At 35.7% G+C, this 72,089-nt stretch overlaps 1 protein-coding gene across 5 annotated transcripts; it reads right to left on the bottom strand.

The window, feature by feature from the left end:
- Positions 1 to 25,578: 25,578 nt before the first annotated feature.
- On the bottom strand, positions 25,579 to 40,591 carry ETAA1 (ETAA1 activator of ATR kinase). Of its 5 annotated transcripts, none has more exons than XM_030827693.1 (6): positions 40,237 to 40,580; positions 38,620 to 38,748; positions 38,295 to 38,371; positions 34,975 to 35,087; positions 32,701 to 34,724; positions 25,579 to 27,087 (listed from the first exon to the last, which is right to left on the bottom strand). In XM_030827693.1, the coding sequence occupies exons 1-6, from the start codon at positions 40,457 to 40,459 to the stop codon at positions 27,068 to 27,070; spliced, it is 2,586 nt and encodes an 861-aa protein (XP_030683553.1). In that variant the 5' UTR covers positions 40,460 to 40,580; the 3' UTR covers positions 25,579 to 27,067. The 5 variants fall into 5 exon arrangements, with proteins under 5 accessions (XP_030683553.1, XP_030683554.1, XP_003262519.2 ...); XM_030827694.1 differs by having other exon boundaries at positions 25,864 to 27,786; positions 40,538 to 40,591; XM_003262471.3 differs by having other exon boundaries at positions 25,864 to 27,786.
- Positions 40,592 to 72,089: the final 31,498 nt, after the last annotated feature.

Genomic DNA, 72,089 nt, shown 5'->3' with positions numbered 1-72,089 from the left:
CCCCCAGAGGTGGAGCCTACAGAGGCAGGCAGGCCTCCTTGAGCTGTGGTGGGCGCCACCCAGTTCGAGCTTCCTGGCTGCTTTGTTTACCTAATCAAGCCTGGGCAATGGCGGGCGCCCCTCCCCCAGCCTCGCTGCCGCCTTGCAGTTTGATCTCAGACTGTTGTGCTAGCAATCAGCGAGACTCCGTGGGTGTAGGACCCTCCGAGCCAGATGCGGGACATAATCTCCTGGTGTGCCATTATATGTAGTAAGTTTTAATAAATATATTTGAAATCACATTGAACCAACAATGGAAATCAAGTCTTAATTTTAAAAAACAGATTTTGCTCTCTATCTAATACATATTTAGATATTTTTAGATGGAGGGTCAGGCTATCATTGATCTATGGTATATAAATTTGTTGTTGGTTTCAGTGTTTACTAGTGATCGATAAATTTCATCTCATATATCAAATCTCTCCTTTTCTTTTCCAGCCCTTTGCTCCAAGGAGGTCAGTCCACCTAAACATTTTTTCACAAGAGTAGTGCTCATCTATTTCTATACAAATCAATGGTCTGGTTGTCCTCTTGCTAATTTATAAACAATATTTTTCTGCATTTGAATTATGGTGTTTTCAGAAATTAAGTTTCCAAACTTTTGAGAGGGAAAATAAAACAAATGCCCAATGGCTCCTTATCCCCTCTCACATTAAGTGCTTAGAACATTTTTCAATAGCCTCGTTATTCTATGTTCCCCACACTCCCCCACACCACACTTCTTACCAACATACCTGTGTTTCCAGCCAGAATACGACAACATAGCATTTCAGCCCCTCTTCATTCCTTTGCTCATGATGTCCTTCCCAGTGCCTTGTTTTCCATTCTTGGCCCGAATTTTTATGGCTCAAGGTCTCTCATGAGGTGGTAGTCAAGCTGTGAGCTGATGCTATAGTCATCTCTAGCCTTGACTGGTGTTAAGGAATCCACTTAAAAGCTCACTTACATGGTTACTGGCTGTTGGCCGAGGCCTCCATTCCTCACCACATGGCCTCTCCATAAGCTGCCTGAGTGTCCTCACATCTGGCTTTCTCCAGACTTATTAATGAGAGAGAGAGGGAGAGAGAAAGGGGAGGAAAAAGTAAGGGAGAGAAAAGAATTTTTAATGAGAGAAAAAAAAAGAGAGAGAGAGAGAGGATTAAAAGAGAGTGAGAGACAGAATAAGAGAAAAGCCACACAAGAAAGTGAATACCAGGAGGTGGGGCTTCCTAGGAGTCATCTTAGGGGCTGGCTACCATAGCTACCACAATTAGAAGCCCAGACTGGGGCCTGGCTTCTTGTAGTTCTTTAATCATTACTCTTTCATGATTTCTTTATTCCCAGAATATCTTTACAACAAATTGTCCGTCACAGTTAGGTTTTAATTATGTCACTTTCTGAAATTTTTAAATTTGTTTCACTTTAATCTTTTCTAGTGCAATATAAGCTCCTTAAGTATGGTAACTAAGGCTTACTTCAATTATGGAATACACTTATTTCATAATTCCTATCTCATTTTTAGCCATATTAGGCTTAATAAATATTTAGATGAGTCTACTTTAGGGTAGCCTTGTTCAGTGGTTGTGAACACTGGATGGCCATTAAAATCACCTGGGGAGCTTTTAAAAATACTGTTGCACAGGTGAAATTCCCAAATGGATATTGGTATTTGCTTAAATGACTCCAACATGATTCCAATGGGCAGTCAATGGCTTAGAATAAATACTTTCTGCTTCAATCATAAGATTAAAAGGAACCTATTTTCAATTATGTCTTTTTGTTCATTATCCTGAAATCTCACTAAACAAAATATTTGAAACTTTTTATACAGTTCTCTTAATTAAAATAATTGAGATATTAAGTTTGCCTAAGCCCATTTGTGAAACCAGTTTCATTCACATATACAGTTTTTTTCTTCATATTATGTCAGAAATAGAAATTTGCATAATTACTTTGCTAAAATGTGCAATTACCATGTCATCTAATAGAAAAATCAAATCACCAAATATAATTAAGAAACAATTGCCCAAAAAACAAAATCAACCAAAATGGCTATAACTGCAGTTCAAAAATTATTTCCCATAGACAATTAAAATGGATAGTTTGAAGATTGCTTTCAACCCAGCCATTTAGGATCTGTCAGGAGAGAAAGTGTAAATTTCAGTTGAAGTTCTTAAATCTCTTCCTTTCTTTTACATTTTCCATGAGGCTTTTAAATTTCCCATCAGTTCTGCATCCAAAAGCTCAAGGTCCACCCTCCCCAACCACAATCCACAATCCTGAAAAGGATGGAGTAAAAGGAGCGGAGCCCTTCCGATACAAAAGAGTTTTTCAAAGACATGGCTTCTGTGGCTTGAGATGTCACAAGAAAAAGAGATTCTTTACTGCCTGGTTAGAAAAATCAACTGTTTTCAATTGCTTATTTAACGGTGTTAGACTTAGTTCTTTCACCACTCTAATTCTCATCCCCTAATTTGAAGAAATAAGTCATGGCCTCATTTACCTCTTAAGAATAAGATGTTTCTGGGCTAGAATGAGCTCCTTTGAAACTGTTAACTAATTCAAGTCAGAGGCTAAGGTTTAGGTCAATGATTCTCAAATGCGGTACACATCTTTTACATTTTTTGTAAAGTATTTATCCAGGTTCTATACCAGACCTAATCAGCATCTTATAAAATTTGCACCTATGGGCACTGAGAAATTTTAAGACAGAACTAAGCTTTTCTCAGCATCTTGGCACCCGGGGTATTTCTGGAATCCTCTCCCTGTCCAGCATAAATAGATCAGACCAACAAAAAGTACATGACTGTTGAAAGCAAATCGGGAGAAAGTAAAATTGCAACTCTTAAACAGAAAATAGAAATTCTATTTGTCATTGGTGTTTCTGATTAATAGATGAAATAATGCAGAATTATAGAGTTTATAATAGTGCTTAAGAGTAGACCAAAGGCCGGGCGCGGTGGCTCACGCTTGTAATCCCAGCACTTTGGGAGGCCGAGGCGGGCGGATCACGAGGTCAGGAGATCGAGACCACGGTGAAACCCCGTCTCTACTAAAAATACAAAAAAATTAGCCGGGCGTGGTGGTGGGCGCCTGTAGTCCCAGCTACTCGGAGAGGCTGAGGCAGGAGAATTGCTTGAACCCGGGAGGTGGAGCTTGCAGTGAGCCGAGATTGTGCCACTGCACTCCAGCCTGGGCCACAGAGCGAGACTCCGTCTCAAAAAAAAAAAAAAAAAAAAAAAAGAGTAGACCAAAACAGAACTCACCCAGAAAATTTTCTCCTATATTTCTAAAGGAATCCAAAAAATCTCCCTCATGCTAAAATGCTTAAAAGCCAAATTTTTGCACCACAGAAAAAAATGAACAGGATTTGACATCATACATTTTGCCTTCTTACCTTATTTTTAGCCTCATGTCAAACTGTATCTCAATTTCCTCTCATTTAGGTCAGATTCTTTTGGTCTCAAGTTATTGAAAGCTTAATTTTTAAATAGGGACTTTATATATTACCTCTAAAGTCACTAGTTTAACACTTTAATTCTCCTGTTTCTTGTTGGATTTTATAAAATAGAACAAAATGTGGTAAGTTGTTTACACAATTGTCAAAACATTCCTGCATAAGATGGCAATGCTGTCAAAATAAACTATTAGCCTGCAAACAGGTCCAGAAAATGAGTAACTTAGTTGTCCATTCAACCGATGAATGAAAATCTGTTGGGCAATAGAATTCTAGGAGTATTAATGTGTAAAAATGAAAGTACAGGTTTTAAATATGCACCCTGCAGAAAAATTTCCCCCCAATAGTTGAGATATAATTTGTTACAATTACATGTAGTTACCATGTTACCTAAATTCATTTATTATATATTTTATTCTAAATATTTGACTGGGTAAGAAAACCAAAAAAAATTGTGACTTAAGAAAACTAAAAAACAGTAGTGAGAGATCAGAGATATAACTAACTGAGAGTTTCTTAAACAGGGAAAAACAAATAGAAATTCAAATGGAATTGTGTTTGGAAAGTATATTTCCTGAAATATGCTTAAATAGTCTCAATTGGAACAAGCTAATGGAGGTAACTTCTACAGTGTTAATATAATGTCTCAAATGAGTTGACATAAAAAATACAAGTAATATTGTAAAGTCAGTATTTTCTCATTTTCTTCCTGGAAATGACCAGAGAGAGATGTAATAAACTCCCTTTTTGGGGCAAAAGTAGTACTGAAACCATAAACTAAAAAGTAAGTGTAGGGTTCCTGTAAGAGTGGCGATCAAGCAGAGATGTATGCAGAAGGGAGAGGAGAAAAAACATTATAGCTTCAGATCTAAGAAAGAGTCAACAAAATACACCTCTTAAAAGACAGGGACACTCTCTGGGATGCAAAATCCAAATGCTTTGTTGAAAACAATGGGAATAGGATTCATGTACTGGAGGCAGGAACTCCGCTGGACCTGGTTTACTTCTAAGAATAAAAAAGATGGCAATAAACCGGGAATTATGTACATTAACTATATTTGGAGAAGGAAGTAGTGAGAGCCGAAATTTGGCACTGTGAAAAACTTCCATAGTGTCTATTCTCATTGTCTTGAGAAAATTAAAGATTAGACAGATTCATATACAAAATTCTGGGTCAGTCCCAGGATAATTCTGCTAACATGGAATATAGCCCTGAAATCTCATACACAAAACTCCTGAAGATAAACCTATCTTGGATAAATTCATCCACTTTAATCATAAATAATGAAACAAGAAAACATCATCAGAGCCATACAAATATATTACAAGGAAAAGGAGGAAACAAACAAGAAATATCTTACAAATGAAGAATATTAAAAAAAAGAAGTTCTATTGTAGCAGAAAGATTGGGACCAAATTATTTACCAGAAATTTTAAAAGTTCAATCATGCAATATCTTCTATGAAGAAAGAGGATGAAAAAGATATTTAAAAACTCAAGGAAGAGACCATAAGACAATAGGAAGAGATAAAATGTAAATTCAACTATAAAGTGAAAGAGAAAAATAACAAAACCTTCAAGAAAATAAAGGTAAAATAGGAAGAAGCACAATGGAGAAAAAATGCAGAAAAAACAATAAAAGACATAAAAGAAATAAGAAAAAGTAAGGCAATGAAATGGAAATTAAAAAGTAAAATGAACTAGAGGCAAACTGACCCAAGATTTGAATAGAGTGCTCCCTAAAAAATTTTTTTAAATCGTGTAATTTACAGTAGTTTAAGAATATTTTACTGAAATAAAAGATTTGGATTCATACAGTGAAAGAGTAAGCTTTGTCAAAGAAATATGTATTCAAAATAATAGGCCAGGCTTGGTGGCTCACGCCTGTAATCCTAGCCCTTTGGGAGGCCGAGGCAGGTAGATTGTCTAAGCTTAGGGGTTCGAGACCAGCCTGGGCAACACAGTGAAAACCCATCTCTACTAAAATACAAAAAAAAATTAGCCAGGTGTGGTGGCACACTCCTGTAGTCCCAGCCACTCAGGAGGTTGAGGCAGGAGACTTGCTTGAAGCTGGGAGGCGGAGGTTGCAGTGAGCCAAGATTGCACCACTGCACTCCAGCCTGGGCAACAGAGCAAGACTCCATTTCTAAAAATAATAATAATAATAATAAACAAGACACATCCTAGAAAACTTACAGAATTCTAATGAAAATGAAATGAAGATTTGGGTAACAAAACATCAAGGGATGGGGTGGGGTATCACAGTGTGCTCAGGCTTTTCCATAGAGAAATTCAAAGCTAGACATTGTATAGGAATCCTACAACATCCTTAAGAAAAGAAAGTGGGTGGAAGGTGGGGAACCTAAGAATTTTATACCCAGTCAAACTACGATTTTAAAAATAAAGCAATATACTAAAACCATAAGAACTCAGAAAATATTGTCCCCATGGGTCCTTCTTGAGTAATCACAAGAATAAGAACATTTATAGAAAAGATGATTGATGACAGCATTTGCTCTCTTAACATTGAGGACTAAGAGTTAAAAAAATATGTAGGAATAGAGTTATAGGGAAGTACAAGCATCATAAGCTCTTGCAGTGTAGAAATATATAACTAACAAAAATGGAAAAGGCAGGGGGAAAGAAGATGAGAAGTTGTATAAGCTTTTCTATTTCCTCATCTTTAATAGCTGCAGATCAAAGCACATCACTGAAAGCTAACAAATCATTAGTAAAGATATAATTATAGAGACAGTGGTTAATAGCATGAAAGATAAGATAATCAACCCAAGTCAACTGACACAGGAGAGGGAATGGAGAAGGAAGAAAGAAACATCTTTATCATTGCTTATGATAACAACTTAGGTATGTTTAAAGAAATGGGGAAATAGAAGATTAGTGAATTATTTGATGTTCTTGTCATAAAGATACTCATTAGAACAAAATTAAAACTTTCTAATTATTAGGAGAAATAAATAAACATATGTATAAAGGGAGCCTACATGAAAGATTTTTAACAGGCATAAAAGCAAAGAGTAAAACTTAAAATAACATGACAACTAAGATGAACTACATCTATCATTCATCATAAGTATAAATAAGTTAACTCAGCCATTAAGAGAAAGTGATACCTAACTCTGTAGTGTAAAAAAGGACACACCTGAAATAAAGAAGTTCAGAGGGAAAAATAGAAGGATGAGCAAAAGTTTTCCAGGCGAATACATGTAAAGAGAAAGCAAAGGTCACAATTTTCATATCAGACAGGATTGAATTTAGGTTCCAAATCACTGAATAAGACAGAGAAGTTTATTTTCTAAAACCAGAGGGTGAAATTCAAAATGGAAATATAATAGCAATATCTGTACACCAAATAATATAGTAAGTATACTGTTCAAAAGACAGAAACTATTGCAACCATTCCACTTTTCTTTAGGATATAGGAAGTCACAAGAGAAGGTTTCTCTCATACTAAAAATGAAATACAGCTGGATAATCTAAAAAAAATACCTTTCTTGAACCTATCAGAGAGTGAGGTTACAAGGCAACCTACTGAGTTGAATTAAAAAACACGAGAAGTTCCTTACACACAAACTGCCTAACGTTTGGCAGAGAAGGATAGGAGGAGGTGGCCTCTGTTTTGCTAATTATACTCTTTTTGGCATCTGTTCTTTTAATTTTTTTCTTTATCTGCCTTCTTTTAGATTAAGTATTTTTATGATGTTAACCTACCTCCAGTATTAGCTTTTTGGTTTTGCCTTTTTTATTAAAAAAAAAAAAAAAAAAAGTATTAGAGTCAGGCATGGTGGCTCACACCTGTAATCCCAACAGTTTGGGAGGCCAAGGCAGAGGGATCCCTTGAGGCCAGGGGTTTGAAATTGGCCTGAGCATCAAAGCCAGACCTCATCTCTACAAAAAATGTTTAAAACATTAGCCAGCCATGGTGGCGCTGCTTGTAATCCCAGTTTCTTGTGAGGCTGACGCAGGAGGGTCACTTAAATACAGGAGGTCAAGACTGCAGTGAGCTATGATGGCACCACTGCACTCCAGCCTGGGCGACGGAGCAAGATCTTGTCTCTAAAAAAAAAAAAAAATATTTTTATTTTTAGTTTTTATTCTAGGTTTTTCAAGAGATATCTTTAACATCGTATTTTGCTTAAATAATTTTGTATTACTTATGTATAAGAAACTTCAAAAAAGCATACTTTGATTTCTTCTTTTATACTTTATAAATTGGATTTGAATTCTACATATTTTATAATCTCACAATACATTGTTAATATTTTGCTTAAGATAGTCAATTATCTTTTCATGAGTTTACCTAAAATGATTTGAGAAGACATAGAAATTCTGAACAAACCAATTACCATACGATAAATAAAATTATTAAATAGCTATTTCTGCAAAAGTACCAGACCATACAGTTTCAAAAATGAATTCTATGAGGAACAAATTGTCTCATGCTATTTAAATTATTTTAGCACATAGTAAAGAAAGAAAATCTTCTAATTCCTTTATAAGGTGGTCATATAATTGATGCCAATGTATAAAATAGATTTACACACACAAAAACTAGTGACCGACGTCACCCAAAGAATCCTGAATAACATATTAGAAAACAGAATCCATCAAGGCATTACAAGAATATATCAGAGTATGACTGAGGGGGGTTGGATTATCTAGTACAGTAAGTTCTCATTTAACATCATCAGTAGGGTCTTGTAAACCATGACTTTAAGCAAAAGGACTTAGAACAACCAATTTAACCACAGGCTAATTGAAATAAACAAGAGTTAAGTTCCTACTACATATTTCTGGTAAAAAACAAACAAACAAAAAAAGCACCAAACTTCTAAAACAAGACCCAAAACACTTCTAATATTAAACATTGATATAAAAATGAACTACACATATATTTAAGAAAGATTAATAAAAACAAGTAAGATCATTTTTTACCCACTTATTCCAGTTCAAGATGGCGGGTGGCCAGAGCCTATCTCAGCAGCTCAGGGTGCAAGGCCGGAACCAGCCCTGACCAGGACCCCCTCCTTCGGCAGGGCACACTCACACCCACACACACACTCACTGCCTCTGGGCTCATGTAGACACACAGATTCACCTAAGCTGCACATCTTTGGGATGTGGGAGGAAGCTGAGTAGAAAACCTATGCAGCCATAGGGAGAATGTGCAGACTCCACACAGACAGTGGCCACTGCTGGGAACTGACTTTTTTTTTCCCATCAGCGTTATAATGAAACAACATTGAACAAAATGACGTTATTCCAGGACCTTCTGTACTGTAAGGATGTTTTAATGTTCAAAAATCTAATAATCTAAATATAACATTGAAAACAGAAGAGATAACTTACAAAAACTTCACTTGTTGGTAATAAAAACTAAACAGTGGCTTATATAAAATAAGTTTACTTCTCTCTCCTCAAATAGATTAAGCATAAGCAGTTGCTTAATAAACAGTGGTACCTTAGTTTTGAAGAATTATGGCTCCAACTAAAATTAGTGGACTCTAGTAATAAAGGTAAAAAGAGATGATAGATATCGGGAGCATCAAATAGTATCTGCTGTAGTTACCTCCATTAACAATGATAATAAGACATTTGAAAAAAAGCAATGTTTGCTTTTTAAGAAAAACTCAATAAGATAAATAGTGTAACAGAAACTATTAGCAGTATAAAAGCCTGAAGTGTAATTAAAAAGAAAACTGAAAGCATCTTCATTAAAGTCAGGAATAAGTGGCCGGGTGCGGTGGTTCACGCCTGTAATCCCAGCACTTTGGGAGGCTGAGGCGGGTGGATCACGAGGTCAGGTGTTCAAGACCAGCCTGGCCAACATGGTGAAACCCTGTCTCTACTAAAAATATAAAAATTAGCCGGGCATGGTGGTGCACACCTGTAATCCCAGCTACTCAGGAGGCTGAGGCAGGAACATCGCTTGAACCCGGGAGGCAGAGGTTGCAGTGAGCCAAAATTATGCCACTGCACTCCACCCTGGGTGACAGAGTGAGACTCCATCAAAAAAAAAAAAAAAAAGAACAATAAAAAATAAAATAAAAAGGTTTTGTTTTCAAACTTTAAAATGATCTAAACCTATTGATATTAGCACATTCTTTATCAAGTTTTCCATTCAATTTTGTAAAATATGGGCAAAATATATTAAAATATTCAAATAGTTGCACAAATACTACATTACAAAGATAGTATTGCTGACAAAACAGAACTTACGCTTTCATGAGGTACATATGTATAATTTTAATGAATGTGGCATACTAAAAGGCATAGGCCTATTGATGTGTGGCATTTACACATTAAAAATTTTAGGTTTAAAGCTGTATTTTGTTTCTAAAATGGTTGAGAATAGTTTAATGAAATTAAACATTTTGTCATATTATTTAAATTCTTTTATTATAATCCATGCTTTAGGTATACCTTGATCTAAATGCTCAAATAATGTCCTGGGGTCAGTCTCTCCATCTGTCTCTCTGTACTTCCCTCTCTCACCTCTGTGTTTCTCTGTTGACTTCATCTTAGCCAAATTCTCTCCATATAATGAGAAAGATGGATCCTAACATTCCCACATTTACCTGGTTTTCAAGCTCAACCTCTTACAAAAAGACAAGGATGAGTTCATGTCCTTTGTAGCGACATGGATGAAGACCCCACTCTGTTCCCATCTCCTTCACTAAGCAAGAAGCTTGATTATTCCTGCTCCATCACATGCAACCCTTGGGGCAGGGAAGTGACCTCTTAATTGGCAGCACTACCAGAATCATGTGACTTACAAGAGAGGCAGTTTCTAAAAAGGAGAAATACGAACAGACAAAAAAGTAACATTTTCATTTTCTTGAATTAGCTCTTATCCAGAAAAAAAAGCTGTTTATCATTATTCTAGACTTACTGTTTGTTTTCTGAGATAGCAAGAAACAACACAGTTCCTTTCAACACCAGGCAACTAACTATGTCATATCACAAACACATTTGCCTCTTTTGAAATGTTGGTTGTGGTCTTTATACTTGAGAGAAGACAATACTGCTGATCAAAGGGGTGGATTACCTTAGGAAAGGATTATTGAAATCTCACATAATTCTCATATTTTTCCTTTGAAGTTGTATATATTCCAAATTAGGGAGAACTAAATACTTTAAGCAACCTATGCGATAAAACATAGGAATAGTTCTATGTGTCTGGGAAATGTTCTAAAATTGGTTAATTAAGCTTAAAATAACAAATAATCAATTCAAATGGTGTCGCATGACAGCCAGAAAATATTAAAATGTATCCAGAACATCCCCATGAAAGCTCACATATTTAGAACACACATTTCTCCTGCCATGTCAACCTTGGTTATGCACTTATAGCATTTTCATTTCTCTGATGCTGGGTTCTTGATCAAGTTTCTGCTTCTGTTCTGTGTCTAGAACAATCAATGTACGTGTCACAATACTGTGAACCCAGTTGACAAAGTCACTTTATAAACTTAACCATGGAAATCTTGGGTTTGAAACGTCTCTATCACTTAGTTAAAAGAGGATAAGCTAAATATTGTGTTACTTTTCTTCTTCAGGTGCCTATTTTAAAAAGGCAACCTGTGAGCATAAACCTTCAAAGACCTACAGGTAAAATGTACCCTACGTTGAAAATGTTTCTCTAAATAAACATTTTGTAATATTAAAATTTTATATTAGAGTTTTTGTCAATTTGGATGACAAATTTTGTCTATTTGCCTCAGCCTCCTGAGTAGCTGGGACTACAGACGCACGCCACCACACCCAGCTAATTTTTGTATTTTTAGTAGAGACAGGGTTTCACCGTGTTGGCCAGGCTGGTCTCAAACTCCTGACCTCAAGGGATCTGCCCACCTCAGCCTCCCAAAGTGCTGGGATTACAGGTGTGAGTCACCATGCCCAGCCACAAAACCTTTTTTTAAAGTTGACTATTCAATTTATAGGTCCTCAACTTTCACACATATATCCTATATGTTTTATGAGGAAAAAGAAGGGATAATTGTAGGCAGTATTAATACGATTAATATAACACAAACAAAATAACCCAAACAAGATTGTATGTAACAAATCAGTTAAAAAACCAGACACACCGAAAAGCACTTTTAACAGCTACCATACCCTGCAACAACTATATTGACATCAAAATGGTTTTGGGCTTATTCGTTTTAAAATAAGTCAAATTTGATTACATATTAGAGTAGCTGCTACAAGACTGAAAAGAAAAGCCTCCACGACAAGATAAATCAGAGGCTATATATTGAAATAGAATGTGCATAAAGAGGGAATTACATTACATTGAAGTATAGCAGTGACTGCCCTGCTCATATAAAGAATTGAGGGGGCAGGGGGAGAGAGAGCAGCAGGATAAACAGCTAATGCATGCAGGGCTTAATACCTAGATGATGGGTTGATCGGGGCAGCAAACCACCATGACATACGTTTACCTATGTAACAAACCTGTACATCCTGCACATGTATCCCAGAACTTAAAATACAATTAAAAGAATTGCACCATCAGCATAGAATTGAAAATGAAGGCTTAAGCAAATATTAACAAATAAAGTTGTAATGAAACAAGACAAGTCATAATTTAATTTAAAATAAATCTGAAATGATAGTAATATTTGCATAAATTCTTTTTAGTTGGGTGAAAGATTGAAAATGTTAAGTTTTAAATTTTTTAGGTTCTTTTTTATATATGTATTAATTAAAATTGTATATGTACTTAACAAAAGTCTTCTCTTGGTAAAAGCTAAGAATTCTATCAATAAAAGTTATAGATTATTGCTACCTCAAATTATGGCAATAAATGATATTATTTTTAATATTTCTAACATGAAGCATGCATACTATAATTATTCTTTTTGTGGGATACAGATTTATACAAAAGTTAAATTAGTCTGAGTGTAGTGGGTCAGGTCTATAATCTCAGCACTTTGGGAGGCCAAAGTGGGTGGATCACTTGAGTCTAGGAATTTGAGATCAGCCTGGTCAACATGGTGAAACCCTGCCTCTACTAAAAATACAAAAATTAGCTAGGTGTGGGGGCCGGCAGCCGTAATCCCAGCTACTTGGGAGGCTGAGGCGGGAGAATCACTTGAACCCGGGAGGCAGAGGTTGCAGTGAGCCAAAATCACGCCACTGCACTCCAGCCTGGGCAACAGGGTGAGACTCTGTCTCAAAAAACAAACAAACAATAAAAAAGTGAAAAGTTAAATTAGAAAGTGACTATTATAACAAACACAATCTTTACAGAAAACAATTCACACAATTCCTATAAATGTCAATCATCCATTATGAACTCTAAATATTATTTGGTATTATTACATTTAATACTTCCAGGAAGCCATCTATTACATCAAGTTAACTAGTGCAAGCCTTATATAGTTAAAATGTTGGTATTGAATTGAAACATTATGGTTTTCAAAATATATTAACAATAGTAGCACATATACACAAAACCGAGTGTACACGTGCATGTGTGTGTATTGTGTATAAATGACATGACATATATACAAAACTCAAATGAATCTACTACCTTTAGAGTAACAGAACCTTGAGGGGATCTTGAATATTAATATTTTTTATTTTTTATAGAGACAGGGTCTGGCTATGTTGCCCAGGCTGGCCTCAAACTCCTGGGATCAAGTGATCCTCCTGTCTCAGCCTCCCAAGTGGCCAGTACTATAGGTGTGCATCACTGTACCCAGCTTGGATCTCCTTCATTTTCACAGTGAGTAAACACATGTCCAGAGAATTTATTTAGGCAACAAATTAACGGTAAAACCAAAAGTAGCAGTATTTTAAAAGTTAATATATGGATTTATGAATGTTTTGTGTTATTTGGGGCCATGGAAAATATAACATATTTATCCTAGACTGGGGAGCTTCTCATGAGTAATCAGTATACAGAATATAATATATACATACAGAAATATATGTATTTTTCTATTGAAAATGTCTAAAATTGGCAGTTTTGTCTCTAGTATCCAGATAAAGTACCTAATAGACAAGACAGTCTGTTAGATAACAACTAAAAACTGACTAAAATTAAAAGTTCAACTACTTTAGGGCTCTACAGAGTCAACAAAAGCAGGCAGATTTTGGAGGGGTGTTAAAACTTGGAGGCAGTAATCTGTAGAAAGAAAGATTCCCCTATTTGAGGTTTTGTGCTAAAGTCAAGCACAACTGTGGCAGAGTGCAAAGTGGCTAAATTACCAAGAAAAAGTCTACCATCTTTCTGTTTAGAGGAACTAAGAGAAGGAGCCAAGGTAAACAGGGCTGCCAGAGAGAAAATATCAGAACGGACAGTGCCAGATAAGGCAAATTCAAAACTCCATGTATAAACTCTGTTCAAATCTCTGGCTGACCCTTGAATGATACATATACTAAGCTGACTAAAAGGAGTATGAAATCAGATCTGAACTTCCACCATAGTCAAGGCAGAATTTTTTTGTTTGAGTCCAGCCAAATTAACTGCCTACTAAAACAAAAACACCAGCACTCTTTAGAAGAATATAACCAAATCCAGTCTCCAGAACATAACCAACACAATATCCAAGATACAATCCAAAATGATTTGACATACAAAGAGCCAGAAAATGTGATCTAATCTCCAAGGAAAAGATAATCAGCAAAGACAAACTCTATAGTAATCAAGATGTTAGAATTATCAGGCAGGGCACGGTGGCTCATGCCTGTAGTCCTAGCACTTTGGGAGGCTGAGATGGGCAGATCACTTGAGGCCAGGAGTTTGAGACCAGCCTGGCCAACATAGTGAAAACCCATCTCTACTAAAAATACAAAAATTAGCTGGGCTTAGTGGTGCGTGTCTATAATCCCAGCTACTTGGGAGGCTGAGGCAGGAGAATCACTTGAACCTGGGAGGTGGAGTTTGCAGTGAGCCGAGATCATACCACTGCACACCAGCCTGGGCAACAGAGTGAGACTCTGCCTCAAAAAAACCAAACAATCAAACAAAAAAAAAAAAGAAGAAGAAGAAGAATCAGGCAAAGACTTTAAAGCAGCTAAACCATGCTTAATGATGTACAAATATGTTTGCATACATACAAATATGTTTGCAATGAATAAAATGATATGAAATGTCAGCTGAGAAACTATAAGAAAGAAGTGAAAATTTTAAAACTAAAACTACATGTCTAAAATTTAAAGAATTCAATAGGCTCAATAGCTGTATGATAATGATAGCATAAAAATTCAGTTAATCTGAGGATCATTTAAAATATTCAATCTAAAGAAGACAGAGAAAATGATAGAAATAAAGTATAAAAAATCTTGGGTACTTGTACTACAAATCAAACGGATAACTGGAGTTCCAGAAGGAAAAGAGTAAAAGAATGGGACAGAAAATATGTGAAACTAAAGGACCAAAAACTTTCCAAATTTAGTGAAAAACATAATTACACATCCAAGAAGTTTAGTGAGTCTGAAACAGTCTAAATATGAAGAAAATCAGGCCTACAAGTATTATAGTTGAAGTGCTAAAGACCAAGCCAAATTGTCTTGGCCAAATAAAGTATTTAATGTTTGTTGATTTTAAAATAAATAATTCTGAAAATATAATTGAGGTGGAAATGCTTTTGCCTTAAATTTTTATTACATACTTATGCACGGCTTTAGGTAAGTATAAAAATGTCATTAAATAGTATGTGCAGATAGAATTGTATAAAAAACCGAAGGAACAAATTAGGTTATGGGCATCCTAAAAGTAACATAATTTACTAAAATATATAATAATAAAAAGAAATCCATAAAAGACTACAGGTATACCTCAGAGATATTGTGGATTTGGGTCCAGACCATTGCAATAAAATGAATATTGCAATAAAGTGAGTCACATGAATTTTTTAGTTTCCTAGTATATATAATAGCTGTGTCTATGCTATACTGTATTCTATTAAGTATACAATAGCTGATAGCAGTGATATTTTGAGAATGGAAAAATAATTTAAAAAGAGAAAAAAGAAGAACTTTAAAAAAGTGTACAACAGCATTACGTCCAAAACGCATTGTACATACCTTAATTTAAAAATACTTTATTGCAGCTGGGTGGGGTGGCTCATGCCTGTAATCCTGGCACTTTGGGAGACCAAGGTGGGTGGATCACTTGAGGCCAGGAGTTCAAGGCCAGCATGGTTAACATGGTGAAACCCTGCCTCTACTAAAATACAAAAATTAGCTGGGCCTTATGCCTGTAATCCCAGCTACTCAGGAGGCTGAGGCGTGAGAATTGCTTGAACCCGGGAGGCAGAGGTTGCAATAAGCCGAGATTGCACCACTGCACTCCAGCCAGAGTGACAGAGTGAGACTGTCTCAAAAAATAAAATAAAATAAAATAAAATACCTTATTGCTAAAAAGATGCTATCAATTATCTGAGCCTTCAGCAAGTCATAATTTTTTTGCAGGTGGAGAGTCTTACCTCCATGTTGATGGCAGCTGATTGCTCACGGTAGTGGTTGCTGAAGTTTAGGGTAGCTGTGGCAGTTTCTTAAAATAATAAAACAATGAAGTTTGCCACATCTACAGACTCTTCCTGTCATTAAACATTTCCCTGTAGCATGCAATGTTGTTTGATAGCATTTTACTCACATAGAACTTCTTTTGAAATTGAAGCCAGTATTCTCAAACGCTGCTGCTGCTTTACCAACTAAGTTTATGAAAACATCCTAAAACTTTATTGCCATTTCAATAATGTTCACAGTATCTTCACCCAGAAATAGACTCCATCTCAAGAAACTACTTTCTTTGTTCATCCATAAAAACAATTCCTAAACTGTAAAAAGTTTTTTCAAGATTGCAGCATTCAGGGACACCTTCAGGCTCTACTGCTAATTCTAGTTATTTTGCCATTCCCACCACTTCCGTAGTTACTTCCTCCACAGAAGTCTTGAAGCCCTCAAGTCATCCATGAGGATTGGAATCAACTTATTCCAAACCCCTGTTAATGTAGATATTTTGACCTCCTCCCCTGAATCATTAATGTTCTTAATGGCATCTAGAATGATGTATCCTTTCCAGAAGGTTTTCAATTTTATTTTGCCCAGATCCGTCAGAGGAATCACTATTTATGGCAGCTATAGCTGTGCAAATATATTTCTTAAATAATAAGAATTGAAAGTCATGGTATTCTTCACTGCTGTTCACCTGCTGTCAAGAAAAAAAAGACACTTCACTTGATGACCATAATTAAGCAGTAATAATTATTAATTTTATCAAATTTCAATCTTGAGTATACATTTTTTAATAGTCTGTAAGAGCAAATGGAAAGTACACAGAAACACTTCTACATATTACTGTGTCATGGTTATCTCAAGGAAAAGTACTTGGTGCATGCTGAATTAGCAGCTTTTTTAAAACATGAAATATCAATTTCACTTGAAAGAATGACAGTATCTGGTTATTTGGCCTTAAATGTTTGGTAGACATCCTCTCAAACATGATCAAAGTTAATCTGTCACATCAAGGAGAAAAATGGAAATTATTTCTTGGCAAGGATAAAATTCAAGCTTTCAAATAAAAATTAAAATTTTGGAAAACTGTATCAGCTATCAGGAAGCTTGACAATTTCCCAAAGCAGTAAGACATTTCTTGAGATCAGTAGTGATAATAAAGAAGGTGATCATATCATGAAATGTGCCAACATTTGGAAGATCTGCATTACTCAGTGAACCAGTATTTTCCAAATAATTGCATGAAGATATTTTACACATATGCAAAAAACTTATTCAAATAAAATATAGACCAATCAGTTTTAACATACCAGAGTATGAAAAGTTTATTGGTTTGGTTCAAATTCTACATTGCAACTGACTTTATTTTTCATTGATAGCTTTAACTGAGATATAGTTGACATATAATAAATTTTACATATTTAAATTATATAATTTGGCTGGGCATGGTGGCTCACACCTATAGTCCCAGCACTTTGGAGGCTGAGGCAGGAGGATCACTTGAGGCCAGGAGTTTGAGACCAGCCTGGGCATATAGTGAGACTCTGTCTCTACCAAGAAAAAAATGTAATAAATAGTACAATTTTATAAGTTTGGAGTATGTATGCAGCCATAAAAACACCAAAAGCAAATAGTGAACACATCCATCAACCCCCAAGTTTCTCTCCTTTGTAATCCTTCCCACTCTCCCCTCCTTTCTTCCCACATCGTCAAGCAATGACTGATCTGCCTTCTGCCACAATCCATGGCTTTCCATTTTCTGGAATTTTATATAAGCCATAAAACTATTTTCACCATTTTACCTTCCTATAGGGAGCATACGAGAGTTCTAGTTCCTCCAGATGCTGCCAACATTGATATGACCAGTGCTATAATTCGAATATTTGGGCTTCCTTAAAACTCATGTTGAAATTTGATTCCCAATGTTGGAGGTGGGGCCCAGTGGGAGGTGTTTGGGTCATGGGAGTGGATCCCCCCTGGTGGGGGTGATGGAGTTCTCACTCTATTAGTTCCTGCTAGCCAAAGCTGGTTGTTAAAAAGAGCTTGGCACCTCCCTGCTCTCTTGCACTGCGATTTCTATTTTTTTAGAGACAGAGTCTCAATCTGTCACACAGGCTAGAGTGCAATGGTGTGATCACAACTCACTGTAGCCTCAAACTCCTAGGCTCAAGCCATCCTCTCACTTCAGCCTCCAAGTAGCTGTGACTACAGGTGCACACCACTGTGCATGACTAATTATTATTTTTTGTGTGTTTGGTGATATGGTCTCACAATGTTGCCTAGGCTGGTCTTGAATTCCTGGCCTCAAGTGATATTCCCACCTGAGCCTCCCAAAGTGTTGGGATTACAGGCATGAACCACCACATCCAGCCTGCCCTGTGATTTCTACATACTGGCTTTCTTTCCTATTCTGCCATGAATAGAGGCAGCTTGAGGCTGTCACTAGATGCAGATGCTGGCATTATGCTTCTTGTACAGCCTGCAGACCCCGGAGCCAAAAAAACCCACGTTTTTTTCTTTATAAATTACCCAGCCTGTGGTATTTCTTTACAGCAATACAAATAGACATGTCTTTTTAATGTTAATCATTCTAATATGTGTGTAATGATATCTCAGTAGCCCTTATGGAGAAACTCTACTAGGGCAGTGTGGAGGGGAAATGTGGTGTTGGAGCCCCCACACAGAGTTCCCACTGGGGCACTGCCTAGTGGAGCTGTGAGAAGAGGGCCGCCATCCTCCACACCCCAGAAGGTAGATCCACTAACAGCTTGCACTGTGCACCTGGAAAAGCCGGAGGCGCTCAATGCCAGCTCTTGAGAGCAGTCAAGGGAGCTGAGCCCTGCACAGGGCAGAGCTGCCCAAGGCCTTGGGAGCCCACTCCTTGCAATCAGTGAGGCCTGGATATGAGACATGGAGTCAAAGGAGATTATTTTGGAGTATTGAGATTTAATGACTGCTTTGCTGGGATTTGGAATTGCATGGGGCCTGTAGCCCCTTTGTTTTGGCAGATTTGTCCCTTTTGGGAAGGGAGTATTTACCCAATACCTGTACCCCCACTGGGTCTTGGAAGTAACCAATGTGTTTTTTATTTTAAAGGCTCATAGGCAGAAGGGACTTGCCTTGCCTCAGAGAGACTTTGGACTTGGACTTTTGAGTTAACGCTGGAATGAGTTAAGACTTTGGAGGACTGTTAGGAAAGCATGATTGTATTTTGAAACATAAGAAGGACATGAGATTTGGGAGGGATGGGGACAGAATGATACGGTTTGGCTCTGTGTCCCCACTCAAACCTCATGTTGACTCGTAATCCTCAATGTTGAAGGAGGGACCTGGTGGGAGGTGATTGAATGATGGGGGTGGTTTCTAATGGTTTAGCACCATCCCGCTAGTGCTGTCTTATGATCAGAGTTTACGTGAGAACTGGTTGTTTGGAAGTGTGTAGCACCTCTCCCTTTGCTCTCTTTTCTTCTTGCTCTGGCCATGTGAAGACCAAGCCTGCTTCCCTTTCACCTTCTGCCATGATTGTAAGTTTCCTGAGGCATCCCAAGAAGCAGAAGCCTATACAGCTTGCAGAACTGTGATCCAATTAAAACTCATTTCTTATGAATTAGTCTCCACTAGTTCTTTACAGTAATGCGAGAAGAGGCTAATACAGTGTCTTTTGCCCATTAAAAAAATGAGTTGTTTTCTGTCTTATGGTTGAGATTTGGAAGTAATTTATGTATTCTGGATACAGGTCCTTAATCATGATGTAATTTGCCGAGATTTTTCTCTTATTTTATAGGTAGTTGTTTCACTTTCTTGATGGTATCTTTTGAAACATAAAAGTTTTTGATTTAGATGAAGCTCAATTGTTTGTTTTGTTTTGTTTTGTCACTTGTACTTTTGGTGTTATAGCTAAGAAACTACTGCTAATTCAAAGTCATAAAAATTTACTCCTATGTTTTCTACTATGGGTTTTACAGTTTTAGCCCTTATATTAAGTTCTATGATCTATTTTGAATTAATTTTTGTATATGGTATGATATAGGGTGTCTAACTTAATGCTTTGGCATATGGATATTCAGTTGTCTTAGCACCATTTGTCGATAAGACTTTTCTTTCCCCATTGAATGAGTTTTGGTACATGCTATGGTTTGAATGTTTGTGCCCTTCAAAACTCATGCTGAAATTTGTCATTTTAACAGCATTAAGAAGTGAGACCTTTAAATACGCCATGAGGGCTCCACCCTCATGGATGAGATTATTGCTGTTATAAAAGGGTGACTGGGCCCCTCTTGCCCTGTCTTGCCCTTCTTCCTTCCTTCATGGGACGACACAGAAAGAAGGCCATTGCAAGATGCCAGCCCCTTGATTTTGGACTTCCCAGCCTCTAGAATAGTGAGCCAACAAATCTGTTCATTATAAATTACCCAGTCTCAGATATTCTGATATAGCAGCAAAAACAGATTAAGATAGCAGCCTTGTTGAAAATAAACTAATGAAAAACATTAGTTTAAGGAATATTGAGCTATTTAGCTTATCTATTTCTTGAGTGAGCTTTGGTTATTTGTAACTTCCAAGGAATTTTTCAATTTATGTTGTCAAATATGTTGGCATTAAGATTGTTCATAATTTTCTCTCATCATTCTTTCTATACAATCTGCAGTGATGTCACCTCTCTTGTTCTTAATATTAGTAATTTGTGTCTTTTCCTTTTTAAATAAATTTTGGTGTCATTCTTTTTTATATTTTGTTAAATCAGCTTTGATCTTTATTGTTTCCTTTCTTCTGTATACTTATTATTAGTATTATTTTGAAATTGAGTCATGCTATATTGCACAGGCTGGCCTCAAACTCCTGGGATCAAGCAGTCCTCCTGCCTCAGCCTCATGAATAGCTGGGATTACAAGTATGTACCACCACACCTGGCTTTGATTAATTTTAATTCACTTTTCTTTTTCTAGTTTCTTAGACTGAAGGCAGTTTGGGGCCTTTTATGGGATCTTATTTTTTCAGATAGGCATTTAGTGCTATAAATTTTCCCCTAAGTACTTCTTTAGCAGTACATCACATTCCTGTTATGTTTTGCTCTTATTTTCATTCATACCAAAATGTCTAATTTCTAAAAAAATTTTTAGTCATGGATGATTTAGAGATGTGTACTTTCCACATATTTAAGGATTTTCTAGGGATCATTTTGTTGTCAATTTCTAATAAAATTCCACTGAGAGCAGAGAACATTCTTTGTATGACTCGAGTACTTTAAAACTGAGAATTATTTGGTGGTCTGGAATATGGTCTAACTTGATAAATGCTTCATGTGCCCATGAGAAGAATGTGTATTCTGTTGTTGGGTGTGCAGTGTTCTGTTATTCACATGAAGTTGGTTGATAGTATTGCTCAAGTCTATTTTACCCTTGCTTACTTTCTGCTTATTTGTTCTATCAGTTAATGAGAGGGCATATTCAAATCTCAGACTGTAATTGTGGATTTGTCCTTTTCTTTTTGCAGTTCTATCCGTGTCTATTTCATGTGTTTTGAAGCTGTTGAGTACATACATATTTGAGATAGTTATGTTCTCTTGATTGACCACTTTATTGTTATGACATGGCTTTCCTCTCTGAAAATATTGGCTATAAAATTTATTTTATGTGATATTAATACAGCCAGTCAAGATTTCTTTTGACTAGCATTAGTATGACAAATCCTTGCCACATTTTTACTTTAACCTACCTGTGTCCTTATATTTAAAGTGTACTTCTTGTAGGCACCACATAATTGGGTACTCTTTTATTAAAATCCAATCTGCCAATCTCTGCCTTCTAATTGGAATGTTTAGATCACTTCCATTCCACATGATTGATATGGTTAGGTTTAACTCTTTCATATTTATATTGGTTTCCTACTTCTTCCACATGTTCTTGTTCCCTATTTTTTCCTGCCATTTTAAGGATTTTTATTATTTCATTTAATCTTCTGTGTTGGACTACTAGTTATAACTCTATTTTGTTATTTTAGTAGTTGCTTTACGATTTATAGTATATACTTTAAATTTATCAGTCTTATCTTCAAGTGATACCACTTTATGCATAGTATAAGACGTTGACCACATTACACAGGCTGTTGATGCCTTGCACATGAATGCAGGACCACAAAAATGACTGTGCAAGCTGAAACCATTCAAAACAATCTTAATAATCAATGGGAAAATATACAGTTGTTCCATGACCTTTAAAAATGTTTGTCAAAAAATGAAAAACCATTTCAGTTGTAAATGTATTGAGAAATTAAAACTAGAAAAGCTAATATTTACAATATAAAACATTAGAAATATTGAGTAGTTTTTTGTTTTTCGTAAAAAATTTATCAGGTAGTTTGAACAATGCTTGCCTTTTTCTTCCTCTCATTAACTTACAATATAAGGTGAGCCTCTTTTCCATGGTATGATGAGTTATACTCCAAGTTTGGTTCAGCTTACAATATTTTAAAATTTATACTCTTAATGTCTTGAAATAGTCCAAAGTCCAATCAATGTGGTTTTTTTGCCAATGTCATTTCCTCTGGGACATCTTAAAATGTTTTATTCACAACCACTTTCCCCACTCATATTGTTTACCTTCACTAAGCAACTCTGACTGCATAGACTCTTGAAAGGTGCCAACATTCCCATCAGCAGCTATTTTTCCCATACCTCCATTTATGCTGGATTTGAAATTTCACTTTCGGCTATTGCTTTTTGCTTTTTTGCTACACTTTCATCTTTATTGGTTAGTTCTACCTTTCAAAGATCCATCTTCATAAAACAGCACATGGGTTTATCAGAAGGCATACAGTTACAACCTTTGCTGTGTATGTAATGAATTACAAGTGTGCAGGGACCAATCACAGGCAGACCTTGAATAGAAGTGACATGATTGGTCACTTATAATTCACATCGTTATTTAGGTAGTGATTTGTGAACTGAGGAAGCTGTGAAGTCTGTACTTCATGCAGTTATTCACAGATAATATACTTGTGTTAACAGAAAGTTGAACAGTGTTGTTGGAGGAATAGTGTTAGGTAACCAAACCTCATGCATGTCAAAAGTGCAAAATAAGGAATGTCTATTCTTTCATTATTTTCCTTCTGGCCTTTATGCTATTGTCATGTACTTAAACTCTGACATGTTATAAACTCCACATTATTGTTGTTTAACCACACAAATATCTTTTAAAGAGACGTAATAACTTTCTGAAACTTGTATATTTACCCATGTGTTTATCATTTCCAATTGTTCATCATTCCTTTGCGTAGATCCATATTTCCACTTTCCTAGTTGCACAGATGTATCTTGAAATCTACTTTTTCATGTATCTTGAAATCTACTTTTTCATGTAGTTTATCTTTTTAAAATTTGGTTATTTCAGCAAGAAGAGTACATATGGTCCTTGTTATTCCATCTTGGAATACCACTAATGTTTAAGAAATTACTTTTTGAGTGTTGGTGTAATATCAAAGAAAGAAGAATATCCACAATTATCTGAAAAGACTATCACAATACTTCATCCTTTCCCAACTACATATCTGCATGAGACTGAACTTTTTTGTATACTTCTACTATAACAATTTTAACAAATTAAATGGTGAAATATATGGGAGAATGCAGATATCTTCTATAAAGTCGGATATCAAAGAGTTGCCAAAAAGTAATGCTATTTTCTTCCACAGATTTTTGTTTTAAAAAATGTTTTTCATAACAGGCACATTTGTTAACATCTAATGGCTTTTAAAATATACTAACAAATATATCACTTTTAATATGGTAAATATCAACAGATAAAACCCACTTAAGCAAAAGCTTTTTGGAGTCCTCAACTAAAGAGTATAAAAAGGCCCTAGGACTTTAAACGCTTGAATACCAGTACTTAAAACGCTTGAATACCAGTACTCTATATAGTGTGCATCTAACCAGAAACCTTAATTTTACTATTTGCATTGAAGTTTTATTAGCAGCTTGAGGTATGCCATTATATTTTGGACTAGGAAATTAATTTTTCCTCAATAGATTCAAAACCAGAACATCCAGAAGTTACTAAATGAAGTGAAATGAAGGCATTTTAAAGTAGCTATGCATTTTATGTATTCTCTATTCTTTTGTTTAATAGTTGAATGAAAGAAAAAAGGCAACCTCTATGTGGGCTAATACAATCAAAACCTACCCACCTACATACAAAAAGTAGAGCAATCATCTATAACAGAAATTGAGATTGGAAAAAGTATTCTCCTGGGCTATAAGAGACCTACAGAATAGTCATGGTATTTTTGGCACAAATGCCCAAAATGCTTTAATTCTTTCCTGATAATTTCCATAGATAACTAGTTCTTATGAATTGTTTCCAGATGATCGTATACTCAATGGTTAAGATCACAATATTTGGAATTAAGATTATTTGGGTTTAAACTCTAGCTCCAACTTCTAAATGTGAGATTTTGAGAAAGTCAATCTGATTACTTTCCCTATTTGTAAAATGGGTGTAAAAGTATTACTTTATATGGTTGTTTTGAGAAGTAAATTAAATATAGTTGAAGCCATTTAGCAATGTTATATAAGTCTAGCAATTACATTTATCTTCAATAGTGCCTGCTACAGCCAATGGGCTTTCAAAAGACACATCTGAAATAAAATCCTACATCTACTCATTTGTGAGGTCTAAGAGAAGGCAGGAGGACAAGTTTAGTTTTTGTTTTAGGGTCCCACAAGTGATTATGATGACACCTGGCAAGAACTGAAATCCATGGTCAGATTCTAAATAATCATCACTTTACGCTAGTGCTAGGCTTAAATTGTTCCTAGAAACAAACATTTCCCAACCCTAAAACTGAGAGAATCAGAGTCAAATTTTCTCAAGTGGGGGAGGGCAGGATTTCTGCCGCCAGATTCTCTCTAAATTCATTCAACATTTAATGAGTAACCACTGGCTATCAGTATCAGGTGGACAGAAATGAGTAAGGTGTCTCTGTTCTTGGTAACTTAAAAGCTGGTGATAATAGGGTAGTATATAAGGCAGTGTTTCCCATGGTAGGATACATGTCTCCATACCACTAACTGTCTGCAGTAAGCAACCCAAATGTTCCTGGGGTCAGAGTCATCTGTCTATAACAGAAAAAGATTAATGAGAGATAAGCTCCACTTTCAACAGGCTCTTTTTGGAAATAATGGCATTATTAGCATCAGTCTGAGATGCAGAAACAGCAGCGGAACTTTAGGGGGAAATTGCCAGGCTACCAGTTGTCCCTTCCCCAGATTCCCTACAGACTAGGAAAGAGAAAAGCCAGGCAAACTACATAGACAGCCCTCTGCATGCTCATTTATGGGCCATTCACCCCCTAATGTTTCCAACAAGGGCTAAAAGAAGAATCAGGATAGGAAAGGAAAGTGGTATCAACAGGAGCAGTGACCCTAAAAACCAGTCATGTCGGGTTCAGATGTACAGGGCCACTACACCTCCCACGACCCAGAAGTGCTATAAAAGTTTCTTTTTTTCTTTTTTTTTTTTTTTTTTTTTAAAAAAGGGAGTCACTTAAAGAAAACTATTGTGTAAATAATACTATGGGCTGTATAAGAATTTGGCAGAATTACCAGAGACACAAAATGACAAATTATAAAATAAGATTTATATAACCAAACAACACATAAAGGCATTATAATATTGCTCAATGAAAGACACAATAATCAGTACCATTATGATCAGAGAGAAGCAATCAATTCCAGTGAAGATGGTTAGGTACGAGGTTCAAAGAAACAGACTTATTAGGCTGAGTCTAAATGAATTAACAGAATAGGCTAAAAGTACTCTTAAAAAAGCAAGCAGTAAGCAGGGAGGAGCTTAAGCAAGGACAGAGATAACCAAAGCATAGTCAGAACACAGTGAAGCCACTTTTAGTAAAAGATTCTCAGCTCTTTATTTTCTTACATAGAAACTACTTGCATTTATCTAGGTTATTATATATTCCTAGAAAAATTAAGATAGATTAGCTAAACTCCAGTACTCCACTGTATATATGAAAATATCATTTTCAACGTACAGTCTCCAACTTAAAATAGTTGACTTAACAATTTTTCAACTCTAAGGTGGTGCAAAAGTGATATGCGTTCAATAGAAACCATACTTTAAAGTCTGATTCTTTCCCAGGCTAGAGATATGCGGTACAACATTCTCACGATGCTGCGCATCAGCTCAACTGATACTCTATAGTGTACCGTGTTGCCAGATGATTTGCCCAACTCTAGGCTAATATAAGTGATTTGAGCATGTTTAAGGTAGGCTAAGCTAAGCTATGTTGTTGGGTAGATTAAGTGTAGTAAATGCATTTTTAACTTAAGGTATTTTCAACTCATGATGGGTTTATTGGGATGTAACTACACGGTAAGTTGAGGAGTATCTGTATAGTTATAGGGCAGTAACTACCGTATTATCACAGCTTTGAGACACTTGATAGTGATAAATGCCACACCATGACAGGTGTTTCATATCTCTAACTTTCCCTAGATCTCCTAAAACCATTTAAGAGGAATAAAGCATCCTCCCTGCCTTATGCCCTCTAGTTGGACTTCTATTACTGGTTTAGCAAATTCCAAATAGGCAAAACGGCAAAAAAAGAAAAAACAAAACAGTAACAGAGAAGAAAAGATGAGTAAAGTAAGTAAATTAATTGAGGGGAAAATTACACAGTTACAGAAAAACTGAAAAGAAAAAAGATTCTCATTTTTATATCCTGGAAAGACTAATTCTTTAAAGCAAAATAACAAACAATGAGCATTATTATCAAACAGTCCTTATTGTGCTTTTAATTACATCTTTTGTTTTATACTAGAAAATAATATTCCCTCAAGTTATTTTATATACTGATACTTTGAAGCAAACGGTGTAATTGTTTAGGTGTCCAAAGAAATCATTCTAATTGTAGCACAGCATTAACTTGTCTATGACTTTGAAAACAGTATTACTTTTTCTCACCAATACAATAAGGAAGCTGGACCAGATGACATGTGAAGTTTCTGCCAGTTCTAAATGTTAATGATGCCACATTACTTTTGTAGACAATCCACTACTTCTTTTCTTCTATGTTAGACTTCTAAAATCAGAGTTTTCCTAAATATGCTGGAAAGTTTGCAAAATGTGTCACATTTTAGAATTATTAAAATCCAAATCCACTTCTAAGAACTGAACATAATTTCCTTACAAATGAAGTCCTTTATTTCATATCAACCATGTTCCTAGAAATATGAAAGTATTAATTAAAATCTGGAAGTGTATGAAAACCTTAAGCAACAGTTAATGAAAGTAAAACTACAAAAATAGTCTACTAACTTAGAAAGTTGAAGTTTTGTATTAGGAAAAGACATTAGAATAGGAAATAACGTAGATTACCTCTTTTTTGATGATCCTCTGCAACAATAGCATTTAAAAATATAACTACTTTCCTCTGTATAATATCTGTACATAATTGCTAACTTTCCTGAATTTCCAAAACTTGTATATAATGACTTTCAAATACATGTCCAAGGAAATGTTTCATTTACCACTGCAAACATTGATTTATTAAATAAAGTAGAAGTCCAGGCTTTATAAAAGTCAGCATTACATTTCTCACAGAGAAATCAAGAAAAAAAAATTTCCTATCACAGATAGTTATCAGCAGTCTTTGTGAAGTCTTCCAACTAATATTTCATTAAAGAAATGAAGTGGGAGCTGCATTTACAGATGAGGCTCGTGCTTTAGCCATTCTCCGAACCAGCGCTTCTTGTCTTTTTCTCTGAATTTCTTCCGGAGAACACTTTCTATTTTTCTCTTCTTCCTCTAAAAATTCAGCGAAAGAGGAGTTTTATAGCCTATAAAGTCATTCAATATGTGCTTTAAGTTTTGCTTTTTTTATCACCCAGATTTGCCATATTAGTTGGCTATTAAATCAAACTAAACTACTAAATATAAAATTCTAAGTACATAATACAGATATAACGCTCCAGTTCAAAAGACAGATCCACTGACGGATCTGTCTCTATTTGATACATTCTTTTCACAGTGTGATAAAATTCAATTTGATAGAAAACTGACTACGCACCAAATAATTCTTGTGGACAATGACATCTAATTTATATGACCTATGAATAAATATATCTTTAAAAAGTATACATTGGGATTTAAAATGTTATGTAAATTTTAATAGGAAAAGTCAAAATATAAGGAATTAAATTAGCTATCAATCTCAGTGTATATTTACATAAGATGTTATATTAATATTCGCATCTACTTTTCCCTATAGAGCTATAAAGTTTTCATCCACTGAGGAAATATATTTTAGAGTGATAAAATGAAATCTCTCATGTCAAACTGGTTACCTGTGATTCACTGTCAGAAATTATATTTTTATTTGGAGGATGCATTTTGGAGAAACTGTAAAATAATCTCAATTAACTTAGTAAGTTGAAGCTTTGTATTAGAAATCACTATCTCATTTAAATGATATTTTAAGTTTAAGATTATCACCCTAATACATATATACATATTTAAGTAAACTTTTACCAGTAAAACTGATTTATGTTGTAAAATACGCTTTTTAAGAAGAATCTGTAATATTGACAGAAGAGAAATATCATTTATTCTGACATCTAGAAAGATTCACAATTTATGAGACATTTCTCTTGTTAACTAACAGAGGCATTTTCCAAAATATATAATCTGCCTCCCTTTCCTTTCTTGGTACAATCAGAAATGGGAGGGGGTATTCAGGCTAAGAAATACATATTTTAAATAAGTTTCCCAGATGATTTTGATGGCTTTTATTTCCTAAGCTATTTGCCTAACAGACTGTAGCTATTTTTTCCTAAAGAGAGACACCAGAAGATATTTTCTAATTAGCCTGACTAATTATCTAATACTTTAGTCTCAAAGCTGAGAAACACAACAAACTCAGACTACACATACAAAGACTTTACACTGAATTTGACTGTGTGGAAAGAAAACAGGTTAATAATCTACAACAGCAGAAAATTTAACTTCCTAAAGTTGGTCTTACAATTTGCTTGGCAATATTATAGAAAATAATTTCAAATGATAATCAGGTCACACCATGAAAATTTGATTTAGGGACTCATCCATTTTTCCCATCAGTCTAACTCAATCTATAATAAAAATACACAATGAAGTCTTAAAATATTGTAAAGTACTACGCAAAAGCTGCTCTTCTTAATCTTGATCTTACAGTGCAAGGGTCAGTAATTTTTTTTTTTTTCCTGTGAAGAGTCAGAAAGCAAGAATGTTAACCTTTGAGTATCTTGTTGCAACTGCTCACCCGTACCACTGTAGCAAAAATAGTTATGGATAATGTATAAATAACTGATGAGCTGTATTCAAATAAAACCTGTTCATGGACAATGAAATCTGGATTTCATATAATTTTCAAATGTCATAAAATATTATTCTCCTTTTAATTTTTTTCCAACCATTTAAAACGTAAAAATCATTTTTAGTGTACTGGCTATACATAAACAAGCTGCAAGCTGGATTTGGACAGATCATAGTTTGCCAACAACTGCCTGAAATAAATGAGGGAGTTAAGTGAGTTTTGTTTCAGAGATACTTCCCTGGAGAGCAGCTTGCTACATACCAAAGTAAAAGGAAGTAGAAACAATAGAAAACATCAACAAAGTAAGTTAATAGTAATTAAGAAATTCAGTACTATCAATAAGCTTAAAGAAAATATTGATAAGGTAAGCTAAAAGGCAGATTATCCATAAAAAATGCAGACAGATTGGTAGATAGGGGTTTTCAGAAAACTCAAATACTCCAGGTTTAGTCTATTATAGAATTATAACTATAGTTGACCCTTGAACAACATGGGCCTGAGCTGGCAAGTCCACTCATTTGTAGGTTGTTTTCTGCATCTGACACCCGAGACAGCAAGACCAACTCCTACCCTTCTTCCTTCTCAGCCTACTAGACATGAAGATTATGAGGATGAAGACCTTTTTGATGATCCACTTTCACTTAATGAATAGTAAATATTATTTTCTCTTCCTTACGATTTTCTTAATAACACTTTTCCAGCTTATTGTAAGAATACAGTATATAATACATATAAGAGCATATAAAATATGTATTAATTAATTATGTTATCGGAAAGGTTTCTGGTCAACAGCAGGCTATTAGCAGCTACGTTTTTAGGGGATCAAAAGTTATACACAGACTTTCGACTGCAAATAAGATCAGTGCCTCTAACCCCCACATTGTTCAAGGGTCAACTTTATCTGTAAATAAATTCATGCTAGGAACATGCTTGATTTAGTTACAATACGCTCACTTTTTTTTTTTTTGAGACGGAGTCTTGCTCTGTCGCCCAGGCTGGATTGCAGTGGCGCAATTTCGGCTCACTGCAAGCTCCGCTTCCCGGGTTCACGCCATTCTCCTGCCTCAGCCTCTCCGAGTAGCTGGGACTACAGGCGCCCGCCACCACGCCTGGCTAATTTTTTTTTTTTTGTATTTTTTAGTAGAGACAGGGTTTCACCATGGTCTCGAGCTCCTGACCTCGTGATCCGCCCGCCTCGGCCTCCCAAAGTGCTGGGATTACAAGCGTGAGCCACTGCGCCTGGCCACAATATGCTCACTTTAATACAAATTTAAATACTTAAAATTATTATAGATTGAGAACAATTTTTAATATTTCAAAATATCTAGTTTGGGCTACCATGTAAAGCAAGCTTGTCCAACCCGCAGCCCGCAGGCTACACCTGCAGCCCAGGATGGCTTTGAATGCAGCCCAACACAAATTCATAAACTTTTTAAAAACATTATGAGATTTTTTTGTGATTTTTTTTTTTTTTTTTTAGTTCATCAGCTATTGTTAATGTCAGTGTATCTTATGTGTGATCCAAGATAATTCTTCCAATGTGGCCCGGGAAAGCCAAAAGATTGGACACCCTGGGTGTAGAGAATTACTTATTGTCAGTGTTGATAAGACAAATTGGTATAACTGCTTCGGACAGAAATTTGGTGGTATCTACCAAATTTTAAAACTTTCTCTTGTAGCAATTTTTTAGGAATTAACAGATACAATTATACAAGCATACAGAAATTTATGCAGAAGGATATTTACTGGAGTATTGTTTGTAATTGCAAAAGACTGCAACCAACCCAAACTTCCATCACAGAGAAACAGTTAAATTATGATACATCCACCATATATATCACATAGTCATTAATAGGACTAAAATAAATTTATATGTACTAATAGGAAAAGACAGCTATAATATATTAAGGCAAAAGCAAGCTGCCAAATAGTGGGTATACAGATTTATTAATATTTAAATAGATCTATAGGTATATATATATATATGCATACACATATATATGTACATACACACACATATCTTTTTATATTCATAGAAAATGCTACATCATACCAACTATTAATAGTGGTTTTCCCTAAGGGATGGTTATCAGAAAGGAGAAACAGAAGACTTAACTTTTTCCTTTAAATTATTCTATACTGTTTTACTTTTCTTTTTAAATAACTAGCATATTACTGTTGTAAATTTTTAAAAAAGTCACTTAAATAGGAAAGTTGTAACAGTAATGCCAACAAGACAGAGAAGAGTCACTAAATATTTAATTGCAACTTGTGATGAAAGCAATTAGGAAATAAAAAATAAACAAGGATATCTATACAGACTCCTCAAGGAAGGCCTCTGTGAGAAAGTAGTACTTATATTGAGATGTAAGAAAGCATCAACAAAAGAGTAGGGGAAGGGTCACATGTTGAAAAGAAGTAGTTTTAGTCAAAGGGAAGAGCACGGTCTAAGTTCCTAAGTTCTGGGTAAAACAAGGAAGAAAAACATACACTGTTTGAGAAACTAAAAGATAGCTGGTATAGCTGAAGCTTAGCAGGTAAGGAAAAAAGAGGAGATGCAGGTTAAAGAGAGATAATCCACAGCTTTGTTGGTCACAGTATACAGTTTGGATTTTATTTGAAATATGATGGGCAGCCATTGAAGGTTGTTTTAAGCATAGAAACGCCATTTTTGCCCATCCAATTTTAAAAGGCTATTCCACTATTTGGAGATAAGAATTGAAAGGAAATAGATAAAAGAACTGCAGTAGTCTCATCAAGAAATGTTAACTTGTTGTAGAAAGAAAAATGGACAGTTTGGGGATACGGTTTTTGAGATAGAAAGAATGAAACTTATTGATAGAATGGAGACTTGGGGAAAAGAGAAATTGGAAGAATCAGAAATGATAGCTGTTATCAAATAAGTAAATCATAATTTTAACCATCACCACTAGCACGTTTATATCAAATATCACACTAGTAAAGATGTTTAATTAGAATGCTCTAAATTTTCTAAATATTATTTACCTCACTGCTCCATCATCTGCTTCCCAGATTACTCAAGTTTTAAAACAATTTAGTAAATACAATCTTAATGAACACTGTAATACATATATCTAAATGTATGATTTTCCAAGAAAGAATTAATAAATCATTCAAAAAATATTTACTGGGTACCTATTATATGCCAGTCATTGTATTAAGTGCTGGGAAAGAATTCAATGTAATATTTTGAAAAATAAACCAACTACTCTGTGTAATGCAGTATAATTATTTCCAAGTATCATCTTAAGAATTCTAGTTAAACGTCATTACTCACACTCAAAAACAACATTTTACTACTTTTTAAGATGCTTTTCAAAGAAAACTATTTCATATTTCATACATACCTTTCGAAGATTGTTTCAAAGATTCAGAAAGTTTCACCAAAGATTGCTTTGCAACAGCTTCCTCCAGTAATGGGTTGACACTTTTCTTTTTCTCCACACCCTGTGTAATTTTGGTATCAGACATACTTCCAGTTATACAATTTTGATTAATCTGAGAATTTTTCATCCTTGTAAATGTAAACTTTGAAAATCCAACCGTTTTGTTAAGGTTGCTCTGAGCTTCATCTGTTATAGTCTTATGGCATAGCTGCTTAGCACTCAATTTCTTCTTAGAAGTGGCAATTTCTGTATTCATATGATCTGAAGTTACATTCAAACTTGAACTTCCTGAAAGAACCAATTTGGAACTATTCACTTGTATTGGAACATCAGTGTTAGTATAAGACACATGCAGATTATTTATCTGACAATTTGAGGTCTTAGAATACATAATCAAATTTGTGGCACCTAAAAATCTTGGAGAATTTCCATGCATTTCCCCTTTCTCCATCTTCATTGGCTTATCTATTTGTGAGCTATTTGTCAAAGATGTCTGCACTGAAATGCTGCCTGGATTCAAATGCTTTGATTGTACCAAATTACTTCCTTGTTTAGATATAGTAAACATGTTTTTGGCTCCATGTTCGGAATTATTATTGATCTCACATATACTTTCTGATGTCTTACTGTCCTTTCTAATGTCTTGTTGCTGAGTTAGTCTTTCAATATCATCACATGCTTGGTACAACAAATCATCATCTACATCATCTGCTTCCCAGGTATTATCTAATTGATGACATGCTTTAATAATTTCATTGGCAAATGAGGGATCATTCCAATCATCAAAGAAAGAACCTACTTTTGATGCACTAGTCTGATTTGGGTTACTAACGCTGGTTTCACTGCCTAGATTTGCAGAGCCAAAAAGATCAGTATTAACAGGGGCTTTAATAGACTGATTTAAAATGCACTTATTTTTCTGTTCATTAGAATATCTTGTGTTCAAAGCTGACTTCCTTTCAGAAGCATATACAGTAGATTTAGTAAGAGTATCTTCCTTTATTTTTGTCAGATTAGATGTAACTATGCAATCTTGAATTTTGTCTTGAATAACAATTTTATTGGAAGAGTTCTCAAATTTCATTTTATTTCCAGTGGATGATAATTTGTTTGATTTATTTGGATTTGGTGAAAATCTATATTCTGCATCTATTAATTCTCTGTCATATGTCTTTGAAGAAAGATCTTGTAATACTTTTGAATCTCCTAACCTGGCATCTGGACTTGTATTTGCTCTTGACGTATTTTTAACAGTTTTACTATTAAAGGTAAAAATTTCCTTTTGATCAGTAACATGGGCTGTTTTAGAAGGGAAGAGTTCAGGCATGTCGGTATTTTGCACAGCAAAAGGTTCATTACTTAGTAAGTTTTCCCAATCATCCTCAAAATCACTGGTAGTAAATGCATCAATGTACTTATTAGAAGTTTCTGGCTCCTTAGTACAGGAAGTCACATATGATTTTGTCATTATGGGTGTATCTACTTGAGAAGAAAGTGATCGTGGGGTTTTATTTGACAGTTTTTCAACAACCAGAGTTTCATTAGTAATGATTTTCCCCTCTTTCAAAGCATTTGTCTTTACAAAGGTAGTATTATTGGTGCTCCAAAAAGCCTCTGGCAGTTCTTGGCTTAACTGTCCGCTACACTTCTGAGTAGAACCATCAAAAATAGCATTAAAGGCTGCTTCAGCAGTTTGGTCAAATGGCTTCTGACTGCTATTTTGATTATTTGCCACAGATATCTTGGTGTTTCCTCTGATTGGCTTCTTTTTTGTAGCATTATCTATTTCGGGAACTATATTATGTAATGACCGCATCTGTATATTATCATCTTTATAATTACTTAAAATCTGTGTTTCTGAAATCGTCTGGGTAAAATCATAATTCCTCTTGTTTTGCTCTTGAATCACATCTAGCTCTTCCATATTTTTATCAAATTGTTTAGCCAGTTTCATAAGTTCTTCTTCTTTATTTTGTGTTTTTAACCTATTAAACAAGATTAAAAAATAACTAAAAATATTCTGAGATGTTATATCCAACTGTTATTTAACATATTTTGATGTTAAAGCTCTAAGATTTTAACAGGTATAATTATTTTAACTCCAAAATTTGATAGATCAAAACTGTGGAAATTTTATTAACAAAAATTTTGATATATTCACAAAACCAAAATGGAGTATTATCAAAAAATACTTGCTTCACTGAATTTCAGAAAAGCTGAAAAGTCTTAACTTACTTTGTGCAGCTGATTTTTGCTCTTGATTTTCCTTTTGCTACACTGGGAGTACAAGGAATAGCAGTTTCACCAATCCACATGTCCAGCATAGAATTTGTTGTTGGTTTTTCATCCTTTGGCAGATAGGGAAAAAAAGAGGTATAAAGTAACAGTGTAGCATCCCCCCACTTCCAAAAAAACAAAAGAAAGAAAAAAGAAAATAAAAACTAACAATTTTGAATTAATTTCCTAAATTCTGGTGAGGTAACAGTTACCAAACTCAAAAACAATGAGAAGTTGGGAGATAGCAATAATAAGCTACAAGAATTGATCCACTTATGTTTCAGAGAATGAAAACATTCAGAATTACAAACTGTTTATTTTAAAAAAATATTGTTTTAAGAATTAAATTCATCAAATGTACATTTAATAACAGAAGCATGTTTTTATCAAAAGAAAATTGACATTTTAATTGTCCTAAGATACTTATAAAAACATTATGTCAGAAACTGTGCGGCAGAAATCATCAGAATTGAGAGGAGATACATATGGAATTCTTTCTGTATCATCTGTTTCTCCAAATTTTCTTTATCCTTATTATAATCTTTATCTAAAGTTGAACATGTTGACCTAAATTAAGAACACTCAGAATTAAGATCAGGAATGAATTAAGAGATAAGAGCAAGGTTAGAACTGATGCTAAGAATGAGACAGGAATAAGAATAAAAAAATAGAGAAAGCAGAAAAGTTTGGCCCAGATAATATACAGAAAAAAGGCATTTTAGACCTAGATACTTTTGCTGTACCTTTCAGTCACTTGATCACACAAAAAAATTACAGAATGAGCTTTAGGCATTAATTGCAAACCAAACCAACAAATCAAATCAAGTAACCATTTTCTATTTTATAGTACCTAGAATGAACATAAATATCACACAAGTTAAAAAATAATATTACTACTAGATTATAGGCTACTCAAAGGCAAGGACTCTTCTTAGAATAACTCAGCATCCAGCACAATACTGGGCATACCAGTGTCAGTTTACATTTATTTACTAGAAGATTTAGGTGAAAAGATCCCTACAACTTGGTACTTCAAATCCTCAATGAATCAAAAAAGTTTTCTTAATGTCGACTTGAACGTAGTTGCCTTTAGCTTTGCAAATACTCAAGAAAATCAGTAATTTCACTTTCAGACTCAATATATTTTCCCTTTTATTTCAACAATCTTGAATTTAAAGATAATTAATGGTCTTAATTATGAACTCTGCCATTTACAAAAGTAATTTTAAATTCATTCAATTTTCAGAGAACTAAATTATGACTTTATGTACCCCTATGTATGTTTGTATACTATTTATACGTGTTATATTACATATTTCTTCATGAATAATTACATAACATTGATTTTCAACCATAATCCAGGTGCTGTATAAGGTATCTAAATGCATTACTTCATTTTATTATAAAAGGTATACTGTGCAAAGCTGTATAAATGAAGATATATACCATCTTCAAATAAACAACATTGTATAAAATGTATCCCTGCAGAAAGTGAACTGACTGTCCAACCAGAATAAAAGCGCATATTAAAAAAAATGCTATCTCTGAAAACGTTAAAAGAAAATTAAATGATTTGAGAATGACTCACCTAAAAATAAACAATATAAATATTTGTCATTCTGAGAACATGACAAGCTTTCAAACAGACCTTGAAACTGCTAAAGATTTATATGCATTAAAAGTACTCAGTTTAAGAGGGTAACATTTTAAAGCTACTAATTTCACTATATTTTTTTCTTTTATACAAGTTACCACTTGCGTACTGTTGCCATTTCTTTATATGAGCTATTATTTCCAGTCCACTTAGGTAAAGAGTCCAATAATTTATTCACAACTATCTTTTTATCACTATTTAGACTGACCCGCCCAAACACATTTTATTATGCTTCTTTCATGTGAAACCCACGATTAATGAAGATCTATTGTTAACTTACAGAGTAAGTACTATTATAGCATAAATGCCATTTAACTAATGAACTGTAAGTAAAATGAATTTCTATGACATGCTAAAAATGGAATGTAGAGCTAGTAGCAACAGTTGTTTTGACTGTGCTAGGTGTAATTTTGGATATTTTATAGCTGCTAAGAAAAACTTCATTTCCTGTCTCTTCCACCTGGGTGACAATAATTCTTCAAATTATGTTTTGGGCCAGTGCCATCTATTGTTTATGGTCAACATATAGTAACTATTCAAGGGCAGGTTAAGGAAAAATGGCATACTTCCTTTAGAGAAGACACTAAGCAAAAATGTTCTCTGGATTTAAATGTTAAATAAGAAAAAGGGAACAAAAAGTGAAGTTCAGAACAGTTTCATGTATTGAGCCTTTGCTTCTTAGTAATTATAATATTAGAGTTATTGGATTGCTTTGTGTCAAATGATTGACTTGAACATATTTCTATTTCATCACTCAAACAATACAAGAACAGAAATGAAAAAAAGAAACGAAACACTCAAAAAAAATTTTTTTAAGGGATGGGGTCTTAAACTCCTGGCCTCAAGCAATCTTCCTGCCTCAGCCTTCCTCCCAAAATGCTGAGATTACAGGAATGAGTCACCATGCCTGTCCAAGAAAAAAAAAAAAACCTTTGGAGATGGTTCTATTACAGTAACAACCTTAACATAACCTTACAGTTATAGCACTCTACAGTTTACAAAGAATTTTTATCTAGTTTAATCCTCATAATGATCCAACGAAGACAGCAAGAGCAACACAATAATTCTAGTTCATGGCTGAATGAACTGAGGTGGTGAGAGTTTAAATAACTTCCATTGGGTCACACAGCACAGGAGGTTGAATGAGGACTAAATTTGAATTCAGTGCTCTCCACTTTTGTAAGTGTTTCTTGATAATCTTATAAGTCAATGAGTATTAATAGTTTCAATGGGGAAACGTTATAGACAGTAAGTACCAATCACAAAACAATCATAAAAGTATAAACTTTTTTCACTGCCTTATTCTATTATTTTAGCAACTTGAAAAATGATGCCGTATGTTGTTAAGCACAACATTACAGATAAACACAATGCCCTAGTCAAAAATTACTCTAAAAAGTTAAAACAAGATATATACTTAAGAAAATATCTTGTATTTTATATTATATTCCTTTTTTCAAAATATGTATTTCAAAAGTAGAAAAGGCAAAACAGTAATCTTTGCTGCCTTATTTTTGGACAAAAGAATTATAATAGATAATACTTTTCATTTAAAGCAACTACAAAAACTTAGTGGCACATTCTTCACTGTTTTAAAACAAACTGTAAAACTAGTGATATTTACCTGAGGAGCAATACGATTAACAATATGTGAAATCTCATCACTATCTGTGGTGTAAATCTGTTTTTTTCTTCCTTTACCTAAAGAAACAAAGACATTTCTATAAATTTAAAACAAAAAACCCTCAATTTTAAAAAATAGCTGTCACTTCTCAGAAAATAATTTTATTTAGTGCAGCTTAGAGGATTATGTGTTTACATCACATACTTATACAGATAAAATCATATAAGATTCTCAGAGGTTCCCGATGCTATTATCTGACTAGAATTCTAGTTAAATCTGAATCATTTATCAAATATTTACTCACATAAAAAATATTAATAATTACCTAACTGCTTTGTCAATGGAGAATTCTGATCCCAAAAGATATCATTCTGTCCATCTGGATCATTAGGAGAACTGAAGGAAGATGACAGTAAGTCCATTTTCAGCGCTCTCTTTGGTGTTTCATACCTTTCTATATAAAATATGAGTAAAATAACAATTGTTGCATTTTAAAGCATTATCTTACTTCGTAAGACCCCAAGGTCAAATAGCTTAGACTAACTTTTATAGTCCAAGATAATTTTTTTTCCCAGAGATAATTACCTGAACCGTAACAGAAATGCTTGTTTCATATAAAAATCCACACAGCACTTTGCAAACTTCACATTGTAAATAGCAAACACTTCTAGATAATCCATAAGCTCTATGAATGCATAATACAATACTGTATAAACTAAGTCATTCTATTTATTATCATTGAGACTTGGAGGCTCTGGGGAACCATCTGTAATTTATAGGTACATTCAGAAATCCAAAGTAACCCAACAGAAACTTAAATATGTTTAGCCCCCTTTCACCAACTCTATCTAATCTACATTAATTGAGATTCTTCAAAAAGCATTAGTGAGTGGTCCAATGCTTGAGAATTTTTGTCTAGAATCACTTTCAAATTTTTATAAAGATTTTTGTTCATTCCCGAATTGCTTTAAGTCTCATTATTAAAGACATGTAAGGTGGCCGTACGCGGTGGCTGTAATCCCAACACTTTGGAAGGCCGAGGCAGGTGGATCACGAGGTCAGGAGATCGAGACCATCCTGGCTAACACGGTGAAACCCCGTCTCTACTAAAAATACAAAAAATTAGCCGGGTGAGGTGGCACACGCCTGTAGTCCCAGCTACTTGGGAGGCTGATGCAGGAGAGTCGCTTGAACCCGGGAGGCGGAGGTTGCAGTGAGCCGATATGGTGCCACTGCACTCCAGCCTGGGTGACAGAGAGAGATTCTTTATCAAAAAAAAAAAAAGACACGTAAGGTAAAAAAAAAAAAAAAGCACTATTTCAAGAACATGCTCCAGAATAAAGGCTTTTGTATGAGTTTCAGTTCCAACTAAGATTTACTAGAAGTCTTTTAAAAAGTAACACCTAAAACTAATCGAGACGAAAGGGATCCTTAGTATCTTATTTGGAGGGATGTTACACACAGGAACTTCCGGTTTATTCATAATGAGGTGAGACATCAACCAGGCTTTGAGACAAACTTTATGAACTCTTCTCTAAAGCAGATCAGGGGAAAAAAAAAAAAAAAGGGTTAAAGAGAAATAATTTCTCCGGGCATAAACTGATGTTAGCGGGCCTATCAGCTGTTTCTCCTCACTCCGCCACTGCCGCTGACTGGAGGAGCAGCCTGGAAAGCAGCCGCCCTCCCGCAAACAGGTAAACCACATGACCTTTTCCTGTGGCGGAGGCAAATGGATGGTCAAACCTAACGGGGTAGTGCTCAAGCTCGGGGACAAAAGCCTATCGGGGAGTGGTATAGGATTATTTTTGGACTCTCGAGGGGTCAATCCCAGAGACAGAATACACACTCCAGACTCCACCCCCACCCCAGATTTCCCTGTTACAAGTTGGGCTGTGGGGATGCGGCGCCGAAGCCAAGGCAGGCCGCGCTGCCAACGTCTCACCCTCGGGGTTACTTTTACTGCACAAGGCGGCGGTCGGAGGCTGCTCTCGCTGCCGCACTGGCCCGGGAGGCCCCTCTCTAGCCCCGCAGGGCCACGAACCGCGGGCCGACCTCAGCCGCCTCCTCCCTGGCTCGACCACCCAGCCGCATTCCTCAGCCGCCGCTGTTTTGTGCGGAGTTTTCTTCGGGCTAGGGCTGTCATCATGTTTCCTTCGCCGACTCATTGCCTATGGCCCGCCTCCACCAGCCGCTTCTTCTTTCACATTTTGCAAAGGGATGAGTAGGGCAACAGCACTACAAACCGCACTATGCACCAACAGCAGCCGCCATTTTGGTCGGTGGGGCGCGCGCAAGAGCGGCCGCTGATTGGCTGGGTCCGGGAGAGGGGCGGAACTGTTAAGGTGTCCAGGGCGCGCGCACTTCCGCAGCCGGGACGGGAGCCTGCTCTGGAGGAGTGTCTAGGCTCAAAATCCTCCAGACTGGTGGGGGTTGTTGCGGTAGTAGTCCGGTCCGCGTAAACTGAGAGTGGGAGTTTGTGAGTTGGAAAGGAGATTGAATACACTAGCAGCTTTTTATTGAATTTACAATGAAAATTGCCCGTTAGTCAAATTCAGATTATTGAGGGTCTTCGAATTTGTCAAGAAGAGGAAATACAGCTAATTTTTCATAGATGATATGTGCATAGAAAAATCCAAAAGAAAGTAGAAAAAATTACTAAATTAATTTAAGAGTTGCTGGATACAAAGTCAATATTCAAAAATCAATGTGTTTCAATAGATTAGCAACAAATATAAAATTGAAGTTTTAAAGAGATACTATTTATAATAGTGCATGAGATAGCAAGTAACTAGGAGTAAGTTAAAGATTGTCCTTCCTACAAAGAGAACTATAAAACATTTTTGAGGCCGGGCGCGATGGCTCACGCCTGTAATCCCAGCACTTTGGGAGGCCGAGGCAGGCGGATCACGAGGTCAGGAGTTCAAGACCAGCCTGGCCAGCATGGTGAAAGCCCGTCTCTACTAAAAATACAAAAAATTAGCCTGGCATGGTGGTGCGTGCCTGTAGTCCCAGCTACTGGGGAGGCCAAGGCAGGAGAATTGCTTGAACCTGGGAGGTGGAGGTTGCAATGAGCCGAGGTTGCGCCACTGCACTTGCAGTGAGCTGAGATCGCGCACCTGCACTCCAGCCTGGGCGACAGAGGGAGACTTCGTGTAAAATAAGTACATACATACATACATACATACATACATACAAAAATTAGCCAGGCGTGGTGGCGGGTGCCTGTAATCCCAGCTACTCGGGAGCTGAGGCAGAGAATTGCTTGAACCCGGGAGGTGGAGGTTGCAGTGAGCCGAGATTGCGCCACTGCACTCCAGCCTGGGAACAGGGCAAGACTCCGTCTCAAAAAAACAAAAAAGATTTTTTTTGAAAGAAAACGAAGACCTAAATAAATGGTTATACTATGTTCATGGGTTGTGAGACTCAATATTGTTACAATGTCAGCTGTTTCCAAACTGACCTATAGATTCAACATAAATACATACGAAGGCCCAGTGTGTGACTGTGTGTGTGTAATATGGTAAGTTTTTTTCTAAAATTTATCTGAAAATGCAAGGGACCAAAAATATCAATAAACTCTTGAAGATCTCGCGAAGAATAATGAGGGTGGATATCTACCAGGTATCAAGACTTATGTAAAGTTATGGTAATTAAGACAGTGTTATGATGGTGACAGGATAGACAAAGATGAAAGAAACAGGATAGCACAGGAACAGACTTCCATATAAATGAACACGATTTAAGACAAAGGCGACCCTTCTGAGCAATGGTAAAAGGACTTTTGAAATTAAATAGTGCTTGGTCTATTTGATATTCATGTAGAAAAAGAAAGAAACATGACCTTTACCTCAAACTTTATCCCTAAATCAGGTGCATATATATTCATTATAAACTTAATTGTAAAAGATAAAATAATATTTTAGAAGGTATAAATTGTCTTCATGACAGAGAATGCATTTGAAATAAAACAAAGGTCACCAGGCATAATTATAAATGTGACTACATAAAATTGATAATTTGAGAACTTCTGTCCATTCAAAAACAACATTAAAGAGAATGAAGGGCAAGGCACAAATTGGGAGAAAATATTTATAAGACATATTTAAGGGCCTATATATAGGTTATATGAAGAACTGATACAAATCACTAAGGAAATGATTGACCATCAAAACCAAAAGTGGATGAGACCCTTGAGCAGGATCTTCACAAGAGAAAATATTATCAACAAACTTATGGAAAAATAAGATTCATTTTTAATCAGGAAAATGCAAATGAAAACCATATCAGAATGACTAAAGTTAAAAAGACTGACAATGTAAGTATCGAGGAAGTAAACCAATGGAAGCTGTCATGTACTGCTGGTGAGAGTATAATTTGGCACAACCACTTTGGAAAACAGTTTTTGATCTAGCAATCCCACTCTGAGGAATATTCTCTGTTTAAATGCATGGACTTGTTCATCAAGATACAGTTTATAAAAAATGCTTTGATGGGATGCAGTGGCTTATGCCTGTAATCCCAGCACTTTGAGAAGCCGAGGCAGGTGGACTGCTTGAGCCCAGGAGTTTGAGACCAGCCTGGGCAACACGGCGAAAACCCATCTCTACAAAAAAATACAAAAAATTAGCTGGGCATTTTGGTGCATGGCTGTAGTTCCAGCTACTAGGAAGGAGAATCACTTGAGCCCAGGAGTTGAGTTGCTGTGAGTCATGATTGTGCCACTGCATTCCAGTCTGGGCAACAGAAAAAAAAAAAGAAAAAGAAAAAAAATGCTTTTAGCAGTAAAATTCAATTCAAAATTACTTCATACTGTAAGTGGACCAAATGCTTTTCAACAGTAGAATGATAAATATATTGAACTATATTCACACAACAAAATAGCAATGAAAATGAAAACTACAACTCTGCAACAACATGGATAAATCTTACAAACATAAAGTTGAGCAAAAAAAAGCTAGACCTCCCAACCCTCCTCCATAATATTAAATAAATCCCATATAAATTCCATCAGGCAAAGTTCTACTATATTGTATAGGGATGTAAGCTTTAGTGTTAAAATGATAAAGAAAAATCTAGGAATGATTACCATAAAAGTCAGGATAATAGTTACCTTGGGGAGGGGGAAGGGACAGTGATTAGAAGTGGGCAGAGGGAGGAGAGAATTTCATGTATTTATTGGCTTTGTTTATTTTCATGTTCTGGTTGTTAATTACAAAAGTATTTGCTTTGTGATAATCTACTGAGCTGTACATTTTGTTCATTTTCTACACACATGTTATATTTATCAATTAAAATGTTTAAAATGTTAATGTAAGGCAAAGATCTTAGTTCCTACTGAGGAGCTGATATATTTCTTCTATCTTGTAAACTATTCTGTTTTTACTCTTTAGTTTCACTGACAGAAATCCTAGAACTAAATTTGAGATTCAGGTCTAGCAGTTATATAAACCATATAAACCGTTGTGAATAGATAATTCCATTATTTTTCCTCAGTGTTTGACCTTCTACTAATACTTTTTTTTTCCATGATTGTTTTTTACCTACATGTATTTAAACCATTGTTTAGTTTTATTTATTTATAACTGGATAAGACTGGAATACAAGTGATATTACATCTTTTAAAATTCAAATTAATTACTTGAACCTTCACTTGTATAAATTAGTAGGAATATTACTATTTCTCTCAGGGATCTCTCCTACCTCTCAAATGACCAAAAATCCTAGAAGCATTAAAAAAAATTTAAAAAGAACTTAATTTACCCAAATAAATATCCAACTCACATTTAGAAAGTAATTAAGGAAGTTTAAAGAATTTAGTGATGTTTATAGGAGAAATAACCATGTAGTAATCCTTTAAAGCATATTAATGCTGCAAATAAAATAACAGTGAATACTTTACCATAACTCCAAATTCTATAGTACCCAAGTAACCATTGCTGACATGAACAACTTGAGCCTAAAGAACAGACGTGTTGTCTTAACACACCTAGGATGGCTATAACCTGTAATCATTATGGGATAGGAAATTATAGTAAATTTTAACTTAAAAATTACTTACTTTACATAATCTGTTACATTTCTAAGTGTACTTCAAATTAAATTTACTTCCTGACTATAACTCCTGAAATAAGTATAGCACAATTAACTCCTTAATAAAATGTGTTTAATATGAAACAAAAGTCTTACAGATATTTGAATGCAATGATTCATAACTCAGCATTTCTATGCATTTGAATAATTTATACATATAAGTTAGATTTATTGCAACTAAAAACTGTAATAAACCAAAGTGAAACTCTTGCTTGTTTCACTTATAGGGATTATTTATAAACTTGACAATAATTATTAAGGCAAAAATTGTGACACTGAAGGTCTGAGTTACTAAGGAGCTTCTCTGCTAGTGATTGCCTCCTCACTTACATTACAATGATGAGTCAATGCTACTGATCAATGGCTATGAGCAGTCTTCCTTTCAAGAAAAAAAAATCCATAATTATGTGAATTATGTTTATATTTTATATACAGAGCTCCAGCTCCAAATCTATGAGAGTGCATTTGGCAGAATCTGAACAAGCAACACAATGATTAGAAGTTTTTTTGCTTGTTTGTTTGTAACAGTTTTGTTACAATGTTTCCATCCCAAAATGTACCTGGGTAAGTGCTGGGCCCATTTTTCCTTATTCCTGACCTACCTGCAATTGTATTAGCTAGAACCACCTATCATGCCTAACTGCTCCATCAGGAGCCTCTGCTGCCTAGGTGACCATGTCTGGACAGACGGGCCCAATCAGGTAAAAATGACTGGACTAGACATGGGCACCTGATTTTAGGAACCAGTCTATAGCCAGCTTCTCCACCTCTGACTGACACAAAAAGATGCATTGAGACAATCATATTCTTTCTTGGAGATTTGAACTAAGAATTTGCTAGAGGGCCCTGTGCAAAACGATGGTGGGCAGAAACTACGAAGAAGCTTGCTCAAAGTGGAACTGAAGGAAGTAGCAGAATTATGCAGACTGGGGACCACTGGAATCAACATCTGTTGACTCTGGATACCTTGAAACCCAACCACCATTCAGCTTCAATGTCCATAAGACCAGATTTTACTGTGATGCCAGTCCTTTTTTCTTTCAGTGTGAGCCTTTACAATAAACTTCCTTTGTTAGGTAGGGGCTAGCTAATGCCAGTTGGTCTCTATTTCTTACATCTAAAAAGAAACCTGAACTAAAACATAGAACAAACACCAGAATTGGGTCAAGGGTTGTAGTCATATTTCTCAATTAAAGGAATATTATTTTTAAAAGTTCAAAATAGAATGAAACAAAATCCCATTTAAATATGGAGCTGGAAGTTAAAATATTTCAGTGACTCCTTTGGACCTGAGACAAATTATACTGGAGACTAGTTGTCATCTGAAATCACTTTTTTAAAGTTTTTTGGTTCAATTATTGCATAAAGACCTAAGAGTTAGAGAAATAAGGAATGTATTTTTATTTCTCTGTAGCCCTATACTCCTGGGGATGACATTTCAACCTTTGCTTTATCAGTTTCTTCAATTTTCTTACCCTCTGAACCTACCAATACATTTTTCTTACTAGGCTCCAGCTTTGAATCAATCATGCTATTTGTTTTCTCAGCTCCTGAGCTGTTATATTGGAAAGATCCTTTACTGCACTAGCATGAACCTATAGTCATCAGCTGAGCTTTCAATGGCACATGACAATATCACTGAGTAGCTCATGCTTCTCTTCTCCAAAATAGAGATTCCAAATTTCTAACACTTTCTATAAATCACCTTCCAGCTCAGGTTGTTCCTTTTTTAAAAGTTATTTGTATCCTACTTCCCAGAAAAAAAAATTGACCTATGAAATATAAAATCCCTCATTAAAATTATGAAGCAGATAAGGATGTCTGTCATATATGATTTTGCTCAGGGTGGAATATAGCTAGCTTTAAAACCAGCCAACTGACCATGAATCAACTATAGTTGTAAGCCTTTCTTGCAGGTAAAGGGGTCCACTTTACAAAGTTTTAAGCTAAAACCCATAAGCAGAAGTCCCGAGGTAGAGCTTCTGGAAAAAATCTTTCTTCCTGATCGAAACAAGGAACTGCAGAGGTCATGATGGGACTATGAGGCCTAAAGCCACACTCTGAGGATAGTAGAGCAGAATAATTCAAGGAGCCGAGGTTCCCAAGGTATCATGCAACCACAATACCTGGCCTGGGTGGCCCAGCTCTATGCCATCAATCCTTTACCCTTTGATATTCATCAATCCCTTACTTGTTTAAACCAATAATTCTCAAACTAGTAGCATCAGTATCACCTGGGGAACTTGTTAGAAATCCATATTCTTGGGCCCCATATTAGATAAGAAACTCAGTGTGGGTTTAGAAATCTGAGTTTTTATAAGCCCTCCAGGTGATTTTGACGCATTTTAATGTCTGAGAACCTCTAGTTTAAGTCGCTGTCTTTTAAGTCTTCCTAAAAGCCAAATAAAAAATGTATTTTTATGCATATATGGGGCTCAAAAAACTGGCTAGCTTTAAAAATGTAACATTCTTATTTTTAACATATTAACGGCTAATATAAAAAAGTAAAAAATTTGTATAACAGAATGAAATACTTATACCATGGTATGGAAGAAAAGCAAGTTATGCATGTGGTATCTACTATTCATATGCACGTGAGTATGTACATATACCCCCACACATATCAAATGAAATATTCCAAATATTGACTATACATTATCTCTGGGTTGTGGGATTTAACTAATGCTTGTTTTCTTTGTTTTTTTTTTCTTCCAAATGATCCACAATGAAGATGTATTGCTTTTAAAACCAGAAAAATAGGCATAAAATATTATATATGAAGCATGCAAATAATAGGTTTAAGAATAGACACTAGGTGAGACATAAGGATTTAATTACTAAGGATAAACTTAAGAGAAATTGTACTAAAAGCTCATAATGGGATAAATAAAATTGCAATGTTTTTTGGCAATCGTTCTACAGTACCAAATACACTCCCTGAAATCTTCACTACTATCAAGATAAGGAACCTATTCATCACCCCCAGAAGTTTCCTTGTGCCCCTTTGTATTACTTTTGCTTGTAATAGGTAAGCTGACATATTTACTTTTGATTCATGGCTATGTTTGACAAGAAGCTTGCAGAATTACTCGGAATTTAATAATCAGCTCTTACAAGCCAGTATGAACTGGCTACAGCACACCACTGATTCTGTTACTGCTCATTCTCCTTTCTCCAGTTTAAGTAACTTCAGTTTCTTTGACATTTCCTCATCTTACCTATTTTTTCCAGGCTTTCATCAATTTTAAACCCCTCAATTCAGTGGTTGAGCTCAGACCTGGACCTAGAGAAACCTATACTCTAGGTTATAGGCTTAAAAATGAAGCCAAGCAGTAACTGTTAAAGAAAAATAAAGCCTGGGGCAGTTTACAAGGGCTGAGAAATTGGAGGTTGCTGGGAAAAGCAGCTCTACTATAGAAAGGGTCCCTTTCTAAGTAAGTCACCCTTGGGAGTTCAGTCTGTGAATGTCAGTAGGAGGATGAAGGGAAGCAGATTACCCAATTCTGATGTGGGGCATACTATTGCACACTGCTTTCTGCAAGCACCACTTAGTAGCACTAATTGAATCCAACCCCACTGATCATTTCAGATACCAACCCCCATCTGGCCTATATCTACTCAGGAATAATGGGTGTGGGTGTCATAGAGGTAATTTGAAAAGACATTTTCCTCTACTGCTTTAAGTGAAACCTGAAGAATATTAAAAAAAACCCTCAGCAGTCCCAAAATGTCTTATTCAGGGTTAATAACTTTCTTTCCACTGGCCATAATGGAATTTAGTCCTCATCTATGTGTTTTTGCTTTTATGAATCCCAGAAAGATGGCCTGATTTTAAAGCTTGTCCTTGACTCTTCTTCAAGCAGCAGGATCCAGATCATTCACTCTGTCACCATAATTTTAACATAAAACACTCCTAAACTGTGTCTGAGATGATTACAAATTTCTTTATCTTACAGTAAAAGTAAAATCTCATTACTTTTACAATTTTTAATAGTATTTAGGTTACCCTAGCCAAGCGCAGGCCTAGGAATGCTAGGAATGTCCTAGATGCAAATAGTTTTTTGGTGAATGGTTATTTACGCAGAATATTCTGGCCCAAGCTAAAAATGGCTTTTGATTGTTTAGAAAGGAAATTACAGCATTTAAAACATATTAAAGTTTAAAATAACATTTTTGAGCAATTTGGATATAAAAGAATAGATGAGGAAGAAATTAGTTAAATTGCAAAACCCGTAAACAAAAGTAGCACTACTCATTTCTTTTTTTTTTTTTTTTTTTTGAGACAGAATCTCCCTCTTTTGCCCAGGCCGGAGTGCAGTGGCGCTATCTCGGCTCACTGCAAGCTCCGCCTCCTGGGTTCATGCCATTTTCCTGCCTCAGCCTCCCGGGTAGCTGGGACTACAGACGCCCGCCACCGCGCCTGGCTAATTTTTTTTGTATTTTTTTAGTAGAGAGGGGGTTTCACCGTGTTAGCCAGGATGGTCTCGATCTCCTGACCTCGTGATCCGCCTGCCTTGGCCTCCCAAAGTGCTGGGATTACAGGTGTGAGCCACCGCGCCCGGCCAGCACTACTCATTTCAATTCAGTTCCCAGCCTAAGAAAATTTTCATTTCAGCAAGGCTTTTCCTGTCTTTTAGACTACTGGAAAAAATGGTTGGTTCATTTCACGTGAAAGTAATGGACTCTGGCTTTGGTCTAGTATTAATAATGTAGATGACAGTGTGAGGGAACACTGGGTCTGGGGGTTATTCCATTGGCAAAATATGTATGAAAAACACAGGAATATTTATTCTGCTGAACTATTTTTATAAGCCTGTTATGGCTTCTAAATCATCAAAAGGAAGGTTCCTTTACTTGCTACTCTTCACATTTCCAAACCCTCCCGGTCTTTGAATAGTTGTTGCTGTTCAAAGTGTAGTAGTATATGGAAGAGCAACATGGATATCACCTGGGAGCTCTTTAGAAATGCGGAAGTTGGGCCCCAGACCTGCTGAAGCAGGATCTGCATGGTAACAAGATCCCAGGCCATTCACAATCACAAGTCCCACAGGTGACCATCTGCAGAGACTGTCTCTAATAATTTTGGCCCGAAATGTTTAATGCCTCTTTTCTCTGAACTTTTATCTTACCTTCAGTCTGCTCTATATGATTTAGCAGTTGATTATATAATCTTATGTTTCTTAATAATTACTGGAGGTATGCAAATCTTATTTACAAGATTATGCAAGTCTCTGTTATGGAGGTTTGCAATCAATGCTCATTATTCCATTGTTCGTTAAAGCCCTATTCTATTCCTTTCTGCCATATGTTCCAAAACATTTTGAGGTCAGGTTTAGGAAAAATTATAAAAAATTATCTTAATTATTAATAAAAGTAAATACATGCTTTAGAAAGAAGCTGTTAATAAGAGTGGAAGATTGTAAATAATTCATATATAGTTTTTATTTTCTTATGAATGCCAAGACATAAAAGTAAACTATGCTCTTGGCAAATGGTTTAGAATATAACCAATCCTTGATTTTTCATTAAAGTCATATCTGTAGCCTGTAATCCCGGCACTTTGGGATGTTGAGGCAGGCAGATTGCTTGAGACCAGAAGTTGGAGACCAGCCTGGGCAACATAGTGAGATGCTGTCTCTACCAAAAAAAGTAAAAAAAAAAAAAAAAAATAGCTGGATATGCTAGTGCATGCCTGTAGTCCTACCTACCCAGGAGGCTAAGGCGGGAGGATCCCTTGAGCCCAGGAGTTCAAGGTTGCAGTGAGCTCTAATTATGCCGTTATGCTCTAGCCTACAGCCTGGGCAACAGAGCAAGACCCTGACTCAAAAAAGAAGAGAGAGAGAGAGAAAAGAAAGAGAAAAGAAAAAAGAAAGAAAGAAAAAGAAAGAAAGAAAGAAAGAAAGGCTCAGTGTGAGTACATCAATAGCAAAAGAATTAGAGGTACTATGGCACAGTAGTTAATTTAAAATTTTTTATGGCAATATCTACTTTGTGAATTGACCATAGTATTATTTAATCTCTATGTGCTTGTAAGATCACAATCTAATATCATTACAAGCCATCCCTTGTGTTTAAAGTACATCTCCATCAGAATTAGTTCCCAGATTGTATTAATGCTTAAAGAATTAAAATAACTATTAGCAAGAGAGGAATGAAAAATCTAGGAAAACGAACAACATAACACATATATTGTACGTACACACATACACACACACACACACACACACACACAGGCTGACCTGTTGACTGCTCCAGGCAGTGTTAGAATGGGAAATAAGTTTTCTGTTGAGGTTAATATTTCTGTGGATTTTTTTTAACCATTGTAAGAAAACCTGTAATAAACTTAAGAGTAGAAAAAAATAGTTTTGCTGTTAGGAAAGATGAAAGAAAGTTATCATATATTATGTTCTATAGATTGTTTCTTTTGGTGGTATCAAAAGAATTGGCCCATGTTTGAAGATCTGAATTTAATTAAGTCTACACAGAATATAGTTTAAAGATGTGAAGACTTTGCTATTAATATGATAAATAATTTTTCTTAAGACATTGTTTATCTACAGAAAGACTACCATATTCAAGATTTAAAGGTAGATTATTTTTGTTCACATCATCTTGATCTTAGGTTTTGCTTGATACATTCACTAGAAGGGGGCCTTTAATTTATGTATGCTTTAAGAATAGTTAATAGCTAATCTGCAAATTAAAAAAAAAAATATCTGGCCAGGCACGGTGGCTCATGCCTGTGATCCCAGCACTTTGGGAGGCCGAGGCGGGCAGATCACAAGGTCAGGAGATCGAGACCATCCTGGCTAACATGCAGAAGCCCTGTCTCTACTAAAAATGCAAAAAATTAGCCGGGGGTGGTGGCACATGCCTATAGTCCCAGCTACTCGGGAGGCTGAGGCAGGAGAATAGCTTGAATCCCGGAGGTGGAGGTTGCAGTGAGCCAAGATTATGCCACTGTACTCCATCCTGGGCAACAGAGCGAGACTCTGTCTCAAAAAAAAAAAAAATTCCTTTTTTGTTTTTCCACAAAAATTTTTTCTGTGTTTTCCTTGAAGGTTTTCCAAGGAAAAACTTTGGAAACCATGTCCTGCCTTGGATTACTTTTAATAATCTCAAGACAGCATGGCTTGGCTTGCAAACACTAATAGTTGACTTCATGTTCCAGAAGCATCAGAGAATGTTGATCATGTTGAGAGCTGCCCCCTTTGCAGGCATCTACTGGGTTTTCTGGAAGTGAAGACTTGTAATTTTCAAGTATGGCATGGGGATAGTTGCTCTGAAATGCATTCCAGAACTGTCAAGATTAGGTCTTCATGAGAAGTCAGGTTTGGAGAAGTCATTCATTCAAGATGATGTTTAGGTAGTAGAAATCAGTGAAGGTGATTGCAGAGGTCAAAGGGCATGACCCTACATTCTAATGACAGGAATTGTGTTTGGAAAATTTCAGTTTTCTTCTTAATGTGTCCACCTGAATGCATGCAAGCTCTGTGGAGATAAGCAGAGTCTATGGTAGTTTTGTCCTGTGGCTATCTTGGGCCCACTAGAATCATAACAGATATGACAGAGGCACAGCTTGCCTCAGTTTCTGCTTACACACAGAACAGCTTCTTCTACATATAAGGCCACATATAATTTAACACCTAAACTAGGACACTTGTAACAGTGAAAAGAGATGCTATTGACAATTTCAGCTGGGAAACAGGTAGATACCAGAGGCATTTGGCTAATGGATCAATGAGAAATGTTGAAGAATGAATGAATCAGCATCCGTGTGTTTTACTAATGGGTTCTCAAAGACCCTTGGTCTTCAGACCCAAGAAGAAGGTGGTATAGCAAAGCACTGGCTTTGGAGATATACAGCCAGTTGAAATCCTACTTTAACATTTACTGTTTGTGTGATCTTGGGCATATTTGCCAATTACTTTGTGTCTCTCTGTTTTCTTGTTATAAATGGGAATAATAATTCTCACCACACAGGATTGTTTTAAGAATTAAAGAAATGATGTATGTATAGCATTTGGCGTGGTGCCTGGCACAGAGTAAACATTCAGTAAATAATCATTATTATTCTTAACTATTGTCCCTACTTGACCAGAACCTAGTTCTAGGTATAAGAATAATGCTACAGCACAGTCAAGATAGAGAAGAGCCATTTTGGCCTCTTGGTCCAAGCATCCATTGTAACAAAACAACTCAGCCTGATGTCCCATGATCATGAAAGGAGCTCATGGTAGGACTGAATGAACACTGGTATCTTACAAATATTTAGGCTGAATCATGAGGACCGGGGCCCAAGCCTTTAGTATAGGCCTACTGCTTGAATAGGAAGGCCTTATACAACCAAAATGACCTAGATTTCCAGCACATTTTCCTGATGCTGTGCAATATTTATCTTTTTCTTGGAAGAGCTCATTAGCAAGATGGAAGATGTTCAGGTTACTCACGAATGTACATATTATAGAATTCTCTTTATGAGTATATGTGTTAGTTTATTTTTGCATTGCTATAAATACCTGAGGCTTGGTAATTTATAAAGAAAAGAGGTTTAATTAGCTCACAGTTCTGTAGGCTGTATAGGAAGCATGGTGCTGGCATCTGCTCAGCTTCTGGTAGGGCCATAGGGAGCTTCTACTCATGGCGGAAGGCCAAGGGGGAAACAGGCATGGTGAGAGAGGGAGCAAGAAAGAGAGAAGGGGGAGGTCCCAGACTCTCTAAACAACTAGGTCTATTGTGAACTGAGTGAGAACTCACTCATCACCAAGGGGATGGTGCTAAGCCATTCATGAGGACTCTGCCCCCATCATCCAATACTTCCCACCAGGCCCCACCTCCAACATTGAGGATCACATTTCAACATGAGATTTGAAAGGGACATACCTCCAAATCCTATCAGTATATGAAATATATTGAAATATACTTTTCTGGGGGAATATAGGGGAAGTAGGGCCAGTGGTTTGCTTATAAAAAAATTTCAAAAATTGTGAAAGCCATCATTAAAAATTAATTTATATATAAACCTGTACTAAATAAAAGATCTTAAAAACAAAGTTTATAAATACTCAAAACTCACCACTTCATAATTATTTTACTACATTTTACTAATATCTATGCTTTTAAGTTTGTGGCTGTTGTGTCTGTATGGGAGAAATATTCTATGGTGGTCTGCTGTTGTCATTATATATCTTTTCTCAGTTCAGTGTATTCAGTGATGTCACCTTGGTAGCTTGAAATTAGCCATGATGGGAATAGTTACACCATGGAAACTGGGAGCACTACAAATAAAGGCTTGATTTATTGTTTGTTGATTGTTGATTGCCTCGACCTTAGACAGTTATACAGGAAATGCACATTAAACTTAAATGTATGCCTTGACTGTAACCAGCACAGTGTGAACGGACCAAAAAAATGAGGAAATATTCTTCAAGTATTCAAAAACAATTCTCTGATAGAGCAAAGAAGTCACTTCATCATTGAGAAACTACTGAAGTTCCTATATTTATCTTCATTGTTTCACTTTCTTGTTAACATAAAAAAATGTGTTAACCAACATTTATGTCAGAACTATACTGTGGCTCATCAATTGCAGCCATAGGTTGGCTGTGAATGCAACAGTTTAGTAAAACCAAAGCATTCTGTGAGATTCAATTAGCTGTATATAATTCACAGTAACAAATATTGTATATATTATTATTTGCAAATTGTATGCTAAGAATCCTTCATATTAGTCACAATTTATAATAATTGTATGTATATGTCCATCTATCTATGCCTATATTACTTGTTTTAAATTAGAGATGGTTGTTAAATATTTTCCAAAATACTACCCATTGCAACCTATGGATCTAACCTTGTCTGATGTCAGTACTGCCCCTAAGGGTAGTATGTAATCATGTGGGGTAGTGGGCTTGGCCATTGTGATATTTTAAGTCCATGGAGATGCCACATCAGTAGTGATTAAAGCCAGAGAGGTAAAGCTTGAAGACTGAAAAATAAGAGTGAATGGTGACTTAAATTGGAGGCACACACTTGAAAAGGGACAGAGAGTAAGTCAGGATGGGAAACTACACAGCCAGAGAAAGAATGAGATGAAGGATGGAGGTGGTTCCTGAATTCTCTCATTAAAGGAGGCCCATCTTATGTGAGGCTGCCAGATGATTTATTGTTCTGGTCACATGTGTAAAGGTGTGTGTATTTTATGTATATGTACATATGTATATACACATATGTATTCATATATATGTGTAATTGTGAATCCATCTGAAGTTCAATTTTTTGTATGAAGGGAAGACCTGGCTTAATTTATTTTCTGAAAGTCTACCAAATTTTATTAGCATGCTCATCAATAAAATACATTTTTAGTGAGAGAGACACTTGAAAAACAGTGGCTTAAACCAGAGGCTCTTAGACTTTTAAATAAGCATCAGAGTATCCTGGAGGACTTGTTAAAACCCAGATTGCTGGACTGCTTCTCCAGAGTTTTTGGTTCAGTAGGTCTGGAATGGGGCCAAAGAATCTGGATTTCTAACAAATTCCCAGATGATACCAATGCTGCTGATCTGAGGACTACCTTCAGAATTACTGGTTTCAACAAATAAAAGATTGAGAAATATCAATGGTGATATGGTTTGGCTGTGTGTCATAGGAGAGACCCAGTGGGAGGGAATTGAATCATGGGGGCAGGTCTTTCCCTTGCTGTTTTCATAATAGTGATTAAGTCTCACGAGATCTGATGGTTTTATAAAGGGGAGTTCCCCTGCACATGCTCTCTTGCCTGCTGCCATGTAAAACATGACTTTTCTCCTCCTTTGCCTTCCACCATGATTATGATGCCTCCCCAGCTATGTGGAACTGTGAGTCCATTAAACGCCATTTTCTTTATAAATTACCCAGTCTCAGCGATGCCTTTATTAGCAGCATGAAAATGGACTAATACAAATGGATACAAAAAACTGACTGTCTAGAGGTAGGACACTCAGGCCTGGGTGTGGTGGTTGTGTGATACTTTGGGAACCTCATCTCCTTGTTTTTTTCTCCTGAAAGTGTGGCTTTAGGCCTCATGGTCTTGCAAGGCTCCTGCAATTTCATGTTTCTTTCAAGAAGAGGAACAGTCTCCCCTAAACTCCCCTCCCCTTCCCCTTCTTCAGCCTCCATCTGGGGATTTCTGCTCACAGGGTTTTGGCTAGAACTGTGACACGTAGCCACTTTTACCTTCAATAATGACTTGAAAATGTAGATCATTTTTGCTTTTCAATTTCTTAAACTAGATACATTTCTACCCAAAACAAAACTGACATGGTAGACATTTATGTGTTCTTTGTAATTTCAGTGGCAGTGTTTCTAGTGTCTCATCATTAAGATTTTGGCTTCTCATATAGACGAAGATTCTCTCTTGACCAAACTCTGCTTAGGCCCCCGTGAACTCTTTTTCAACTAGACCTCAATTTTTGGATTTTCATGTTTGTCTCTGCATTGTACAGTTTTAGCAAGAATCCCACCAAGTTAGTTTAACTAAAATCCCCCACCATCAATATCTGATCACCTTCAATATCTAATGGAGTTCCTTCCTCATCCTCCATCATCCCCCTGGTGATATCTGAATACCTTGGCCTGCCTTGACAAGAATTCTGTTAGGTTTGTTCGGCCAGAATCCCCTCTTACCCCTGATGTATTCTCTTACTAGCTTTCCATCCACTGACGACCCACACTCTGCTCCTTGGCTATAGATTCCCACTTGCCCATTCTATATTTGGAATTAAGCCCAGTTCTATATTGAAGTCTCATTTCCTGCATTGTAACAGTCCTGAATAAGGTCTGTTTTTATTGCTTTAACTACTATCCAGCTCTGTTTTTTCTTTGACAATATTAAGGAGATATCTTACTTTCCTTTCTTACTAATAAAAGGATATCAAGGCTGGGCATGGTGGCTTATGCCTGTAATCCCAGCACTTTGGGAGGCAAAGGCGGGGGGATCACCTGAGGTTAGGAGTTTGAGACCAGCCTGACCAACATGGTGAAGCCACATCTCTACTAAAAATACAAAATTAGCAGGGTATGGTAGTGCATGCCTGTAATCCCAGCTACTTGGGAGGCTGAGGCAGGAGAATCACTTGAACCCAGGAGGCAGAGGTTGCAGTGAGCCGAAATTGTGCCATTGCACTCCAGCCTGGGCAACAAGAGTGAAAAAAACTCCATCTAAAAAAAAAAAAAAAAAAAGGATATCAAGAATAGATTCTTTAAATGTGATTATGTGCTTTTCTTATTTCGTGTATTGATGTAGCTGGACTCATTGCATTGGCACATGTCCTAATAATAGATTATCATTGTATTTATGTATGATTATTTTCTTATGGTGTATTAAATTTTATTGCATATATTTTGTTTAGATTTTTACATTGTTTTCCATTAATTAAATTGATATATAGTTGACTTCAGAGTTATATTTAACAAGTTTTATATCAGGTTTATTCTAGCTTTACCAAGAAATAGCTATTAAGTGTGCAGTGTGTCCCTGGGAATCATCTAAGCTGAGGTTTACATGCATTATCCAATATAAGTTACACAGCAATTTTATGAAATCTATGCCTTAATTGTTATTCTTGTTTAGATGAGAATACTGAATTTGAGAGAGCTCATCTAAGGCCACTGATCAGGATATTCTAAGGCTCTTATTCCCTAGACTGATTTTTTATTTATTTGTTTCACTAGGAAGCCTTCCATCTTTTGTTATGTTGTAGAATAGTTTATGTTGTGTGGAAATTATTGATTTCTCAGATGATTTAAGTAATTTATCCATAATATAAATCCAGGTACCTATTATCTGATTCTGTAGTCATTTGATGAATTTGTTTTATGATAATTTAGCATTTTATTTATAGTTGAACTAGATTTTCAATGTCTTCCTTGTCATTGAGATTGTCAAATTTGTTAGCATAAAATTGAACACAAAATACACACATGAAAATCACCTCCATAGTTGTCACAATCTCTTTCTATTAAAATTATTAAAGAATTATAATTACATTATATTTTCTCAACTAGACTATTGCTTTATCTGTCAGTTTTCTCTGTCTGTTTTCTAATTTACTGTATTATAAATATAAGATCATTACTTTCTACCTCCTGCCTATCTTAAATACTACTATAGTTACTTCTTCCTAATATCTTAAAAGAATTAGCAATGGCTTAGTCTATTTTGTGTTTCTATAACGGAATATCTGATACTGGGTAATTTATAAAGAAAAGAGATGGGCCAGGCATGGTGGGTCATGCCCATAATCCCAGCACTTTGGGAGGCCAAGAGGAGAGGATAACTTGAGGCCAGAAATTCAAGACCTGCCTGGCCAACATGGCAAAACCCCATCTGTATTAAAAATACAAAAATTAGTCAGCTATGTTGGGGCACCCCTGTAATCCCAGCAGCTACTTGGGAGGCTGAGGCATAAGAATTGCTTGAACCCAGAAGACAGAGGTTGCAGTGAGCTGAGATTACACCACTGCACTCCACCCTGGGCAAGAGAGCGAGACCCCTGTCTCAAAAAAAAAAAAAAAAAAAGAAAAGAAGAGATGTATTTGGCTTACAGTTCTGGTGACTGCAAAGTCCAAGGTTGGGCAGTTGCGTCTGTTGAGGGCCTCATGCTTTTTCCACTCATGGTGGAAAGTGGAAGAGGAGTGGGCATGTGAAAAGGGAACACATGGTGAGAGAGGAAACAAGAGAGATAAACTGAGAAAGCCAAATTCTTTCTTAGCAACCCACTCTCAAAGGAACTTATCCATTCTTGAGAGTGAGAACTCATTTACCCATGAGAGGGTATTAATCTATTTACGAGGGATATACTTCTATGATCCAGACACTAGGCCCCACCTCCTAACATTGCCACATTGGGGATCAAATTTCAACATAAGATTCAGCTGGGACAAACCACATTCAAACCATAGAAATCTAATTTCTCTATATATTTTATTATTTTAAAAAATTGATGCAAGCTTTTGAGTCTATCCATTTATTTTCAAATATGGCTGAAGGTTGAATTCCTTACCTTTTTGTATATGTTATTTTCCTTTTCATTATTCTCTGTTAGTCTCTCATTTTGCATTTGATTTCTTGTTTAGTCAACAGTTATTTAGAAGAAATTATTTTAGTTAGTAAAGGGTTATGAATATTTGTCTGAATTTTTACTATTAACTTTTGGTTATTTTTTATTTTGTTTTATGTTATGATTAGAGAAAACCAGTACAATTTTCATTTTCTAAGTTTACTGAGGTTTTGTTTCTAGAAAATGATGGAATAATATTTTTCAAGGATGTTGTAAAAAAAGACTATATATGTTTGTCATAGTTAAAATATGTTATATAACTTAGCTTTCTAAATGAATTTGTTATCAATTAAATACTTGACACTTGATGTTTCATAGGCTTATAGTGGTTTATGAAGAATCTCAATACAGCCTATTTCTGTCCATTTCTTCTATTTCTATTAGTATGAACTTTTTATATTATTGTAACCTGACAAAACTTTATAACACTTATCTCTCCTTTTAATCTTCTAAATTCATCTTCTTTAACTCATATATGCTTTTATTCCTCCATGGGTGTTTTCTCATCAATAGTAATATCACTCTTCTACTTTCTAAATCTTTAAAAAACATTTGTTGAAAATATTGTTGACTATCTCATTTTCTTAAGGTTTTTGCTTACTTTATTTTCAGTATTTTTCATGTAAGCAGCAGTTATTTGGATTTTTATGAAGCTGAATCTAAACATTTTGTTTTTCTTAATAGGGATTTTTTTTTTTTTGGAATGGGGTCTTGCTGTGTTGCCCAAGCTGGTCTGGAACAGAGATCCTCCCTCAGCCTCCCAAGTAACTGGGATTATAGGTGTGTGTCACTGCATGCAGCAATAAGAAATTTTAATCCGTATACATTAATTATCACAAGTAATCTTTTAAATCTACTTTTGAGATTTTGTTTTATTTTTCTAAGTTTATTCTTCTTGTTCTTTATTAATCTGCCTTTTACTAGATGAACTATATATTTTTCAGTTGTATTTGTTTCAGGGATTTGGAAGATACAGTCCCACTTTTAGTTCTTTCAGTTTCTTTTATTCAGAGTTATTTTTTAGTTAAAATGTGAAAGTATGTAAAACTTTAATTATTCATTCAGCAAGCATTTCTGATTGGATTTTGTAAGCGAGACACTATTGTAGGCCATGAGATTGCATGGTTGGCAAATAAATAAATTCAAATTCATTGGTTTTGGCAATGATTTCTTGGATATGACACCAAAAGCACAGGCAAAGAAAATGAAAACAGACAAGTGGAACTACAGCAAACTGAAAAGCTTCTACACAGCAGAGGAAACAATAAAGAGAATGACAAGTCAATCTGTAGAATGGGAGAACATATTTACAAACTACATATCTGATAAAAAGTTAATATCCAAAATATATAAGGAACTCCTACAACTCAATAAGAGACAAACAAGTAACCCAATTTAAAAATCGGCAAAGGACTTGAATAGACGTTAATTCAATCAAGACTTACTAATTACCAATGATCATATAAAAAAATACTCATCCCTAATTGTTAGGGAAATACAAATCAAGCTACAGTGAGATATCGTCTCACATCAGTTAAGATGGCCATTATAAAAACAAAAACAAAAACAAAACAAAACAAGATAACAACTGTTGATTAGAGTGTGGAGAAAAGGAAGTCTTGTACACTGTTGGTAGGAATGTAAATTGGTTATAACCACTGTGGAAAACAGTGTGGAGGTCTCTTGAAAAATTAAATATAGAACTATCATATCATCCAGCAATCACACTTGTAGGTGTATACCCCAAATGATTAAAATTATGATCTTGAAGAAATATTTGTACTCCCATGTTCATTGCAGCATTATGTACAATATCAAAGACATAGAAATAACCTAAATGCCCATCAACAAATTAATGGATAAAGAAAATGTGGTTTATATATACAGTGAAATATTATTCAGCCTTAAAAAAAGAAGAAAATTCTGGCTGGGTGCGGTGGCTCATGCAGTCACCGCACTTTGGGAGGCTGAGGCAGGCAGATCACCTGAGGACAGGAGTTTGAGACCAGCTTGGCCAACACGGTGAAACCCCATCTCTACTAAAAATACAATACTTAAGCCAGGCATAGTGGTGGGTGCCTGTAATCCCAGCTACTTGGGAGGCTGAAGCAGGAGAATCACTTGAACCTGGGAGGTGGAAGTTGCAGTGAGCCAAGATTGCGCCATTGTACTCCAGCCTGGGTGACAAGAGCGAAAAACTTCATCTCAAAAAAAAAAAGAAGAAGAAACTTCTGACATTTGCAACAACCAACTACATGGATGAACCTGGAGAACATTAGAGTAAGTGAAATAAGTCAGGCATAGAAGGACAAATACTGCAAGATTCTATGTATATGAGGTACCTAAATTAGTCAGATTCACTGAAGCAGAGAACAGAACAGTGGTTACCAGGAGAAGGGAGAAATGGGCGGGGAGGGTTGTTCAGTTGGTATAAAGGTTCAGTTATGCCAGATAAATTAGTTCTAGAGATCTGCTATACAGCATAATTACTATAATCAACAATGCTGTATTGTGTACTTTAAAATTTGTGAGAAGGGTAAATCTCATGTTAAATATTCTTACCACAAAACCAAACCAAAACAAAAAAACAAAGAGACACAAATAAACTTTTGTGGGTGATGGATATGTCTGTTGTCTTTATTGTGGTGATGATTTCATGGGTATATGCATATATCCTAACTCATCAAATTTTATACATTAAATATATGCAGTTTTTATATATCAACTATATCTCAATAAAGCTGTTTTTAAAAAAGACTATTAAATATGTCTTTCCAAATTACAATTATGTAAAGTGTTATAAGGAGAAGTACATAGTATCATAACATTGAATAAGAGGAGAAAAGTTGACTCAGACATGAAGGCCAGGCAGGCCTTGGCCCGTTCATTGTCCATCTTGTTGCTTGGCTTCGCATAAAACTTTGTAACTATTTGGGGGTCATGGGTCCTGTTGAGTTTTCAGGTTTGCTAAGGCTTGGTAGCAACAACACAGTGACTTTTGTGTTAAAAGAAAGCATTTATTTCATTTATATACATCCGATTATCTTCCAAGTGACCAAGGCCAAAATATAGCTTTCTTTAAAATGATTCTGAGACTGTTTTTTTTTTGCTTTTAAATGTAAATAGAAGCAAACAAATAATCCATCAACAACAACAACAAAATCTATTTTTCAAAAAAGCATTTTATGACTTTTCTGAAATCTAATGCACTTTTGTGCAGTTAAGAATTTAATATTGTGCCTTTCATTCTTGGCAAAACCTCTTGAAAAGGTGATACATTTGTCCCTGATTTTGATAAAATCACTTTAATTGCAGGAGACAGTATTCACGTAGGATGCAGACGGCCCCTTAATGTCAGTGTAGTCCAGGAGAGAACATAATGAGGCTCAGTACTGTGTGTACAGCTTTCATCTTCAGCCATGAAGCAAAATTAAACAAGTAGTTCATCATTTCAGGCACTCCATCTGCACCTTAGGTACCAAGATGTTTTGTTCAATTGAATTTTTACTCAACAAATAAACGTTTTAGCATTTCAAATGTCTTGGCAGCCTTTAGAATTTTCAAAAAGTGTTCATAAACTAGGAATTTTTCTTGGATGTCATCAGTGTGAATATACTGGATAAAAACCAGGAATCTGGCAGCACAGAGGAATATTAGGATCAAATTACATCCTGAAGATAAAGGGAATAATTGTCAATTCATCTATATCCTACTTCAAAACATAAGAAGACCAACAATTCTGGACTGGATAAAACCATTTGTTAGAGGTGTCGCCTTACTTTTTCCCCTCTTCTCCAAGACACAACCAGTTCCATCATTTCCAGGGTACTTAGCTTTACCATGGTCCCCGTAGCTGTGAGGGTCTTCTTTTTGTTTGGATTTGAGATAGGCAAATTTGGAAGATGCCTTTAGGTAAGGATTGTGTGTTAGAAACTAATTCAGCTTTGCTAAAATTATCTAGTGTTTACACAATGAACCCCCTTTTACACAGATTTGTGCTGATGTATTGTTAGGATGTACAGCTGTAAGGTCAACTTTACAATCCTCGTGTTTCATAACACATAATAATGTGATGCATTTCCTTGAATGCCTTTACGTTGGTCTTGAAACCATCTTGAGGCAAGAATCAGCAATCTGTCCTACCCCCCAAAATGAAACTAACTTTAAAACCATTGGCAAAGAAAGACTATTTCTGTGTCTTTTTCTTCTCTTTCTTTACTCTATTTTTTCTTAGCAATTAGCCTATTTATCTCAAATTGTGTTCTCCACTTAGCAAAACAAAACAAAACAAAAAAATTTTATCTGCAAAACTATAGTCTGAGAGAAGTATAAATCACAGCAGTGTGACAAGAAGCAGGCATGTCGAGGATTGCTGGCACCATTCTCTTTGCAGTTGTACGATCTTTAACATGAGAAAGAAAAAAAAGTGCTACTGGAGACCAGGCTCCACCAAAATAATGGAAAAAACCAAAAAAGCAGAAAATCTTGAAATTCATTAGATGTATAATCTAAATTAGGAGATAAGCAAAGGGAATTCCTACAACAATTAGGAGGTGATGGTGCAAGACATTAGTGGTGCAATTTATTTCTACTCCAGATAAAAGCAGAATGAAAGTTCTCAGAAGGAAGTCTTCAAAAATAAAACATGAAAACAGAGAACTTATGTCTGATGAAATATTATTCTGACAACTGGCAAGTGTTGAAAAATTAGCAATAAATATAAGTAAAAATCAAATAAATGAAAACAGGCAGGAATCAGAGATGCCAGGTGGCCTAGACAGGGATTCCCAATTATGGCAAAGTGAAGACGCTGGCAAATATTCTCCCACTAACGTAAATATGAAACTGGACACATTTAAATATAAACAGACAAACCACACATATTTCAGGGCTCTGGAAATTAAACAAATACAAACAACAAATTGAGAATTTATTAATTAAAAAAAAATCACTGAACTTCAGTTAAGCACGATGGAAGTCTGTGCCATTCTTGTCTGGAGTGATTCCCATCCAATCCTTCAGTCATTTGGCATGACAGTTCTGTCTGGTGGGGCTGGTCATAAAACTATTAATAGCAGCTTTGCTGCTGCAGAGGCTGACTTGATTTGGAGCGCAGAGCAAAAAACTCCCGTATCCAAATAGGAAAAGAATAATGAAAGCCATAATACTGCAATACAAGCCTGAAGTTGTTATCCTCGGTGGGGTGAGCAGCAGAACTGAGAGCACCAGAGAAGAGCTAGCTGAGGTCTTCACAACACATCACTGGCAGACTGGAAGGCCATGCATATGTACAGAGAAGACCTGTAAGGACACTACAGGAAGTAAAAGTGTGATACGTGGATGTGCTCCCATTGCACAAACAGATCCATTAATGGGGTATAAGCCCTACTGGCTTAAGGTGCCGGAGCACAACATTTGGCCAGTCTTGGGCTGACCGCTAAGGTATACATACTCTGTTGATCCCCAGTTTAGTTTGATGGAGAAAAAGCAAGAGAAGACACAAATTATTATAGCAAATTCAAGAATAAAAGCACATCACTACCCCCCCTCAAAAATTAAAATAATTGTAAGAAAATATTATCAGTTATGTAATGGGCTTCTTTGTCTCTTTTGACCTTTGTTGGTTTAAAGTCTGTTTTATCAGAGACTAGGATTGCAACCCCTGCCTTTTTTTGTTTTCCATTTGCTTGGTAGCTCTTCCTCCATCCCTTTATTTTGAGCCTGTGTGTGTCTCTGCACGTGAGATGGGGTTCCTGACTACAGCACACTGATGGGTCTTGACTCTTTATCCAATTTGCCAGTCTGTGTCTTCTAATTGGAGCATTTGGCCCATTTACATTTAAGGTTAATATTGTTATGTGTGAATTTGATCCTGTCATTATGATGTTAGCTGGTTATTTTGCTCGTTAGTTGATGCAGTTTCTTCCTAGCCTTGATGGTCTTTACAATTTGGCATGTTTTTGCAGTGGCTGGTACTGGTTGTTCCTTTCCATATTTAGCGCTAATATCCAGAGTCTACAATGAACTCAAACAAATTTACAAGAAAAAAAAAACAGCCCCATCAAAAAGTGGGTGAAGGATATGAACAGACACTTCTCAAAGAAGACATTTATGCAGCCAAAAGACACATGAAAAAATGCTCATCATCACTGGCCATTAGAGAAATGCAAATCAAAACCACAATGAGATACCATCTCACACCAGTTAGAATGGCCATCATTAAAAAGTCAGGAAACAACAGGTGCTGGAGAGGATGTGGAGAAATAGGAACACTTTTACACTGTTGGTGGGACTGTAAACTAGTTCAACCATTGTGGAAGTCAGTGTGGCGATTCCTCAGGGATCTAGAACTAGAAATACCATCTGACCCAGCCATCCTATTACTGGGTATATACCCAAATGATTATAAAACATGCTGCTATAAAGACACATGCACATGTATGTTTATTGCTGCACTATTCACAATAGCAGACTTGGAACCAACCCAAATGTCCAAAAACGATAGACTGGATTAAGAAAATGTGGCACATATACACCATGGAATACTATGCAGCCATAAAAAATGATGAGTTCATGTCCTTTGTAGGGACATGGATGAAGCTGGAAACCATCATTCTCAGCAAACTATCACAAGGACAAAAGAACCAAACACCGCATGTTCTCACTCATAGGTGGGAATTGAACAATGAGAACACATGGACACAGGAAGGGGAACATCACACACTGGGGCCTGTTGTGGGGTTGGGGGTGGGAGGAGGGATAGCATTTGGAGATACACCTAATGTTAAATGACAAGTTAATGGGTGCAGCACATCAACATGGTACATGTATACATATGTAACAAACCTGCATGTTGTGCACATGTACCCTAAGACTTAAAGTATAATAAAAAAAAGGAAAAAAAAGAAAATATTATCAACAATTTTATGTCAGCAAATTAGACATTTTAAGGGAAGCAGACATTTTCCTAGCACAAACTACTGAAACTGACTCTAAAAGAAATAGAAAATTGAAATAGACCAACAAAAAATAAATTAAATTAGTAATTAAAAATTCACTAAAAAAAACTCTAGGCCCAGATATCTTCACAAGTGAATTCTAACAGACATTCTAACAAACATTAAGTAAGAAATAATAGCAACCCTTCACAAATTCTACCAGAAAATAGAAGATAGTTGGCATTTCACATTCCATGAGACCAGTATTATCCTGAGAGGAAAAGCTCATGAAGATATCTCAAGAAAAGAAAACTACAGATCAAACATTTCTTGAAAACAAATGCAATTTTTTTTTGAAAAATTAGCAAACAAAATCCAGCAACATAAAAACATGTACCATGACCAAGTGGGATTTATCCTAGAAATGCAAGGTTGTCTTTAACATCTGCATATAAATCAATGTAATACACCATATTAATAAGGCAAGGTATACAAAATGCATGGTCATCTCAGGAAACAGAAAAACCAATTGAAAAAAATATCCTGCACCCATAAATAAAAACTCTCGACAAATTGGGAATAGCAGAGAACTTTCTCAGAGTGCTAAAGAACATTTACAAAAGCCTATACTTAACATCATAAATTGCTAAAAATAGTGCTTTGTTCCTAAAATCAAGAATAAGATAAAGACATCTATTCTTACCCATTTTGCTTAATATTATACTAGAGACTCTGACCACTGCAATCAGATAAGACAAAGAAATTAAAGGCATATAGATTGAAAAGGAAGAAGTAAAACTTTTTTTTGAAGACAACATGATCTTGAACATAGAAACTCCTAGGAAATCTAAAATACAAACCAAAAAACTAGAACTAAAAAGAAAGTTCAACAAGGTCACAGGATATAAGATAAGTATGCAAAAGTAAATGTTTTTTTCTTTATTCCAGCAATGAACAATTGGAAAATGAAATTCCATTCCTAACAGCGTCAAAAAGAATAAAATACTCAGCTGGGCCCAGTGGCTCATGCCTGTAATCCCTGCACTTTGGAAGGCTGAGGCAGGTGGATCGATTGAGGTCAGGAGTTTGAGACCAGCCTGGCCAACATGGCAAAACTCAATCTCTACTAAAAATACAAAAATTAGCTGAGTGTGGTGGCAAGCATCTGTAGTCCCAGCTACTCAGGAGGCTGAGGCAGGAGACACTCTTGAATCTGTGAGGTGGAGGTTGAGATGGTGCCACTGGACTGTAGCCTAGGTGACAGGGCGAGACTCTGTCTCAAATAAATAAAGTAAAATAAAATAAAATAAAATAAAATACTGAGAAATAAATGTAACAAAAGTTCGAGTCTTATTCACAGAAAACTACAAACCATTGGTGCTAAGAAATAGTAAGATTGAAATAAATGGAGACATGTTCTAAGACTGAGAGGCTCAATATTGTTAAGATGATAATTCTCTGTAGATTCAACACATTTTCTCTCAAAATCCCATCAGACTTTTACATTTTTTTCTGTAGAAATTGACGAGCTGCTCCTAAAATTATATGGAAACACAAAGAACCAAGACTAGTCAATACAGTTTTGAAAAAGAAAAACAAATTTGGATTACTCGAATACCCATTTATAAAACTTACTATTAATCCACAGTAATCAATATGATGGAGTATTTGGGTAAGGATAGACATATGAATCAATGAGACAAAATTGAGAGTTGAGAAATAAACCTTTCCCTTTATGGTCAATTAATGTTGAGCAAACGTGCCAAGGCAGTTCAATGGGGGAAAGGAGACTCTTTTCAACAAATAACGGACTCTAGGACAACTAGGTATCCACCTATTCAAAAAAAGTGAACTTAGACTCTTATCTCAAACCATACATATAAATTAACTCAAAATAGCGAATACATCTAAATGTAGGAACTAAAACTATAAATATCTAGAATAAAACACTGGAAGAAATCTTTGTGACTTTGGATTAGGCAAAGATTTTTAAGATGTGATACCAAAAGAAAAAAAGACAATAACATGGACTTAATAAAATTAAAGATATGTGCTCTTTATGTTAGTTTTCCAGGCTGTATAACAAATTGCCACAAAATTAGTGGCTTAAAACAACACATACTTATTCTACTATTATTTCTGTGAGTCAGGAATCAGGGCATAGCTCAATTGGATTCACTGCTTAGGGCTGCAGTGAAGTTGTCAGCAGGACTCAGGTCTCATATGAGACTCAACTAGGAAAGGTCCATTCCCCGAATTGTTGGCAACATTCAGTACCGGGGTCATAGGGCTCATGGCATCTCACTTCTTCAAAGGCAGGAAGACATGAATTATTATAGCAAATTCAAGAATAAAAGAGGAAGGAAAGAGAGACAAAGAGGAGATAGAAAAATGGCAAGATATGTGCTACACTTTTATGTAATCACGTTCCTGGAACCACCTTTGCTGCATCCGATTGGTTAGAAGCCAATCACAAAGGGTTCAACACACTCAAGGGGAGGAATTATACCAAATCACCAATACCAGGAGACAGAGTTATGAGAGCCATCTTCAAGTCTGTTCACTACACTCTTCCAAAAGCAACAGTATGAAAATAAAAAAAAGATAAGCCACCAACTTGGAGAAAATATTTGCAAAACACACATCTTAGAGGTTGGCAAACTATGGCCTGAAGGCCAGATTTGTCCTGTGATCTGTTTTGGTAAGGCTCATAAGCTAAGAATGGTTTTTACAGTTTTAAAGTGTTGTTTAAAAAAGCATATGCAAAAGAGATCCTTTGTAGCCTGCAAAACATAAAATATTTATTATCTGTTAATTGACAGAAAAAATGTGTGAGCCCCTGATAGATCTGTTAAAGGACTTATATCCAGAATATATAAAAAACTTTTACAAATCATTAATAAGAAGACAAACAACTCTCTTAAAAATGGTTGTTTTAGGCTGGGTGCAGTGGCTCACACCTGTAATCCCAGCACTTTGGGAAGCTGAGGAAGGAAGATCACTTAAACCTAGGAGTTTGAGACTAGCCTGGGAAACAAAGTGAAAGCCCCATCTCTAAAAAAAAATTTTTAAAAAACAAAACAACAACAACAACAAAAAAAACCTAGTCAAGTGTGGTGACATGAACCTGTAGTTGCAGCTACTTGGAAGGGAGTCTGAGGTGGGAAGATCACTTGATCCCAGGAGCTGGAAGCTTCAGTGAGCTATGATTACACCACTGCACTCCAGCCTAAGCAACAGAGCAAGACCCTATCTTATAAAAATAATAAAATAAAATAAATGGGTGTTTTAGGCAGAATTCACCCCCTTGCCTGGAATGTCCATGCCCTAATTCTTCTGTTGAATATGTTAGGCAACATAGCATAAGGAATTTTTGCTGATGTAATTCAGGTTAGTTATAGACTTTAAGACAGGGATACTACCCTAGGTTATCTGGGTGGTCTCAATTTAATAATGCTAACCTTTAGAAACTAGAGACAGAAAGATGAGGTAGAAAGAGATGAGCTAGCTAGAAAGATAGAAATGATCTTTTCTTTACCTAGAAAAGGTATAAGAGAGAGATTCAAAGTGTGAGAGGCACACAACTCCTTGTTGCTGGAGGTAGCCACATAGAAAGTAAAAGAAGAAATCCAGCTGGCCTTTAGGAGCAAAGATTGGTCCCTAGATGATAGCCAGCTAGGCAATGAAGATGTTAGTCCTAGATGAGCACAAGGAACCAAATTCAGCCAACAACCTAAGTGAGCTTGAGAGAGGTTTCTTTTCCAGAGCCTCTGGTAAGTCCTACTAAGACCTTAATTTGTCTTATGAAGCCCTAGGCAGAAAACCCAGCTGAGCTCACCTGGACTTCTGTCCTACAGAAACTGTGAGATGATAAATTTGTATTGGTTGAAGCAACCAAATTTGTGTTAATTTGTTATGGTAGAATAAAAAACCAATACAGTGGGTAACAGATTTGAACAGATATTTCACCAAAAAGATTATACTGATGGCTAATAAGCCTATAAAAACATGCTCAAAATAATTAGTGATTAGGAAAATGTGAATTAAAATGAGATACTGCAATGTACCCATTAAATGGCTTGGAAAAAAAACTGACAACATCAAGTGTAGGTGAGGACAGGGAGTAACTGGAACTCTCATACATTGCTTTTGGGATGGTAGAATGAGACAGTGACTTTGGAAAAAGGTTAGCAGTTTTTAAAAAGTGAAACATAAACTTACTGTACAACTCAGAAATTCCATGCCTAGATATCTACCCAAGGGAAATGAAATCATAAGTCCACACAAAACTTGTACATATATGTTCACAGCAGCAATATTTCTAGTAGCCAAAAAGTGGAAACGATTCATCAACTGGTGAAAGGATTAACAAAGTGTTGTATATCTATAAAGTAGAATACAATTCATCAATAAAAAGATACAGACTACAGATACATGCTATGACATAATGAATCTCAAAATATTATGCTAAGTGAAAGAAACCAGATGCAAAAGACTACGTATTGCATGATTCCATTTATATGAAGTTTCCAGAAAAGGCAAATTTATAGAGACAGAAAACAGATGAGTGGTTGCCTGGGGCTGGGAGTGCAAGTGAAAATTGACTGCAAACAGGTACAAGGGAGCTTTTTGGGGTGATGGAAATGTTTCAAAGCTAGATTATGATGATAGTTGCATTACTCTGTACATTTACCAAAGTTCACTGAATTGTATACTTATGATGGGTGCATTTTATGGTGTATAACTTGTACCTCAATCAAAAAAGATGGTAATAATTAACTTTGGTGAAAATATAAGAAAGGAAATGTAATCATAGTACAGTGCTCAGCTGTGAGTAATATTTACACAGACTTAACTGAATATTGATTTAATCTAAAAATGACTACAACTGAATTGGAATCATAGAGGAGGGAAAGCAGAGGCAATGGAAGTCTAAGAGAGTTAAGCGCTAAACTACCATAATAGGAAATAATTAGATAATGCTCAACATTCATGTATCTAAGAATAGCAAATACACATACTATTTAAACATATAAAGTTAGGTAAATGTCAAAAGAAACAGCTGAAAGAATTAAAGTGACTGCTTCTGAAATTACCAAGCAGGGAGTAGAAAAAAGTGGGTGGGAAATGGATAATTTTATGTTATAAACCTTTTAGTACAATTTGAAATTTTAAAGCATATGAATTTAATAAGAAAGACTTTAAACATGCAAGCTTTCTTATTTTTTTCTCTCTTCTTCTCTATTTTTCTTTTCTCTGCTTTCTGGGAGATTTTTCTAACTTTTTTTCTAAATTTTACTTCCTAGTAAATCTATTGAGTTAAAAGAATTGATGCTCTCATATTTTCAATTCCATACTCTTTCTTTTGTTCTTTGAATGCTCCTTTTTATAGCATTTTATCAATGCTCTTCTTTCTCTAGGATTATTGTGTTTTTCTCAAGTTTTTTTCCCCCCTGCAGTCTTTGTTTCCTTTGCATGTTTTTGTTTTGTTTTGTTTTGTTTTTTTCTGTTTTCTTGGTCTTAATTATTCACATTATAAGGTTTTCTCTGCTGTCTGTAGATCTTGGTAACTCACTTATGTTTAAGAGTATCAACCTAAGATTAATACCCACAGAATAAACTCCTGGTGTTCTGCCTGGTGATGGCGGAGAATTTGCCCAACTTCACAGAGTAGAAGAGGGGATTTGGTGTTTGTTCCTTAAACTGCTCTTAACCAATTTTCCTTATGTTAGCACCTCATTTCTGGGAGCACTTAGCTCTTCCGATATCTGAGTCTTTGGAGGAGTCTCTGAATACATTCAGACTTACCACATTACTGGATTAGGATTCATCTTCTTACAGTTTCCTGTTAGTTAGCACTGGTTCATCTGCTTTCCCTTTCCACAAATGTGGCTGAAGTTGTATCCTCTCCTGTTCTACTCATATGTTGAGATTTATGTCTTTAAAAGCAAAAATCCCTTTATTGCCATTTTTAGTGGAAGGGAGAAAAATTATAGGCATATGTTCAATCGTCCATTTTATCTACATAACTGACATAGATATTTTGACTGCTGGGTCAATTTTGGTGTTGCATAAACAAAGAAACAATTAAAATCTCGATTTCCAAGGAAAATTGGTAAGCGATCTTTGAAATGGGCATCCTTACCTTGGACCAGAGCATGTCAACTTCTGGGAAAGACATGAGATTGATAAAAATTAAGTCTGAGGATAAGGGAGGTTGGGATGGGCTAGGGTTGGCACATATAGTGGGGGATGAGGTGGGTGTCAGACAACATGCAGAAAAAAATTGTACAAAACCCAGACTCATATGTCTACTCAATAACACCCTTTTTTTTTCAGAACCAGTCTAAGCAAAATATTTGCTCCTTTTCTAGTATCCTACATAATATGCATATCAAATCCTCTCATCTCTTTGTTAAAGTAGCAATAGTCATACTCATTTAATTTTAAATAATACATGCATTTATCAGCTTAATGATGGCACATATTTTTCCATTGGAAAATTTAAAGGAGTCTTCTGCTTTTGGTAGTGTTCTTGATTACAGTTCCCAAAGCAGAGTTTGAATAATTCAGAAATGCATTTCTTAACTCCTATTGATCATATAAATAGGGGAAATTTTCCCCAAGTCGGAAGTATCTTATTTTTTCTTCAGCCAGAGGTGATATCA

This window comes from Nomascus leucogenys, chromosome 14 (assembly GCF_006542625.1).
Source record: "Nomascus leucogenys isolate Asia chromosome 14, Asia_NLE_v1, whole genome shotgun sequence".
Lineage (NCBI taxonomy): Eukaryota > Metazoa > Chordata > Mammalia > Primates > Hylobatidae > Nomascus > Nomascus leucogenys.
The sequence above is the reverse complement of the archived record's forward strand: the minus strand, read 5'-3'. Positions and strand labels throughout refer to the sequence as shown.

Excerpts from the sequence above, each read along its gene's own strand:
- ETAA1 (XM_003262471.3), bottom strand. The coding sequence starts at position 40,459 with ATGAGTCGGCGAAGGAAACATGATGACAGCCCTAGCCCGAAGAAAACT. Across the intron at positions 35,088-38,294 it reads TTAATCGTATTGCTCCTCAG|GATGAAAAACCAACAACAAA; the intron begins GTAAATATCACT and ends TATCTGCCAAAG. Across the intron at positions 34,725-34,974 it reads GCAAAAATCAGCTGCACAAA|GTTAAAAACACAAAATAAAG; the intron begins GTAAGTTAAGAC and ends CTTGTTTAATAG.